The sequence below is a fragment of the Lytechinus pictus genome, chromosome 2 (genome assembly GCF_037042905.1).
Source record: "Lytechinus pictus isolate F3 Inbred chromosome 2, Lp3.0, whole genome shotgun sequence".
NCBI classification, from domain to species: domain Eukaryota; kingdom Metazoa; phylum Echinodermata; class Echinoidea; order Temnopleuroida; family Toxopneustidae; genus Lytechinus; species Lytechinus pictus.
In genome coordinates this window covers 19,652,148-19,724,236 of record NC_087246.1, presented here as the reverse complement: position 1 = coordinate 19,724,236, position 72,089 = coordinate 19,652,148, and the positions used below count along the sequence as shown (strand labels likewise).

Here is a 72,089-nt window from a genome sequence, read left to right as displayed (position 1 = left end):
GCAGATCCATGATTTAAAAGAAAAAATTATTCTCACTGCAAAAAAAAAATAATTGTCGCCTTAAAAAAAATGACAAGAAATAGGGGGTGATCAACCCACTCAACATCATCATCTTCATCGTCATCATTCCCAACGACATTATCACCGTAGTTATATCATCCCGGAATATCAGAATCGTTGCAATTACATTATACCACCATCCCCCTCACCTCGATCGTCATAGCGGCCAAGTTCTTCTCAAACTTTCTGATTTTCTATTCCATTCTTACTTTCTGTTGCAGACTAATAAACGCCCAAGTTGAAAGTACGAATTTAGGCCCATTTAAGTTAAAAATAGTTTTAGCCGCTTCGGGTAATTTCTCGAAAGATTTATTAAACAATTTACAAACTCTGTTTATTCCAGATTGTGAATTTAAATTTTATGCAATAAAAAAGGAGTATGTTTTGAAAGAATTATTACATATTGATTGTTCGAAAGCGGTTGGAGTAGATGGCATTCACCCTAAGTTTCTTAAGCTGGCAGCAGAGAGTAAAGCTGGCCCTTTAACCCATTTATTTAATGCAACTTTACAAACTAGTGTTATTCCAGAAGATTTTAAAACAGCAAGAATTACTCCTGTACATAAGGGAGGATCATTTGATATTGACAATTATAGACCAATTTCTGTGCTTCCAGTCCTGTCCAAAATACTAGAGAGAGCAATACATGATCAATTGTATAAGTACTTAAATGTAAATGATCTACTTGCAAATTGTCAGTCTGGCTTCAGACCGTCTTATTCTACTGCCACTTGTCTCACTGAGATTACAGACTTTTTGTATGATAAAATGGACCGAAAACATGTTACTGGTGGTATTTTCTTGGACTTACGCAAAGCTTTTGATGTTATTCCTCACAATTGTATACTTGCAAAACTTAAGTACTATGGTATTACTGGCAATGAATACAACTGGATGGAATCGTATTTAACAGACAGAAGGCAATTTGTAATGATTAACAGTTGTCGCAGTGAATTTTTGAAGATAAAATCAGGTGTCCCACAAGGATCTATACTGGGTCCATTGATATTTTGTATTTTTATTAATGACATGTGTAATTTGAAATTGCATGTACATTCTAAAATGTCTCTTTATGCTGATGATACCGCCATTTTTAATCACGGTGAATCAATTAAGGAGGTACAAAAGTATTTGCAAGATGATTTTGATTCAATAAGTAAATGGCTAGACTTAAATAATATGCATTTACACCCGCAAAAAACAAAAGCCATGGTATTTGGTCAAAAGAAAAAGTTGAGGGGTGCTCATTTGTCAGTGAAATTCAGGGACATACAATTAGAAAATGTAAAAAAGATTAAATACTTAGGTGTCATGCTCGATCCGGGCTTGACTTGGTGCGAACATATTACTAATATCGTTTGTAAAATATCTCGGGCAATAGGTTGTGTAAGGCAGATTAAGCACTTACTGTCCTTTGATATTATATGAAGAAGCTGTACTTTTTTATGATTTTACCTTACATTGATTACTGTATTACATCTTGGGGAAGCAGTGCAAAAATACATTTAGATAAGATACAAAAACTTCAAAATAAATATGCCAGAATGCTTTTGAAAAAAGATTATAATACATCACAAATTTCTTTGTTGCAGTCACTGAAGTGGCAATCAGTAGATCAGCGTATAAAATATCAGTATTGTGTTCTTGTATATAAAATAATGAATGATTTAGTTCCAAATTATTTAAAACATTTAGTATGTAAACGGCCCGTGAAATACAGGACACGGTATTCTTTACGATGCCCCCTTCAGCTTCCCAAAGCTAGAATTGAACATAAAAGAAAATCTTTCGCATATGTCGGACCCAAATTATTTAATGCAATTCCTTCAAATTTACAAGTTTGTACCTCCTTGTTAGTTTTTAAAAAATTATGCAAAGCCTTTCATACGAATTGATAAAGAGCGAAATGATATTCCATTGATTTACAATGCTATGTATGTTTAAATTGTCACTTCCCACTCTATATTTTGGTGTTAATTGTTTCTGATGTTAGATATTTTGTATTTTGTATTTTTGATGTTGTTTGTTGTTGTTGTTCATAGTTATCTTGACATGTATTTTAAACTGCAGGGCGCCTTTGTAAAGCAGTTTTAAGAACTGAACAGGCCTACCCTGCAGTATAAAATAAATAAAACAAAATAAATAAATAAATAAATAAATAAATATTCCATTCGGAACATAATCATAAATTCTAGGGCTTTTTGTATGAATTCATGAAAAGGACTGTGTCTCTCTCTAATCAAATAATGCAAACTCAAAGCGCGAGCTCTAACTTCTGGAGACTAAAACGATACATTTTAAGCACTTTTTTGTAGTCATAAGCGGTCATGATGCATCTTGAACATCATGTATTCATCTCATTATACAGGCAAAGCGAGTGCGAAGCGCGAGCGGATTTAACAAAAAATATTATGGTAACCTAAAAATTTGTTTATCCTCGTTGGGATATCCAATATTTCTCCTTGTGATATTCGATTTTGTTCATCCTCTTACTTTTCTTATCCCCTATCTCCTTGCCCCCCTTTCCCCTTTGTCTTCCCCTTTTTTGGAACCACCAATAGGGATGGGGAGCGAGTAGGGACGGTGCACATTGCCTTATTATCTGTATTATTATTTTAATATGATTCAGTAATCGTGCTGCGATATATTTACCATATTTCTAAAATCTTGCTCTCTATGCAGTGTCAAACAGAAAATGATTCCTATTCACGTTAACTTTTACCACAATTATGATAAAATTGTCATTAAACCGAATGGTGTGAACGATTTCTCAATCCATCGTGAAATAACCCCCTTTTTAATTAAAGGTTACCCACCCAACGCATGCATTCTGTCAGTCTGTGTTGACACACCCATAAATATTGCAACCTGATATGTCACCATCATTCCCTCTTCGCTTGACAATTAATAGGTCGACCAATTCTTTCATCCGATATAAATGAGACAATTCAGGTTCTAAATCTATCATATCCTCTTTTCTCAAATAGACACACACACCCACACTCTCACACACACACCCACACACACTCTCACTCTCTCTCTCTGCTACTCTTTATCTTCCTACCTCACTGTAATTCTCATTGCCTCTCTTATTTTTCTTCTTTATTTCTTCTTCTCGGTGTTCTTTTTTATCTATCTCTGACCCCGTATTTGTTTATCTGTTGGTCACCATTTTCCATACCGCCTCTAGAGCTCTCTCTTGTTTCTTCCCCTCCCCCTCTCCAAGGAGTGGTACTGTCAAAATATTGGGGTTTTTTTCTCTCTTTTTTTATAATATCCCTCTTTCAATGTCATCCTTCATTTTTAATTGTGTCCTTTATTGAATTAACAATTTTAATCATGATATGTATATAAAATTGAATACAATTCGACATGAACAATCAAAAATAGGGGGAGGAAAAAAAAGAAAAGGATGATAAAAATATAAAAAGACATGAGCAACTCTACAATAGAAACATTTATGGCTCATAACTCATTTACTAGAACAGGACCATTAAATCAACACGTACAGCAGGTATCCCCCGCCCCCCTCCCCAATGGCAAGTCTACCAAGTATCCCCCAATCTGTCATCCTGATTGTTCTCTAGTCATCTGATCCGGCCTTTCCCACGTGCCTTTTCGTTTTACCCTTTTAACACCTTCCTCACACCCTTGCCCACCCCATCCCCGTAACTGCATTCGATCCCCGCCTTTTTACGTCCCCCTATATCAATAAAATTCCATTTCACCTAGGAAGAAGTGGAATCTCATAACCGCGTTAACTGGCAAACCATAAACTATAAAGTTCAATTAGCCATTTTAGTCATCAATTTTTGACAATCATACCAAATAGTAGATACATAAATAGGATAAGTGTCGACATCCTTAATGTTTCAAGCATTTGCGCAAATATAATATTCTTAACATTTGAAGTTTTTATATAGGAGATAAGGCATATAACGATGAATAATTTTCAGAAAGCATACAGCTCTGGAGATTTTTGGCTTTGAGTGTAAAAGAAAACATATATTTTTTGTATTGGCCTACCTGCTTGAAATGTTCATTCAGAACAATGGAAGTAAAATTCATAATTTTAATTTTAATTTTAAAATTCACAATTGTATTGAATTATTATTATTATGGGCGTCCCAACCACAAGTTTTTTTATTTAGGAAATTAGTCTCCTAATCATTTTCCCTTGATTATTTATTGCAAATTAATCAATCCATCCATCCATACATCCTTTCATTTATTTATCAATACATCCACCATTAATTGATTAAATAATTCATTCACTCATCTTTATCCATCCATCCATCCACCTATCCATCCATTCATCCTTGCATCAAACAATCTATTCATCCATTTCATTCACTCATCAATCCACCTATTCGTTCATCCATCCATCCATTAACCCATTGATTAATAATTATTCATCCATGCATTCATTTATTCCTTTATCCGTCTCTTTATTCTTCCATTCATTCATTTATCTAATATTCTAATATTCTGATCCATCTCTACCCATCTCTCCACCATTCGAACATCAGCAGCTACACGTTGCTATTTTTGCCGCTTTGGTGGCCACACTCTATTTGCTTTCTTGTGACTGTCATACAGCATATGTTCCAAATCGATCACCGGTGTCCTAGCTAGCTATATAGTTCCTCCACTTTTAAGAAATTTGTCCAACAGAGAATTTTACGGTTGCAATTGACAAACGAGTGTTTGGTGGTTAAACAATAACAGAATTTTGATCGAATTTTGGCGGGCGAAATAGATTCCTGAGCAAACAAACGGTGCACTTTAGTGTGGTCTTCTTCTCTCTCTCTTTCCATTTTTGGTATTAAATTAAACTTTGAAAAAAAAAACGGGGAAGAAATTAGAGCGTATAATGTCATCTATCTTTTGACTTAAATACATGGGATAAATGGCAAGAATCACTAATTACTTCGTCATGCCAATGTTATTTGCACCTATATATTTATTTCTAAAAGAATTGTCATCGTCATGTTGGCATGGGTGTCTTCCATGCTTCCTCAGAAGGTTGCTGTATATTATAGAATACAACAATCATTTTCAGAAAACGTTGTTTTGTTTCCCACAGCTGTTCACAAAATATATTGAATTGTTCATTCTCCAAATTCCAGGTGATGGTAAAACTATCCAACATTCATGTATTCATGCATATCATTTTCGACCACTTTTTTTTTAATTTTTTTATTTTACTCCATCATGTCCATGGATTCCAGGACGGATATTTTATAGGGATGACTTCAATTTTCGCCTCTCAGAAGTGATCAAAACATCAATATTATGGCGCTCCAATTATATTATCTAACATTAATAAACTTTACCTCAGTTTAATAATATCAGATGTGGTATTAATTTGTCTCTTTCATCTTTGCCTTTCAATCTAATACAGGTGGTTCTTCAGGTCGTGTTGCGAAAGGTAGGCACATTTTTTTAAATTACACAGCAAAAACTGTGGTGTTAACCGGTGTACATAGAGGACCACACCAGTTATTTTACACCGGTGTTAAATTTACAGTGTTAGTTTAACGCATATAGGTGGATTATTACAACACCTTTGGTTGTTACATTGACACTCTTTGGTGTTATGTTATGTTCAATCTCTATGGTGTAATTTTAACACCTCAGAATGTGGTCCTCTATAACGTCGCAAACCCAATAACAATCCGACTCCAAAATCCAAATTGACCAATTTTATGCATGTAGTTATGATCGATCCACAGTTGACTGTGAGAATACCCATCTTCATAATGTAAGGGTAGTCCAGGGGGTGTTTCATCAAAGTTGTCAGCACTGACTAAATGACTTTTTCAGTGAAATCCTGGGTTTTGATTGGCTAAGAAGCACTGGGAGAAAGACAACTTGTCAGTGCTGACAACTTCCTTGATTCCATGATTATTTAAACTACACAAAAACTTTTTAAATAATGCCGCGTGCCACATTCACTTCGTCTTACTTGTTGGAGCACTTAATTATTTCAAGTAATAAGTGGAAGGGGCCGCGGAACGGTTTTCAAAGTGGGGGGGGGGGGGGGCTGAACATGCAAAAAATCACAATCATATGGTAATTTTTACGTTTTTGTACACGGTTTTGGAAAAAAAAGTGGGGGGGGGGGGGCTGAAGCCCCCGCATCTTCCATTGGATCACCCATCCGTAATCACAAACCATTAAGACAGCTTTCATTTTATTCTTTGTCAACCAGATGCATGGAACACTAGACGAGACCCGCATACCCAGTCTCCTAAAAGATCCGCTAGGGCCAAACCTATCAGCAACCTAACCAAGAAGAAGAGCATTAGCCTCCAGAGTCTCAGTAACGTCAACAACCTCATCTTCCCGTACGTTACATCATCAAGACCTGTTGCAGCCGAAGACAACACCAACAGCAGCCGGGATACCCTCTATTCGGACCATCCCTTCAGGGAGCCGACAGGGAGTCTATGGTCCATAGATGGCGGTTCTTATACCAGTGATGTTGCTTACAGGGGAGCAGGAGCAGAAGGGGAAGGGATCAGTGGGGTTAAGAAAGGGAACAACAACATGACGACATTGGAACGCGGACAGAATCTGTTCGAGATGGCCGTGATGGCGGCCGAGCAGGAGCGAATGGTGAATTCACAAACATCCCTTGACAGTGTGACCAGTCGGGGTGCCCGATGCCTCAGTGACGGTGCCAAGGACAATCTCGAGATGGATTTCTACGAAGTCTGTCCGAGACCGATGCAAACTGTGTCGTCCTTCAGGTCTTTCCAAGGTTCCGCGCTCAAATCGCATCTCAGCCCAGAAAACGAAGATGGGCCGAGGGTGCCGAGTTTCACCGATCCCGTCCCTCTCCAGGTATATGGGACTTTTGCAATGGAGTTTTGAGAATAAAGCCTGTGAATTTACGCTCTTAAAGCCCCGATTGACTAATTTTCGGCGCATTTTTTCTGCCATGCGGAGGATTGGCCAACACAATGAACGGCACGCTGTCACAAAGTTTATTGATCATGAAACAGAATTGGCCAATCAAGATACTAGTAACTGTTAATTCACACTATCAACTAATCAAGATCGTTGTTTTAAAACTTACGATGGTCTTTGTGTAATCTTTGTGTAACTAGTTTTTATGGCCAAGATTACAGAATAAAAAATACCAAAGCTCTGTATATATTTGCGTATTAGACTTGGACGTTTTGCAGGACTAGTAGGCATTTATACGGAAAACATCGTATGAAAATTCATACTGTCATTTTTTGTATGACAAAGTCGTAATATACACACCGTCATGAGGAGCACGAGTGGCAGTGATTCTTCCCGGCGTTTGATGTTTCGGGCAACTATACGATGAACGCGGGCAGGTGCTAACGCTTATGACAATGAGCACACCTCTCAATTTTTAAGTATTTGCAAAATGCTTAAATATTTAAAGTGACGTGTTATTGTGTAAGCGCTATGGGTGACACATACAATCATTTTCTACTAACACGATAAAAAAAATTGTATTATTTATTTGTATGCAAATGTACATATTAAAAAATTGTATTTATTTTATTGCATTGGGATTGCATCATCGCGTACAATAAAACTACGAAAAAATACTTAATTGTGAGTTAAATTTGACTTAATGATCGATCACATTCAGTTTTTGTGTCTTTTATGATGATGACTGTGGTGATGGGTATGCAGATGATGATGATGATGATAGTAATTACTACTGTGATACCTACTATACTACTACTATTTCTACTATACTACTACTACTACTACTACTACTACTACTACTACTACTACTACTACTACTACTACTACTACTACTACTACTACTACTGCTATTACTACTACTTCTACTACTACTTCTACTACTACTGATAACAATATTAATAATAACTATACAAGTAAGTTTTATGCAAAACAATACCCGTGTTCTAAGTTGATTGGAACCGTCTAGTCAATTTCGATGGCTCTGCCTTGAATGTGAAATCGTCTACGTTGTCAGTTATTATGACTCAAGACCTTTATCAAATCTCTACAAATATCGAAATATTTGATATGCCAAAATAATCCTAATTACTAAAGAAAAAGTGAGTATTCTACATCATGTGCTCTTTCATTCGAATACCACCCATGTCGTGTATATCATAACAGTTTCGTGATGAAACTTAGCAAAAGTTTAAAAATCACAACTTCCTGACAATACATCCAATCCAATCTTAATGAAATGATCAGCATTATGCCCGATTTTTTTTAAATTAAAAAGTGATCTGCATTTGGGGGGACTTTAATATAAATTCACAAACATGTACTTTCTTGTCTTGCGTGTAACATGTGAACTTGTTTATTAGGGGCATAATGGTCCATGCTGTGATGAGCTGATCTTGTTTCGAACGAGAAAAAAAGAGAAAGAAGGAATAATCAAAGGGCGGAAAGAACTGACCGTTCATACCGAGAGTTATAAACTCCGTTATCCCAAGAACAATTTCCTCTTTGTTTCCTTCCTGGCATACAGAACAAATGCTATCAAGCTCACTGACATGTTCAATGATAACAACAATCAACCAATTAATATAAACTAACTAGTCACGTAATTAAAAAGGCGAAGTCATGTATATATTTTTGGGGGGAGGGGGGGGGGGTGTCTGCTGCCCACAGTAAAAAAAAAATATCATAACGCATTTTTCTTTAAAGTTTATTTAACAGCTAACAATATGACTCTTTACACGTCAACTCAATTGCAAACTTAATAAAACATAAAATTAAAATGTCTTTTTTTTTTACCCAAAGCAGCTGGCTCGTTTGAGTAGGCCCTACACTGCATTCAGAACTAAGTCCCTCATTTTTTTTTTAGGGGGGAGGGGCGTTTGCCTCATCATGCTACTGAATGTGGTCTAATTGTGAGAAGTATTCAGATGTAATATTGCTTTTTCAAATTAGATCAACTAACTGTTGATAAATCCATCCTTTACCAAGAACATTTCAAGTTTATCATATCAGAGAGAGGGCAAGACATAAGAGCAATTCTCCCACGATCTATTTTGTAATTGTCAATGATTAGGGGCCTAGGGACAGACAGGAATAGAAAGGGGGGGGCAAGGAGCAGAGGCGGCCGTCCTTATGATTTTGAAGTGGTGGAAAACAAAATTGTAAAAAGGGGAGTAAAAGGGGTAAGAAATTACTTTTGTTCCTACTAAATGTTTTTTTTTCCAACATGCCTATATTTCATCCTCCCCAATATCTTTCTCCCTCTCTCTCTCTTTCATTCTACCTTCACGTGGTCTCTTGCTCCACCACCCAGATCGTCACCATCCCCTCCATCTCATCTTCTCTCTCATGTGGCCTCTTTCACCCGCTTCCCCTCTCTCTCTTTCACTTGTCGGTTGTTCTCTAGCTACTGTTTCTTCTCCCCACCCCCTAACTCAACCCCAGCCCTATTTGTTTCTCTCCCTCCCTATCTGTCGCTTGTCATGTGACCTCTTGCTTTGTTCCATACCCTATCCCCCCTCTCTCTTTTTGTCCTAGCCTCCCCACTCTCTCTCTCTCGGCCTTCCACTCTCTCACCTTCCTCTCGTTCACAAGGTGGTATTCAGTCATTGTTTAGTAAACCCTAGGTTAATATCGACCACACTTTTATGGAGTACCAGTTGTCAACTCATTCACAAAAATTATTCTGAATCTTTAGCAAAAAAATATGGTAATAAGAAAATACAAATCTTTTGGTGCCTATCTTTATTATATTGCAGAAGATAAACCAAGCATTCCATAAAAGTGTGGACTAAATTAGCCTAGGGCAGGGGCGGCGGAACATATTTTTGTTATGGGGGGGGGGGCAAAGCCAAAAAAGGGCACTTATATGTCAAAATGGGCATTTTGGTGCAAACAAGATTTTTACCAAGATATTGTCATCTGCGTGAAGTAGTTGTGTGTTTTGTAGTGATGAAGTTGAGCTAAGCCATTTTAAAGTGATTTCTGATTGAAAAAAAATAGGTTCGGGATAAATTCAAATCATACTCGCTTTTGGTCGTTAAAAGGGCATCCTTGCAAGATGTTACAAACGCGAGTTCCAAATTGTTGGACATTTCATAAGACATGAAAATTAAACATTCTGAGCAGTTCTTGGGTTTCATGACATCTGCTCCGGCGAAAACTGCTCCAATTGCAATCTGCTCATTAAGCGAAACATAAAACCTAACCCCAAAACTAAATAAACCCTCATCTTTACATCATTCTGAACCAAAAAATCAAGTACAATCCTTAGTCTTACCCTATGCCTTCTGAGAAATTAAGACCGGAGAAATTGTCGCAGGAGCAAATGTCGTGTCACCATTCTTGTAATCTTGAAAAAGATGTTTATCTTACTAAAGAATTAACGCGAGCACAAAGCCCAAGCTGAAATTTGTTAATATATTGACCAGAAAAGTAATCCATTATAGGATACATATCTCACCAATCAAATTAATGCGAGTGTGAAGTGCGAGCTGAAAATTTGTGATATTCCAATCTGAAAACTAGACATTCTAAGCATTCTTGTAACCATTGACAGAATGAGTACCTTACTAAACAATGATTGATGCGAGCGCAAAGCGTGAGCCAAACATTTTGTTATTTTCTAACCTAAAATGTATGCTTTACTTCAAAAAGGGTATTTTTATTTTGTTTGGGGGGGGGGGGCAAGTGCCCCCTGATTCCGCCACCCCTGGTCTAGGGATAAACCTCGGTTTCATTATCTGAATACTACCCTATCTATGTCACTGCTATTCTGTGCATTGTTCACATTTAATCTACAAAATTGAAGGACGTAAATTGATCTGACGGACAAAGTAAATGCAGTCTCATTTATTTTAGATAACTGTATGTGACTCAATTTGAGATTAATTGGAAATTCTTAATACTGAACTAAAACGCAATAAGGATATTGGTTGAAATTAAGGTATATGAAATACAAAACAAATTTCCTTTTGAAGAGGAACCGATATGTATCAATTAACTTGCATAAGAACGGTACAAATAACTAAAGTGAGAAAGAAATATGTGAGCAAAGAATATTTAATATTTTATTTACATTTTACAGTCGAAATTCCTCTGCAAATATTTAAGCAGTTGGTATGATATGCAACATTTACCAAATTATTGAAGAGACTTTCATCAGTAAACTGTCGGGAATTACATGATAAAAACACAAAACTGCCTTTGACTTTAAAAAAAGAAGAAAATCTTATAAAATATGACTTTTACTATATCCCCTCCCTGGTCAAAAAGAAGAGTCAGTTGTAATGTCAATCCAGGATATCGTTAGTGAAAGAATTCCCTGCTTCAACCTTTACTTTAGGCACAATTTACCTTAAATTTCTTAACCCTGATATGATAGGGGACTAGGGGGAGAGTTGCTGACCCAGACCTGTCTACTTTGCTAGACAATTATTTATTCAGAAGAAACTATAATAAAAAAACAGCAAGAAGATATCGGACTTTCAAGCAAAATATGCATGCTACAATCACACAAAAATTAAAATTTGATTTTGAAAAAGATACAATAAATCTCACAGGGGGTTCAGAAGGTTGATTTAAAGTGATAAATGGCTGAGATATCAGGGAATCAGCCCCCTAAAAAAACTTAGGCATTAAAATGGCGCAGTCTTGCAAGGGTTAATTGCACACATTTCAAGAGCTGTGATCAATGTTACAATTGGTTTAATAGGCTTTGAGTACCAGCATTTCTTCTTCTTCAGGGATGATCAACTTCCTTCATTGCTAAAGATTCTTACATATAGAAGTTTTGTTTGTAATAACAAAGAAATTTTCATACAAAGAGTTGCAACAGATTCAAATTTCATATTTGCAATCAATGTCAAACTTTTGTGTTACTTCGCCCCACATTGGCATTATATTTGTAATGTGTTTAGAAGAATTACCGATACATTTAATAGGTACAATATTAATCAAAAAGAGGGATATTACTGTTTATATCAATTTTCAAAGTTTTATGATGACCGGTGTTAATAGAGGTTCATCCCTCGTGAATCCATAATGTCTTAAGACTAAGAAAGAGAATCATGATCAACATGAAGACCATACTCAGCTGACCAGCAAATCATCCATTCTAAAAGGGTGGCCATTTGGACATCAATGATAAAGCAAGAGTCAATGCAGTCAAGCAAGCGATGATTCTGCAACTGACCATCACAACGTCCACTGTCAAAGGAAGTGATCACAGAGATGGCAAAATGAATTAGCCAACCACTAAGTATCATTTCGGACCTGATCATCACATTGTCCATTCTGAAGGAATGTTCTCAGGGACATCGGGTGCCCACTTTGCTTTGTTTGCCTTGTGTCAGTGGAAGTTGAAGTAGTGATCGATCGCAGCAGAGAATGCGGCAAATCCTACACATCCAACAATGCCCGGTTTCAGTCCCGCTGGAGAATGAAAGGAAAAGATGGAAAGTAGTAAGGGATGGATATATTTACTCCCTTTCCAAGATTCATTAATTGGTGATGATGAAAATTAAATTATACTTTTAAAGGGATGCTCCGGGGTGAAAATATTTGTATCTAAATAAATAGAGTAAAATTCACTGAGCAAAATGCTGAAAATTTCATCAACATTGGATAACAAATAACAAAATTATTGATTTTTAAAGTTTAGCAATATTTTGTGATAATAGTTATACGCACGTCTTCATGATTAGTTGGGCTGATGACGTCACATCCCCACTTTCCTTTTTCTAATGTAAGTACATGAAATCATAATTGTTTCATTTTTTCATACACGTGTGAACAATGTGTCTCCTTTATAATGAAATAAGTTGCAGAAATGAATATCTAATGCATTAAAATCAGTTGTCAATCCAATACTTTCTGTTCTTGATAGAAAAAAATGGAATAAACCTATTTTCATATAATTAAATACAAAAGAACAAGTGGGGATATCACATCATCAATTTTCTCATTGAATATTCATGAAGAGATGCCTAGAACGGTTTCACCGGAATAATGCAAATCTTTAAAATGCCATATCTTTGTTATTCCTTGTCTGATTTTGATCAAATTTTTAGTGTTTTGTCTGATTTTTCTTTATCTGTTTACCAATATATCATATTATTTTCAGCCTAGAGCATCCCTTTAATATTTGCAATTTAATTCCTCAATAAAGCATTAATTGTTCATCACGGTTCTGCAACAAATACATTTTTATGGGGATTTGTAAATTAACATACTCCAGACATGGGGAATACAAATACAAGATAGATCTAAAGAAAGCTATGGCAGAGGAAAGAAGAAAATATGATAGGAAAAAAAAGAAAGAAAAAAAAAAAACAGGATAGGAGATTACAGAATTCAAGAACAGGGGAGCATTTCATGAAAGGAATTGTCAGACGTTTTTATCTGACAAGTCCCGTTCATCTGACAGTTACCATAGTAACAGTACATCTCAACCAATTAAAATTGAGGAAAGTTGTCAGATCTGACAATTTGTCGGACGAAAATGTTGATGAAACACTCCACAGAAGACAGAAAAAAGATGTGAGAAAAGAAGATGAGATAAGATAAGAAGAAAAAAAAGGAAAAACTGTAAACTTCTGGGAGAATAGAGAGGAGGCAAATGGAAAAAGAAAGAATGGTAGTGAAGCACAAGTAAGATGAGAGATGAGCAAAGAATAGAGAAAAAACAAGATAAGATAAAATAAGGAGAAATAAGAGGAAAAGTTTAATAGGAAAGGAGGAAGAAGAAAATTGAGAATGAAAGATACAACTAACTTCATGGGAGGATAGAATGAAAGGCAAGGAGGGAAATCTAAGGCTAAACAAACCTCTGTAACCAATGAGACCTCCTGTTATACAACCAGCTATAGGACTGTTCTTAGCATCATGCTTTCCTCTGTACTGTAATATCATAGAGAAAAAGAATATAAGAAACAGGTTTGTGAATGTACCGTAGCCAATCAAATGCACTTGGAGAGTCACATGCTCGCTTTTATAATTTTGGGCCAACATGGACCAGAGTGCAAATAAGTGATAAGTGTAAAAAACAAAAGAAGAAGCATAACATGCACTCTGAATTCAACCAAGGACTTTATAATATAAAACACTGGTAAAAGAAACAAGAAAAGAGAAGAGGAAAGGATAGAATAGAGATGGGAGAATTGAAAAAAGAGGAGGGAAAGAAGATGAGATCAGAAAGAAAAGAGAAATATCTCAAGAGAATAGAAAAGAGAGAGAGAAGAAAGGAGAAGGCAAAATGGAAAATGAAGGAAATAGAGCAGCTCCCATGCTCCTTTGAAATAAATGTAGTGACCCAGAAAACACAAGCCACTGGCAGTACAAAATACAGATAGATTGGTAATTTTTTTAAAATACATTCATTGATATATTGCAATTAAGAAGATCACCAGGCCATTTCAGGCCATGCTTTAGTACATAATGTTATGCGAGTTGGCCTATATCAGATCAGAATCATCTCATGGCCCATGTTCATTAAAGGAGAATGAAACTCTTGGAGCAAGTTAGCTTTTGTGAAAGCAGAAAAATCAAAGAATAAGATCAACAAAAGTTTGAGTAAAATAGGACTAGCAATAGAGGAGCTATGAGCATTTGAATGTCGAGATCACTAATGCTATGGAGATCCTCCCATTGGCAATGCGACCAAGATCTATGATGTTACAGATGAACAACTCTCCCCTTTTGGACACTGAAAATATACCCCAAAACATCTCTTTTTACTCATTCTAATCATATGACAAACGATTCATCAATGATATAATGTTGTGAAACCTCTGTACTTGTCCTCTCATAAAGAGAACACCTCACCTTGTGATAGACTCTATAAAAGTGAGAATATAAGTGAAATAAGTACTAAAGTAATGAGGGAGTTGTACGTGTGACATCACAGATCTTGGTCGCATTGCCAATGGGAGGATCTACATGGCATTAGTGATCTCGACATTCAAATGCTCATAACTTTCTTATTATTCATTCAATCTTCCTCAAACTTTCAACAATATGTTTCTTTGATTTTTCTCTTCGATATGGATTCAGCTGGTTTCAAGGGTTTCATTCTCCTTTAAGTAGATCCAAGTGCACTGCACTGAATAAAATAGATATCAAAGGGTTTATCATCCTGTCCTTGCATTCTGCTTTCACTTCCTGTGGTCACTTTCACCAAACTATTCTGTAATCTATTTAAGAAATGTGATCTAACATTCACCCACCTACCATACTCTTATATACAGTCTGGGAGATATGAGAGTTTTGTATACATTGGAAGTCAATTTTTTTTTTAAATATGAAAATTAGCTTGGAATGAACTACCCCTAGAAGGAAAGATGGTCAGAAGCTGACAAGTGAAATTACACAACATAAAAAGCGTATTGTACAGGTACATTGTAACTCTGCTCAATGATTCCCTCAATCCATAACCCTAAGCTCTTGGGTCCACAAAATTCTTTTTACTTAGCACAGGAAAGTACATGTAAATCATATTCAATAAAATTTTGTCTGAAATTTTTTGTGACTAATCATGGAAAGCTAAATTACTAGTCTGCAGACCTTTCATTCATTTCTTATTAATTCATTTATTTAATTTAATTCATTTTTTTGTTCAATATATCTATTTATTTATATTTTATTTTTCATTTATTTTTATTTTTATTTATTTTTTTTTTTGGGGGGGGGAGGGGGCTACATTTCACAACCTACTGCTTCAAACTTCAACATTGGATAAGGTTAAACCTTGCAGTGATGGGGATTTATGGAGGCTCTTTTTCCATTTTCCAGGGGCCCCGTCTTACTAAGAGTTGCGATTGATCCGATCAATCGCAACTATGGACGGCCAGCAATGTCAACATCTATTATGAATGTTTGTTCAAAATATATTCTAACTATGATATATATTCATGCATTCATTGTTTTCTTGAAAATTCACTGTGCTTCTCTTTGTTTACAAAGGACATTGTGCAAATTTTCTGTAGAAAAGTTTATGACACTGATGGATTTCCATAGAGTTACATTTGATTGGATCAATCGTAACTCTTTGTAAGACAGGGGCCATGGCTCTTTTGAGCATTTTGGGGAGTGAAATTGCCCAAGCCCCCTTTTTTTCCCCCCCCTGATGCAGACTCAAACAGCACCTTGTATTATATTCATGCCTCCTACACATGACAATGTAATATTGTTTTTTTTTCCCTGGTGTAACTTACCGATTCTACCAGGCATTCAGTGCAGGCAAACATGGCTCCAATCATGGCAAAGTTTTTGGCGTGGAAGAAGCACTGCCTGCCCATATCCTTGAGAACATCTCTGGCCTTTTGCTTGGCTGCTATCTCAGGATCGACTGGATTAACGCTGGATGTGAACAGACCAATAGCACCACCCAATGCAAAACCTAATATAGATATGAAAAATAAAACAAAATCAGTGATCAAAGAACAATTATGTTCATGGCGTGGAAGAAGTTTGCGCATTTCTGGCCTTTTTTATCGGGATTAATTCACTGGACGTGAAAAGACCAATTAGCACCACCCAATATCCATCAGAAGAAAGGAATTAAGTGAAAGAAAATCAGACTACGCCACAAGAGGGCATAATTGCAATTCAAGCTTCTGTAAAGATGTGGTTTATTTATCTGAAGGGTGAAATTTCACTTAATCCTGAAATTATGGTAAAATGATAAGACAAATATCTAGCTTTTAGACCTTGACCTAGTGAACTGAATTATCACGATTTCTGATAGGCCTACTTAATAAATAGGATTGGTACCAATATCAATTCTTATCCAGCACCTGTTATTACAAATGATTCTAATTCATTCAATATAAAGGTTTAAAAATATGCATTTTCGCACTGGATAATTCATAATCACTCGTGCATTACTGATCACACGTTTTATTTTTAATTATAAAAAACATTTTTTATTACAACCTGTTCACAAATACACATGTACTATTAGCTTCATGCAAAGGATCATGGGATAAAAAAGGGGGCAAGAGTGACGTTGTCTGGATGCAACCGGTAAATTGCCAATTCTTCTACTGCCAACTCGTCTACTCACCACATGGTCTACTTTCATTTAGTCTAATGACATTCCATCCATCAACATTTTGTCTAACAACCATTTAGTCCAATCATCACTTCGTCTAATCAACACTTTGTCTATGACCATGTCGTCTCATAACACTTGGTCTATTATCCATTTCATTTTCAATCACTTTGCACTATTAACACTTAATCCTATTAGACCAAATGGTATATGGACTACATGGCTATTGGGCCAATTGGTTATTAGATGAAATGGTGAGTGGACGAATTGGCAATTAGACCATGCAGATAGTGGACGAACTGATGGTAGATCAAATGATAATGGACGAGTTGGCAATTGGACGATTTGGCATGAGACGAATTGGAAATAAACCGATGCAACCCTGAGAATGCTACTGGCAGATGATATCATGTACAATATACATAGTGTAGCCATGGCCATAGGCACTAGACGCGCCGTCGTGGATGGGCACAAAATTTGTGCGCGTCGGTTCGCTTGTCAATGCGTTGATGCAGATATTGCAGCATATTGCTAACATTAAAGTCTATGGCAGGGCGGAAGAATACTCCATTTCCCCCTCTGTGATTGTAGCCCTGTACAATACAAAGGCGTCGTAACCAGCTAGATTTCAGTTTGGCACATTTAACACGTGTTTTAAAACACCTGTTTTTTCCCCCCAAAATGTGTTGTAAAACACTGCATAGACTTAAATTACATCTATAGACTTGTGTGTGTAAACTTGGATGTGATTTTAGATGATTTTCGTTATTTTTTTTTAGAACTTAGTAACTAGATCTAGATCCTTCTCATCAAATTTATTGTTGAAAAATACTAGTCTATTGAAAATATCAATCTGAACTTGCTGTGTGTAGATCTATTCTGAGCTGTGTGACTGTGCAAAGCATGCTTGCGGTGACTGTGTATAAGCATCTAGCCAGGAGGCTCCTAGAGAGTAAAAATCATTCACTTACATTTAAGCTTACTCTCCATGGAGCCAGGGATTGTGCCTATATCATTGCGTAGAGGATGGGCAAAATTGAAACTTTCACCCCAGAGATTTCTACTTTCCTTGTTAAAGTTCTAGCCTTAAATCATGTATACTTCATTTCCGACATTCATACATTATTAATTACATTTTGAAAACAATATAAATAAAAAAACCACAAAAAGTATTATGAGAAGATCTGATATTTAACTCACCGAGACACATATAGAGGGCACAGATGTTTGCCGCCCTCTACATGTACATGTGTCTCGTAGCCAAGCTACTAACAAAGAGGGCAAGATAGCGGCGTAAACATCGGTAAAGTTAAATCTCATCTTCTCATAATAATTTTTTTTAAAATTTATATTGTTTCAGAAATGTAATCCGTAGCGTATAAAGGTCAGAAATTAAGTTCTAGCAATCTAGCCCATTTAGATCTTCATGAAATTAGGGCTAGAAATTTTACAAGGAAAGTAGAATCTCAGGGGGGGGGGGGGTGCAAGAGTTTCAATTTTGCCCATCCTCTCTGCACATGACTTATTATTTATTTATTCATATATATATTCATATTGCACAAATTTTGAAAGTGCATTTCATAATAAATCCTTTACAGTAGAAATATACATCATTTGCATAACATATGCAGTTTTGAAATGTACCAATAAAATGAAAAAAAAAAAAGTGGAGGGGCCTACTGAAAAGCAAAGCTTGTAAGATGTAGACCCCCTATCAAAATTATATACAAGGGTAATATATGATGTGAAAATAGCAAAATTCTATAAATTAATATAGATATAAACAATGCAACACAAATGTTTATATATACACTATATACAAAATTATATATTAACTTTAAATTATCAACAGTACAATTAAAATATAAATCAGTAAGAATTTATAAAAAAAAATTTGATGAGTAATTTAAATCTTTCCAGAGAATTCCAGATTTTGGGTCCTGTGAACAATAGGGGAGATTGGGGTTAGTTGGAACGTGGGGTAAGTTGAAACATTGTAATTTTCTTTAACACCTATAAATAAATTTATGCAATACTGCCCTCTATTCATTGCCATTGGCAACAGCCATCCACCATATTACAGACAACACATGTGCAACGAGCCTGGTGTTTTTTTTTACCTTCTGAGTATTTTTTTCTTCTTTCAGAAATGTTTTATTATCTCAGATAAGTTTATAGATCAAGTTGGCCAGTTTGGGGGTATAATAGACACTTGTACCAAGCTACAAAATAAGGTTATTAATATGCCAAGGTGATGACCCATTTTTGTGCTGTAAGCTTGTAAATGTCAAATGGGCCTCTGGGGTTAGTTGGAACAAAATTTAAGGGGCTTTTTGGAACAACAAATGTGTTGGTTTAAAATCTTAACTGAATATTTTAAGTAATTACCCATGTATTTTTGTTTTACATGCTGGGTGTTGTTTGTATCTCATGTTTGACAACAATGTCCATTAATTCTTAGCATAGTTTACCTTTGCATTCATTCAGTTCTGACCTTTAATTGTTATTGTATGAATAGTTAAATAGTTCAAAGTACAGTTAAAAGTGTGTGTTCCTATAATCATCCCCAACTTTGCCCCTACCTAATGAGTAATGAGATTTTGGCATCATACATTTGTCATAAGGGCCACTATTTATATTTCACATATACATTGTCAGCCTCCATATCCATTTTATTACTTTTATTACAGTAAAAAAAAACTACATTGTATCAATCATTATCCTATTAATGTCATGTAAATTTGATGCAGAAGTACATGAAATTGATGATACTCTTAATTGCTTGTAAAATCAAACGCACAGTAGGCTTGTGTGAGTGGCTGTATATCATGTGTAATATAAAACATAAAGTTCAACAAATCAGAATACTTACCTTTAATATTTTGAACTTGAAAAAATAAGCAAATAAGCTAAAACTACGTAATATTAGTTTTAGCATAATTCTTAATTGACCATGCATGTTCCAACTTATCCCGTATATGGGGTAATTTGGAACACTTGAGATGGTCTTGTTCAAGGTGGATTTTTCAGTAACCAACATAGAGTTAAAGAATTTTATGGGGTACATTTGTATCCCTTAGATGCTTTAAGCTGATATATTGATTGTTTCTTGAACAAAATCTATTTGGATTTCACAGCCATTTTTGTCAAAAACGTTCCATATAACCCCAATCTCCCCTATAGTTTTGCCCGAAACTACTGTTCTAGTTTTAGGTAAGTGGTACTCATTTGGCTGTCTGGTATTATATGAATGCAAGGTATTATTTCTCATAAATATATTTTGTAGGACATTAGGTAAACTATTTCTATCTAGCTGATACATGAATTGAAATAGTTAAGCAACATAAGTCACTGACTTTGAGGATACGTTTCTGACGAAACAATTCATCTGCATTCATGAGCTCTAAAGGGCATTTTGTATATTATCCTCACCCCTCAGTACTTTTTTCTGAAGTAGAAATAATTTGTTGAGTCTCGTTTGAGAGGCATTTCCCTATGCTAGAATCCCATAATTAAGATACGGTAGAATTAATGCACAATACAACATGAATGCAATAATAATTTCTTGCTGCATTCTGCAAGAACATCATACTTCACAAAGGGAGACATTCCAAAGACATAATTATAACAACGGATTGGTAGACTTTTCAGCAATTAAAAATTGGTATTCGAGATGATGAATCTTTTCAGAGAAAATATGTCTTAAGTTCATGAAGTTTGAGAACAGCCACAGGTATTTTAAGCACAGAAGCGCACAAGAATAAGCATCAGGGGTGCAAGGAAATTACGCCTCATATCAACAATGCTCTCAATTATTTATCAGAAGAGACACTTCTAACTTCATTGGTTGACCTTACCCCAAGGCTAAGGCGGCTAGCCTAAGCATAAAGAATTTATGGATTGGTTGATGATAAATATTGGGCGTGTCATAAGGGACGTCGGACAGACGACAGAGAGCGGGTACTCTGCAGGGAAGGGCCTATCTCACCCATGGGTGCATCGCTGCCGCCGTGCACGGTAAATTCAAGGCACTACGCATGCAACTCTCTCTATGAGCTGATCCTTCCACAGAATTTGGAGATTCCTGGAGTACAGATAAACCACTTTAAACCACATGCACTTGCATGAATCGGTATTGCTTCATGTATTATAATCTCATAAGATTATTCCGTTTCACTTACTGATCCATATGAAGTCCATTTGGAGACTTATTTGAGCACTCTATTCCCCTCTGTTCCTTATCTTTTTTTGCTCTTGACGTCGCGCGGCTTGTCGAACGACAACATCAATTTTTGGCCTAAAGAGGGCGCGCGATTTATATTCATATCAAAGACATGACAAGGGAAAGACTAGGCACCTAAACTATTTTACACGCAAATCGACGCAAAGCATTACGCGAAGTCCGTGAAGTGTCCAATCTTTTCATCGTATAGACTTCGGTAGACCGTATTATTGACGTTCGTTAAAGCTTGTACTGCTGGTTTCGTTCCAGGTAAGTAGATTTTTTCTATTTTTTTTTTATTAGTCATCGTTTTAAATTATTTGCAAATAAGTGTTATCATCGCCAATAATAATCTTGCATTATATATGAAGGTATTCCATTTATTGGTGCCCATAATTAGTAAAGTAATCATAAGAATTGCGCATTCAAAGAATTTAGACAGTTATAAAATTACCGAGGAGCTGAATCAAGGTTGTAAAATTTATTACTTAGCACCACCAACGGGCTTCCTTGTATTTCCGTAGAAGAGACATGCGAAGTCACTTTCCAGGCCGAGGTAAGCGAATTTGCTCTTTTTTGTACGATTTCGATTTTGAATTTCAATATAAAAATGATTGTATTGCTACTTACCGGAAAGAGCCCTGATGAGTAGCGGGAAGGAGTTTCTGCAAATATTAAGTTCTGCGATGAAGCGATGTTTGCCGACTACTTAGAAATCCAGGGTCAAACGCGGTACGGTGCACAAGGTTAGTCTAGCATACTAACCTCGTACTAGTGTGAGTGGGCCTATCCTGAAATAAGTCACCTCTCTTCTCGTGTGTGCGCTCATTGTGTACAAAGACAAAGTCAATGGGAGATGAAAGAAGTCACTGCCGCTGACGAAATGAACGGCAGAGTGAATGGAGTGGTGACTTAAACCAGGATAATGCCCAGTTAAGCCTAGGCTAAGCAGTACGCCCCGATTTGAGATGATTTAAGCGAGTTTTTATCTTGCTGAGTTACAAGAAAAGTTAAAAGAACATTTGCCAGTTGCCACAATAATTTTCAGAATACCACCCCTGGCTCACTAACACTAATACGAGGTTAGTATATATACTAACCTTGTACAAGGGACCGTGTTTGACCCTGGATTTGAAGTAGTCGGCAAACATCGCTTCATTGCTGAAGACAGTGAAGTAATATTTGCCGAAACTCCTTCTCGCTACGCACCGGGGCTCTTTCCGGTAAGTAGCAATACATACAAAAATTATACATATGATTTTGAAATTATTTTATGATAAAAAGAGCAAATTTCGCTTACCTCGGCCTAGCAAGTGACTTCGTTTGTCTCTTCTACGGAAATACAAGGAAGCCCATTGGTGGCGCTAATAAATTTCACAACCTTGATTCAGCTCCTCGGTAATTTTATAACTGTGTCTAAATTTTTTGAATGTGCAATTCTTATGATTAATTTACTAATTATGGGCACCAATAAATGAAATACCTTAAAAAATATAATTCAAGATTACTATTGGCGATGATAACACTTTTTTGCAATCAATTTAAAACGATGACTAATAAAATAAAATTGAAAAAAATACACATGCCTGTAACGAAACCAGCAGTACAAGCTTTAATGAACGTCAATAATACGGTATACCAAAGTCTATACAATGAAAAGATTGGACACTTCACGGACTTCGCGTAATGCCTTGCGTGGATTTGCGTGTAAAATAGTGTAGGTGCCTAGTCTTTCCCTTGTCGTGTCTTTGATATGAATATAAATCGCGCGCCCTCTTTAGGAGAAAATTGATATCCACACCAACCAATTTTTATCTCCGTGAAATCTTCACTAAAGATCAAGAAAATATACATATTTTTTTAAAGAAACTTCAAGGAGAAGTCACGGAAGGATCTAAATGATTCGGTAAGTGTCATAGCAGAATGTGAAATACCAGATTATGCGTGATATTTTATGTGGGCAAAAGCCCAATCTATTTTCAATGTGTCGTGTGTGTCGTGTGAATATGAGTTTATGACTGATATTCCTTCGCACGCGAGACGATATGAACCCATGGGTGCCCCTGGCTCGCCCTGCCTAGACCAAAAGCTTCGGTCTCTGTTATGTTGGTTGTTCAGCTGAACTCCGTTGGCTTCACTCACCAAATACAGAGACCGAAGTTCTAGCGCGATCTGTACAGGGGACTCAATGGCCATATATTTATGTACTTAAGATCTGATAAAACGGGGAAATGAATTTGCGCGACAGCCGAGGTAAGTCACTGTTTTTGTTCCTTTTAACTTGATTTTTCTCTGTTTTTTGGCAATTAATGCCAAGAGGGAATATTAATTTGCATTTTGGTCGCATTAATTTTCAAAATTTTTATTCATTAAAGCCAAAAATTGAAGAGCCCCGACGGGGGGATTTTGCATTGCAAGTCCCCTAATGGTGGCTGCACGCTAGCGAGCCGTCTGTGTACGAGGAGAAATTAAAAAAAAAAAAAAAGTTAAAAAACTCCTCGAAACAGACGGCTGCCAGCTGTCTACGCCCTGCCTAGACCAAAAGCTTCAGTCTCTGTATTTTGGTTGTTCCGCTGAACTACGTTGGCTCCACTCACCATACATAGACTGAAGGGGATGGGGCCCCGTACCTACAGCCAACGTATAGTGAACTAGCGTTTTATAGATCGCGATTTAAAACTGTTTTTTAAGCAAAATTGAAAGTTTCATGGTTTCCATTATCAGGGAAATATAAATAACTTAAGTAATTGCATACCTTGGGCCGGAGTTATTGAAAAAAATCCTATGGATGATTGAGAAATCTGTCATCTAAGACATTTTCACCTGACCTGACGGTTTTTCTTGCAAGTTGCCATCTTGAATGACGTCATTATCGTTATTAACTTAATGTCTCGAATCGATATATCGCGATTATAACTAGTACTAGTACTAGTATAACTAGTATCGTTTATCTTCGGTTTCGATCGCATATGGAGCAGATCGTATAATATCGAAAGCAATATCGATATCACATTCGTGATTGTTGACGTTCGTTTGTAAATATTTTATAGTTTGGCTGCCATTTTGACCATTTTTATCGTGTTCAACCCAATTAAACATCGGTAAAGTATATTTTTCATGCCTTTTTCATCTATATCGTTTAAAGTATTTAAATATTAAAATATTGAATTTTAAAAGTTTGTTGTTTATACATCCTTAGATTGTAAATTCGATGTGTAAAATTACATCAAACTTTGGACTGTGAATTGACAAAAGGGAGGGAATGAGAACACATGCGAGCCCACACGTACACCCTACCGTCGGTAAATGGGGATTACAGTAAAATGTCAGAAATTGTTGAATAAATCCCCAGAAACGACGGTTATTCCTGTCTACGCCCTGCCTAGACAGCTGGCAGCCGTCTGTTTCGAGGAGTTTTTTAACTTTTTTTTTTTTTTTTTAATTTCTCCTCATACACAGACGGCTCGCTAGCGTGCAGCCACCATTAGGGGACTTGCAATGCAAAATCCCCCCATCGGGGCTCTTCAATTTTTGTCTTTAATGAATAAAAATTTTGAAAATTAACCCGACCAAAACGCAAATGAATATTCCCTCTTGGCATTAATTGCCAAAAAACAGAGAAAAATCAAGTTAAAAAGAACAAAAACAGTGACTTACCTCGGCTGTCGCGCAAATTCACTTCCCCGTTTTATCCGATCTTAAGTACATAAACATATGGCCATTGAGTCCCCTGTACAGATCGCGCTAGAAGTAGAACTTCGGTCTCTGTATTTGGTGAGTGAAGCCAACGGAGTTCAGCTGAACAACCAACATAACAGAGACCGAAGCTTTTGGTCTACGCCCTGCCCTGCCGGAGGTATGGGGAGATACGTACCGAGAACACCGCTGATGACTGTCTTGAATGTGCAGCTTTCCATTACCCGTTCAATCGTTTGTTCCTCAGGCGATTTAGGTGGAAGGGGAAGGCCATATTGCCTCATCTCTGAATTAAACCGCTTCTTATTTTCCCCAACTAATGCTTCCATCACATTTAATAAACGTAAATCTCCAGGATCTGATTCATTTTTAATTAAACCTGCTCCTCCGTCGTCATGTGTTTGACTACTGGGCGCCGCCATCTTAACACAGTGCGCGCAGCATGGATCGATAGTCTGCAGGTACAGTACAGACCCTGATTAAATTTTTTAGCCACAACCGTCACACAAGACTAGCACAAATTAATCATTCTGTTCACTTTCATGAATGAGAGGGAATCTGTATCCAAGTCATTGGCAGAGACCGGCATCAGTATCATCATCATCATCATCAACATCATCATACATGTATCATCATATCATCATCATCATCAACAACATCATCATCCTCCTCCTCCTCCTCATTATCATCATCATCATCAAGGCATGCATCATCACTAAACGCCTATTGCCATCACCACGCCCGTCAGGCCTCTATCATGGATTCATAAGTTAATTGATACAGGGTTGTGTAAAGACCCCCCAAAACCTTATCCATTCTCTGCAGATTAACATCCATAATATCTACGGTTCACTTGCTCGAATCTTCATAATAAAAGAGAAAAAAAAAACACGCCCCCAACAAGACAAATAAGGCAAAAAAAGAATTAAAGTTAAAAAAAAGCAAAAAAAAAAACAAACAAAGACACATGGAAAGATTGAAATATATCAAGAAAAATTATAAGTAAAGAAACAGATAAGATAAGGAGAAAGTGTGGTAGAAAATGAGCTGAGAAGGGAAAAGAAAAGGAAATACAATACAAAAAATGTGGAAAACAAAGGGGGGGGGGGGAATAGAAGCTCATATGTGATGAGTGTGTGGAGGCCAATGGGGAGGGGTAAACGGAAGAGAAGACCTTGAAAAACGGGTGACTCCCATCGAGGTCATGGGACACAGGTCACTGGTGGCAGCAGGGCAATGCTTGCCGCGGCCGGATCTAGGAGTCTTAGGGGAGGGGCATATTTTTCTACAACATATTTTTAAGAGCAAAAATAAAGGTAAAATGTCTTTCTCACCATATAGCAGTAAGCAACAAAAAAATGGTCATCACTGAAAGCACAGCCCCTTGACCAAACGGGGCACTACTTCATTTGAAAAACCCTCGAGGGATGAAGTCCCACTGACTGCGAGTGCCCACAATTTGTCAAATATAATGGTAGGTTCTGTCCGGGGTCCTGTCATGCCTATTTACCTTTTAATAATGAGTTTATATTATAAGAATCTTTCCTTTGAAATTGACACTTTTATCATACATTTGCTCCCTCGATCATCCTGCATGGATCCGCCCACCTGCTCCATACTGCGACACGATTTTTATTCAATAGACGGGAGTATATATTCTCAGAAAATAATCGTCACCTTAATTGGCACACAATCCTGAAATATCTCCGATACACTGGCGGATCCAGGGGGGGGGGGGAACAGCAGGCACGTGCCCCCTTTTGAGAGCCATGATCAAATTTGTAATACCGCTTTACCCAAGTGTGCCCCCCTATTGAAAGTGAGAACTTTTTTTTTCTTTTTCTTCTTTCTTTTCAAAGAAATGCCTTCCGATTTTAGGTGAAAACCTTTTCATTTTTTCTTTTTTTTTGCTTGTCAAATTTTCATGGGAAAATGTGCCACCCCCCTTTGGAAAATCCTGGATCCGCCCCTGCTCCGATCTATACTAGAGTCACGAATTGACCTTGACTTATAACTAAACAAAAGTGAGAAAATGTCAGAGGGAAATGTTGTGACGTCATCTTGAGTTAGCAGAGTGAAATTTACTATCACACGCGCAAGCGGTCGGTGAGCAATAATAAGTAAATTCCATTTACGGCGTTACTCGGGAGCTGGCGACAATTTTTCATGACCTTCGGTGCTGTCTTCGCGTCATACCTCTATTGAGTCCGGCTTTTGATGAGTGTGTTCTACCGACATCTATCAATATGACTACCAGTACCAGCTCGCTAAAGACAGAGGACATACATAATAACACCAATAACCATGATCTTTAGCTAAATAAAAAACACAAAGCCGGATTACTCAACACAGGAACAACGAGGACTCCCGTTTAGTGGAGAGTATGTTGCCATGGTAATGAGCCAGTCAGATGTATCTTCATCATAACGAGGAATTATCCCTTTAAGTTCATTATACGGATCGATTGGAAAGATAAACTGAATGTTTTATCCTTATCTCATCGTACAATCATCTTACAATTTTCGCCGCTCTGAGTGCTGGAATCACATTAGGGTATGTATTTTTAAAGTAAAATTTGACAACTTTTATGACGGTTTATAACCAATCTCTTTTGCTGACCTCAGATTTATCATCTTTCTCTTAGGACCGGATATTAAATTCCATTAACAAAAACTCCTAATTGTTCTTCATATCCCCAAACCTGCACCCCAACCACCCCAACCCCCTCTTAATATGGGTATATTATGTAGTTACACGGTCAAGAACATTTTTAATATATATATTTCTTCTTTCCCTTTCTTCCGTCTCATCTGTTTTCTTATTTTTCCCACTAATTAAAATGCTTCATGCTCCCCCCTCAGTGTGGAGCCGTCCCTAGCCGAGGGCTGCTTGTTTAATTTGCATATCATGACTTTTGATCACCTTCAATTCTAATGTCGCTTCACTAATAATAATTCTTCTCTGACATTATTATGGATGGTGTTTCACAGGTAGCCGATAGAGATATAAATCACGTATGATAATGAGCGGACTTAGTTTAAAGTCGTCATCCGATAAATTTAACTGGCCATTTCTGATCAGAATTCATCAACCTATAAGTCTGTAGGCGTCTAGATCTACATGACTCACTGGCGGATCGGGGGGGGGGGGGCACAGCCGGCCCGTGTCCCCCCCTTTTTTTTTTTAGCATTTCGCACTTGACATTTCGGAATGTGCTTATATTAAAGTTATAGGAATGCAGGGGGGTGCAATAATACGGTTACACTTCGTAATTCCGAAGGTTCGTAATTCCGAAACACGTAAATTGCCAATACCTCGATGTTCGTTAATCCGAAAACGTAAAAGGGTTCGTTAATCCGAACATTTGTGGCGTTATTCCGAAGGTTCGTTATTCCGAAGGTTCGTTAATCCGAAAACGAAATAAGGTTCGATGTTCCGAAGGTTCGTCAATCCGAAAACGAAATAAGGTTCGTTGTTCCGAAGGTTCGTTAATCCGAAAACGAAATAAGGTTCGTTGTTCCGAAGGTTCGTTAGTCCGAAAACGAAATAAGGTTCGTTAATCATTAGTTTTCGGACTAACGAATCTTCGGAATCACGAACCTCATTTCGTTTTCGGATTAACGAACCTTCGGAATTGCGAACCTCACTTCGTTTTCGGACTAACGAACCTTCGGAATTACGAACCTCATTTCGTTTTCGGACTAACGAACCTTCGGAATTACGAACCTTCGGAAATACGAACCTTCGGAATAACGAACCTTCGGAATATCCGAACCTTCGGAATAACGAAGCTTCGGAATTACGAATGTATATGCGCAATAGGTTTATAGGTTTAGTAATTTTCAAAACATTAAAATGCATGTTTGCTATTATATCTCATATTCTGGACAATTATTTGTGGGTGTACTTAGGGTAAAATCAAGGTATATTGCATTTTTGCACGGAAATACCCAATATATCCGATATACATGCCTAAATTATATATCAAGTTGTGACAAATAATGAATTGTCATGATAATAATTTTTTTTAAAAGTTTTTTGTTATTTCCCTCCGAAATAGGGCATATATTTGCATTAACATTTTTAACAATGATATAATAGACATAGTACAAAGCATGATACACATAATATAATTTTGAACAAAGTATAGGCCTATACATGCAGGGCATTTCAAACAAAAGGCAACCGAAATGAATTTTGACCAATTAAAGCGCACATGATGCTACATTGTGAATGCTATCAATTAAAATGCAAAAACTAGTTACTCCAAATGGAATGAAAATTTAGGTAAACAAGCACACTTTATTCTAATTCAATGAATATACAGTCTAGCTCAAACTCCATATTGTTTGAAAACGAGAAAATGGAATACAAGATCAAGTTATCTCTGAAAGCACTAAATCCGGCGAAGTTGAATAGGAGATGGATAATGGCCGGCAAATCCTATAGTAAAATGAAAAACAGGGACCGCCCCCGCCCCCCAAAAGAGAGAAAAAATCACACCCCCTAAAAAAGTACAGAATAGAAAAGAAAATCCGAAAGGTATATAATACTGACGTGCTTTTTATACACCCGTCATTCCATCGAGAAAATAGTGATATCATACACATTGAAGTCGTCTTACCCCCTATACCCTGGCAAAGCATTTGGAGGAGGCCTGTACATCAGTATAATATTATTTGCGATTACAACCAAACGAAATTAAAGTACCCACAAAATGATCCCAAAAGGAATAAGATGAGTAAATGATACAAGCAGAGTTTGAACGACAATCAATCTATCATTCAATCAAAACGAGTGAATGAAAAATAAGTTTTCAAGTTTTGTAATAATAATGATTATGTATACTCTAAAAACACAAATGGGAAAAGGATGGAAAAGGGCCGAGAAGTTACCCCGTTTTCCACTCTTTTTTAAAAACACTGTCACTCTTCGTTTTACCCATTACCACCCTTTCATAAAGAGTATATATATATTGGATCATGGATATATTTGCTAGTATAGGTCCATGATTGGATGCACTTAAATATGTATGTCAGTCAATGCATTCATCAGTGTGAATACCTCCAGACCGTAACCATTTTCTTTTCTCCCCATTTTTTTTTAATTTTTAATTTTCATTTTCGGTTTCGTGAAAGTTCAAGAAATGACTCATAAACCTTGGGTTTTCTTGAATTAACTGCTAATATATATTGCCTGATATAATGCTCATTCATAACCTATCGAATTAGAACTTATTAGCCGAAAGTCACACTTTTACTATAAGATTAATTGGATTTTATAGTACTGAATGATTTTTGTTATAAGCCAATCATAAATAAGTCAGGACTCAGGTCACATATAGCATTTAGCGATCATGTACCTATACCACTTGAGTGTGAATATTATCCTGATATCTTTCTTGGATGGTGAACGATTTTTATGTTTTTTCTTCTTCTGTTATCTGGCGATAATGCAGGACAAGGATGGGAGGAACGACTGAAGATAAACTTTGTATTTACAAGATCAAACTTCTTCATGTTGGCGACGCTAATGACAGGTCAGTGTTATACCGATGAGATGGGTATATACATTTGGCCTACGTGAAATACTATTATTTCAAATTACAAACGTATATCACATTTGTGTATCTGATTTCTTTTGCTTCTTCAAATTTCGATAGTATTTAGTTTTTGTTTTTATGATTATTATTATTTTTTGGAGGGGGGGGGGGGGAGATGGATGAAAAATAGTTTTGTTTAAACTCCGTTGTGACTGAGAATGGTGTCCATGAAAATAGAATAACCCGAAAACATATATCTCTTTATCTAGGCCCCGGTTATCTAGCTATATATCATATCTCTTTTCTTTTCTTTATTGGTTTCTCTTTCGGTCGTTCTTTTTTCTTTCTTTTTTTCCTTAAAACCTTTTTTCTTTCTTCCTTCCTTTCTTAATTTCTTTCTTTCTTTCAATAAGTTCTTTCTTTCATTTCTCCCCCGTTTATAGCTCCGTTATTTCTGTATTTTTTTCTTCATTGCCTGACGTCTTGTTTTATCGAAAGCTAGACGTACGGATATAATAAATAGCTGTATTACTGTTATAATATCATTATTTCATTTTACTTTCTGCATCATTTCTGAAGTTCGTTTTATATCATTAGGCAATTCGTAAAAGCAGGATTCAATATACTCGCGGGTATACTCGATCATCCCTATATGCTCATTATGATTATACATGTATTACGAAGCACCACGAAAGTGAAACGTTGGCATCTTTGTATCAATAAGAAATACACACTCCTTGGTATCCCTATTACCCATCACGTGAACATGAGAAAACGGAGCTAAACACCCGAGAAAACTCTACAATACTTGAAATCATTTTTTTTTACCCGCCCCACACACCGTCCTTGTTCATTTCAACGGCCGGGTCTACGTCTACTCCCGATCCCCGGCCGGGTCTACTCAAGGGAAATCCCCGCATATCGATTCATTTCAGCTTGCTTATTTATTGTCGACAGCTCGGCCTCGGAAATTATGATGGCACAGGAAGACGAACTGGAAGATGAATGTTGGGTGACAGTGGTTGTTTTGAACCGACATCAGGTTGAGAAGAAATGCCTTCTCGTTAGAGACGATCAGGAGAAATGTGAGTGGTGGTTGCCTCATGAGAAGCTGACTGTGGAATCGACAAGTTTTGTCAAAACTGCGGATGCGTTATTACAGGTAAGACTCCGACCTCTGTACTTTAATAGTCCCACTAGCGGGATTTCGTGTGTGGAAGCGTTCCTGGACCAGGGTAATTGTTATTGAGTTCCAACTCCACCCAGTTAATGTTGTTTAAATGAAGGTATATCATTAATGTGTGATTCGAATAAGTGAGGATTTTGGATGAATTCTCTTTTTTCCTAGTCCTACCTTTCAGTTTCTCTCAATTAAAGGGATGGTCCATTATCCAAATAAATAGAGTAAAATTCACAGAGGCCAGAGCAAAATGCTGAAAATTTGATCAAAATCGTATAACAAATAGCAAAGTTATTGAATTTTAAAGATATGCATTATGTGGAACAGTTCTAGGCATGTCTTTATGAATATTAATTAGGTGGGCTGATGATATCATATCCCCACTTGTTCTTTTGTATTTTATTATATGAAATCAGGTTTATTCAAAATTTTTCTACCAAGAACTAAAACAATTGCCATTGGATTGACAGCTAAATTAAGTGCATTAGTTATTTATTGCTGCAACTTATTTCATCATAATGGAGATATGTCAATTTATATTATAAAATAGGTGTATTATTTCAAGCATCGCGATTGGCCAATACGCGTCACATGACATCCAACTTTTTTGTGCGCTGCACAGCAGTGCAAAAGGTGCGCAACGAAAATTGACATTGCACGCTCAAGGAAACCAGTGCGGTAGAAGTCCCGGGAGAAGTCCAACAAAGCTGTACTGTAATTTTTTAAGAATTTGTTTCTGTGTTGCTATTTTATAAAACAAATAATACACTTGCTCTGTCGTGCGTAAAAGTAAATGCAGAGAAAGCTCGGTTTCCTCAGATGGTGCACACTGGGAACTCGCCGCAAGCGGCTCGTGCACAGTGCGACACCTATCTAAAGAAACCTCGCGTGCTCTGCATTTCCACTAACGCACTCGGCTGCATGCATTATTTGTATACACTTGTATGAAAAAATGAAATATTTATGATTTCATGTAATAATATAAGAAAAAGAAAGTGGGGATGTGACATCATCAGACCACCTATTGAATATTCATGACGATGTGCATACATGTATATAAACTGTTTTCACAAAATAATGATAAACTTTAAAATTCCATAACTTCGTTATTTGTTATCCGATTTTGATGAAATTTTCAGCATTTTGCTCTGAATTTTACTCTATTTATTTAGATTTAAATATTTTCAGCCCGGACCATTCCTTTAATGATCAATTTTTATACAGGCCTGCCTGAGTATAGACAGGAATAACCGTCGTTTCTGGGTATTTATTTAACAATTACTGACGTTTTAATATCATCCCCATTCACCGATGGTAGTACGTAAGTGGGAGCCTGCATGTGTCATCATTTCTCCCAATTCAGGCCTTTAGTGTTTTTGTCAAGATTTCTATTTATATTTTAGGTCTAAATGACATTTATCTTGAACGGTGGCCCACTATTTTTGTTAGACTGTAATCTTTCTTTTGATACTACGAAATATAGAATTAAAGATAAAAAATATACTTTACCGATGATTTATTCCTTATTTTTTCAATTTTTTTACCGGAGAAGAAAAACTGGCAGACGTGTGTTGCTGCCCTCGTTGTTGAATGTTGTTGTTTTGTTGGGTTTTAAGGCGCGTACCATTCAGATATGAATATTTACGCATATGATTAATTTGTCTTATTTTGAGGGTATAAATTTGTGATGCATTTAATTGATCAGCGCTGCTTTAAAGGCAATTTGTAGGAGATCGTGAAAGGCTGCTCATCACATATCATCTATTGTTTGAGAAGTATTTTCTGGCCATCCTGGTTCAGTAATTTGAACAGGCTTTTCAGCATGCGCGTGATTGCTAATAAAAAGCAAGCACTGCCTAGGCCCCCCCCAATACCCAACCAAGACAGTGTGATGCCTGTCAACAGATCTCTCCTTCCAAGTTTCGAAAAGAGAAAATAATCAATGCATGATTATAAAAAACATGTCAGTGTATACTAGAAAATAACGAAAATGATTTTTATTAATGCAGACATTCTGGGCTTGTGCAAGGTGCAATTACTCTTAAATATGTTATTCTTTAATGTTATAGGTTTAACATGGTTATCTGGAATATTCTATCAAGAAATAGATGGGTGACCCCTGTGTACATAGTCTAATAATGGGAATTTCAAAATGTAGTAGCCAAAATACAAGTAAATTTTGAGAGAGGAAAAACAAAACAAAAACGAAACAAAATAGAATTAAATAACAAAAACAAGACAAAACATATATACGCAGTAGAAGAGCGACGTTTCGTCTGCAAGCTGCTAGACTTCGTCAGGCAATGAGCAAAGACGCTGCTGCGCACGGGTTATATAACGTCGGTGAGGGGCCGGCATGCCCGGCTGTACGCTATTGTCTGGCTCCACTCGGGTGTGAGCCGCGTTGTGATTGGCCGATGCAGCCGGCCAATCAGCATCTGCGCTGGTGTCAGGCACCCGCTGGTGCGGGCGCCGCGCGCTGTGAATGGTGCATGCAGTATGCCGTCAATTTATTTCTGAAGTCATGACCTTTCCTGATAAGGAAAGGTCAGAAGAAATAACAAGACAACTGTGGGCCGTTTCATAAAGCTGTTCGTAAGTTAAGAGCGACTTTAAGAACGACTGGTGAACCTTTCTTATACACTAAACCATCACCAATGAATATACCATTTACCACAAGAAAGGATCACCAGTCGTTCTTAAAGTCGCTCTTAACTTACGAACAGCTTTATGAAACACCCACCTGGTTATTTCTTCTACTCAATCCTTCACCACGATGAACCTCTTCCACATCAAAACATATATACACATAAATTTATACACATTTATTTACAGCCTGTTATGCGCATATCTTGTAATAAATGCAGAAAGATATTAAAAATAGGAAAGTATAGGTGTCCTTCTTACGAAAGACACAAGTGCTCTCTGGTGTGAGACCTCTGATGAAGCTAATAATCCTTCAATATCTGCTGCCTCTTGGCAGTCTGTATCGACTAGTAGCATTGTTCTTTCTATGATATATTTTGAGCATTCAGTTAGGAATTGCTTTGTTGTTTCAGTCACTCCACAAACTTCTCATAATCCAGATGTATTTTGAATAAAAATAAGTTTTGGTTTAATCCTATATTATCCATTCTTCGACAGTGCAGAATGACTTTACTATTCTTGTGGTTCAAAGAACATTTAAAAGTTCCTGCTTTATATGTTTGGATTCTTTTTAAGGGGAATACTGTTTCCTCCCATCTACAGTGTATTTTGCTATTTTTGCGTATATATAAATTTGATACTATTTGATTCTCTTGTTTAGTTTGTTATGGATGTCGATTATAGGGAGTATTAAAGCACTTTTGGCGGCCTTATCTACAACCTCATTGCCAGTGATGTTACAATGCCCAGGTATCCACTCATAACAAACTCCTTTATGATGAAGTTGTGTCGTGGGCATCAACAACTCATAAATGAACTGTTCTTTTCTGTTATTTTTGTTATTTTTCAAAGCTTCTAGTGCACCAGGAGAGTCACAGAAGATAACTACTCCTGTGAGTAACCCTGGTACATGTACTTGGTTTAACCAATATAGTGAAAGAGTAATGTCAGCTAATTCTGCTATGTATGAAGAAGTAAATTGTCCTGCAGTCTTTTGGACTCTAAATGATTGAAGCGTGGTATAAAAAATGCACTAGCTGCCCTGCCCGTATCTGGAGACTTTGAGCCATCTGTAAGATATATAGTTTGGCCATTTCTGGTTAATGAGTTCTATACTTGTCTCACTCGTCTGCCTTGGAAATAAGGTCACTGAGTTCTGTTGATACTGGTGTGGTCTCATAATGCCATTGGGCAATGAGTGTTGTTATAAACATGTCCTCAATCTTGTATGATAAAATTGGTGGTAATTCTAAAACTCTTTGACCAAAAGGTTCCTGAGTATTTTTATTGACTTGTATATCAAATTGCCAACACTCTTTCAAGTCCTCAACCAAAGGGTGGTTTGAGATACTTTCAATGCGTTTTTTCAATTTGACACTCAGCATTTCCCGATGTAAGTCTAAAGGCATCTCCCCCAGCTCCACCTGTAATTGGAGAGAAGTTCCTTTTCTTTTCTTTTTTTTAGGTGATACGCCATCAGCCATCAGCATATCACCTCTTGTGATTATCAGAATTTTTTGATTATTCTTTCTTTCTTCCTGATTTTGTTCGCCCACTTTCTTTAAGTTTTCATCATTCAATTAACATGAAAATTTCCATGATCAATGACATTCATCAGAAGAATCGGTGTCAAGCTTTTCATGATAATCAGTAATGCATGACGTCACGTAGGCGCCATTGTGTTTTTTCACCTTGAGTCATGTACATGTAATTGACCATATTTTCCTAACTAAACGTCATTTTCAAAATTCTTTTGGTAGGCATTAACTTCAGGTTAATATCTACCGCTGAGTTGCATTCATGACCATGTGCGCGTCACGACGCGTGTGTACGCGCGCATCTAAATTTTAAAATGCTCAAAATTCAACTTTGATCAAACGAGAGTACATTTCAGACAATTTTGAGCATTTTGAAAATTTCTGTGCGTCCGCAAAAACCTTGTTTTTCTTCCATTTTTGGAATCCTGATACTTTTCTTAACAAGTTGCAAAAATTTGCAACTTAAAGTCACTTTCCATTATGTCACAGGTGCGCGTCAAAGTGTGAAATCCGCACGCGCGTCTATGGCGAATAATACACAAAATAATGCCTAGATCTTAAATCCGCCATAGCTCCTCAGAACGCCTGGATACCCCCAAATTTTATTACATATTCTAAAAGCCTATGCGTTGTAGATATGAATTCATGCATCAAATGGGCTGATCGGACATTTTGACGTCATCATATCATCTTCTAATCTAAAAAAATGTATTTTTAAATTTTGACGTCACGAATTTCAAATTCATTTGCGGTTATCTCGCTTATTGTTGATCGATTCTCTCCCAAATTTTGATATGTTATAGCTCAGTCAATTCTCTTTCGAAATATCCCTTGTCAGATTTTCGTTTAGAGGTCAAATTCATGATGAATGGCCAAGTGTCAAAATTTTCACTATTCGCGTGTTAAGTCTATGGAAGATGAACTTTTTTTCAAAACATGAATCTACATGACAATGTTCTTTGAGCTGTATCTCGGTAATCCTTGCTCCTAGTTTCCAAATTTGAATATGTTGTAGCTGAGACTATGCGCTTTCGGAAGTGTGGTCTCCATTTTTTAATTAGATGTCAGGATTGTGCCGAAACTTTCAATTGAAAGTCAGCATTGTGAATGAACCATGACAGATTTTGAGCTTTACATGTTAAGTCTATGGGGATATTTTGTAGTATAGTGGTCAAGCTATCTGCCTGCCAACGTTGAGGCCCGGGGTTAAAAAAAAAATTTTTTTTGCTTAATTTTTTTCTTTCGTTTTTTCATCTGGCTAATATTTAATGAATATTTTAGTTTAAAATATCGTCAATTGGTCGTTATTTCGCTGAGTCTCTTAAAAATTATGTTTATTATTATCTTAAAAAATCAACCAAAAATTCACAAAAAATACAAACCATCCCCAATCGAATTCAAAGTTGACGTGTGACATTCAAAGGACAAACTCTTCCTTCTCTAGTACTCTCATCTCCAGACTTGACGTGGCTAATGAATTAAAGTACTATACTAAGGCCATCTTGGGTATGCAAATGATGGTCAAATTTCAGACCTTTGTTTTGTGTCTTAGAAACCAAATGAACCCAAAATTTGCACGGATATAGAACATTTATAACCAGACAATCATATCTCATAATTTCATCAAGTTCATATATTAAGGCCTTCTTGGGTATGGAAATGAGTATAAAAATTCAAATACTAGTATCGCATTGTTTTCTATCTCACAAACCATTAGTCTGAATGAGCCCAATTTTTTTGGCATCCAAAACGTGATCCCACAATCATATGTCGAAATAACCTCAATATTATATGAGGCCATTTTTGCCATAAAAATGAGGGTCAAAGTTCAGATATCATTTTTTGTATGAAGAGTGCAACTACTGATCCAAATTCGTCTACATTTTGTATGCGGATAGATCATGACTAAACAATCATTTCTTGTAATAAAACCAAGATCGGATGACGTCATCTTCACTAATCAAATTAGGGTTATTTTTCACACTTTCAAATATCAATTTAGTGGTGAAGATGACCTTGAAAAAGTACAGTGTCGGAATCGGTCTACTCAATAATAATCATATTTGGGAACAACCTACCAGTCCAAGTTTAAAAGTCAACTGCATAGTTAATCATCCATCGTATCTGCGTCTGTATGGCGCTGATGGCGTATCACCTAACTTGTCTCAGTGACAAGTTCAGTTCTAGTTTACATTTGTTGTTGCGGAGTCATAAGCTTTTGCAACGGTAATCCATCAGTGACTGTATGATGGTTCTATATACCTGGAGGGTTTCCTGCGCACTGTATAAAGGCGGCTGTTAGCAATACATTTAAGTACTTAAAGTATTAACTTTTTTCTTGCATCTCTGAACAATGCAATCGATATGTGGCTTCCATGTCAATCTCTTATCAAATAATACACCTAAATATCTGTGCTCCTTTTGTGGAGCGAGGATACATTCATTCAGAGTGATCATGAAATGTTCTTCTCTATTTGAACGTGAGAATAGCATGGGACGGGTTTTGTCATGAGATATATGGGGCAGGTTTTGTCATGATATATATTAACATAGGCGGATCCAGCTTTTGGCAAAAGGGGGGGCGTACTGCCGAGTGGCGCACATATTTTTACACTTCACCGGCGCCATAACAGAAATGTTGAAAAAGGGGTAAAGTCTGACCCTGTCAAATGCTCTTTTCAATATGTAGGATTTCCAGTCATGCCATTTTGCATGACCACACGCAGATAATATTTCCGGGGGGGGGGGGGGGGGGGGTTGGGGGCAAGACTCGAACATATTTTTGAAGAAAAAAAAAATGATAGAGTAAACGGACCGAGCTGCTCAATGGGGCGATTATTTTTTTTTACAATTGTAATAAAAGTATTCGGTGCACATCTCACATTTGCACATTTTTCATTGTTTTCATGAAATGTTAAGGAAAAAAATGTGTTTTCACAACAGCTGATCGGGAATTTGCCCCCCCCCCTTCACCCTTGCTGCGTACGACCATTCCCTGAAGTCCACTAAACATATCTCATTATAACAGAAAATATACATCAATTTAAACATATAATATTTCTAAAACATATAGAGAGAGATTGAAAAACTTATTAAAGAAAGAAACAAGCAAAAAGTAACACAAATTATGCATGTTATGTGCGATTTCAAAATCTTGTGTACTAACCCTTTTATTGCGATGAGGCCAATACTTTTGTATATTAATTGAGATACAAGTTTTTTTTTACTATATATATACAATGATACTACATTATGAATCATTTGGAATACATCACCTATCCAGGTTTACATTATATATTATCATTCAATTTTCATGTACATGATGTATAGGCCTATACAGAATTTGGTATTTATATATATTGTGATGCTTTTCACTAAATCTAATGCAATTTGTATTGATGAGTAATTTTTATCTAATTACTTTGATGAAACTGGATATAATGCTTATGACCTGAATTCAGAAAGAGATCCTTCAAGACAGAGCTTTGGAAATAGTTCTCCAGTTTTACAGGTACATGTATCGCTATCTTTGTTTTTAACTTCTTCCTGAGTGATCAGATGAATAATATTTAACTTCATGGAAGATGAAAATAAATCAAATTTTGTGGCGTAAACATTTCAACGTTAAAAAAAAGGTGTTGACAAACTGTATTTATACATTGAAAATGATATTTAGTGGTTTAAGGTCTAACGAATATACGTCTGGTTGCGTAATTATACACTCCCGGTATTAGCAACCGTCTGACCTTTTTTTATTAAAGTATTGGAAAATAAGATCAAAATTAAAGGATTTGCTCTACACTTTTGTATGATTCTGGGATTTTTTAAATAACAAATTAAAGATTTCATGACATCTGTGGGCAACTGCCCCGCCCCAGTCCACTCTGTAAGGGCATGCGATAAGCTTTGTTATTCGTTATGACCATTCAACAATAAAATGTATAACCAGGTGCTGCTGATCATTCTTGACAGGCGCTGATCTAGATTTGGTTGGCAATAGGCCCTTCTTCATTATTCTACCGGCGCCTATTTATTGGAACCAGGGGACGCTGATTATTCTTGACCGGCGCCAATTTAGATTTAGGTGGCGCTGGTTAATCTTGATCGGCGCCGGTTAATCTTGATCGGCGCCGGTTAAGACAAAGGCAGCGCCGATTTATAACCAGATGGCGCTGATTATTCTTGTCCGGCCCCGATTTAGATTTAGGTGGCGCTGATTATTCTTGATTGGCGTCAGTTATATGCAGGCAGTGCACTGCTGATTATTTTTAACCGGCGAAGTTGTTGGGAAAAGGGTAGTTAAAAGAAAAGATAAGGAAGATGATATGATTGTGCTTTGCTGGGGGATAGTCTTTCCTTTGCTGTTGCTAATATTATATCAGTGTATAATTTATTTAAGCGGCGCCTTTTCTTTTCTTTCCTTTATTTTTATTTTTTTAAGCGGCGCCTTTTCTTTCTTTTACTTTTATTTTTATTTTTTTGAGTGGTGCCTTTGGCGCCGCTCAAATATTAGGGAGGCATGCCCCTCTGGATCCGCCACTGATTAAATCCCCATGATGAAAACGTTCATTTAGTAAGGCTTTTATCAAGGCTTTCCGATTATAATTTTCGATATGTGAGTGACAAGTTCCGAACGCATGTACAATTAGCAATATAAAGAGAAGCACAACGCAGCGGCCCGAATCGCGATATACGGCGACTGGTAAAGACGTCTCTAAGGATGATGATGTCATTCAAGATGGCAATTTGACCAATGAAAGGATCGAGGATGACTATGTTTTGATCATCATTTGAAGGGAATTAGCGGTAACTGCGGTCTAAAGTATGAAATGTCTTAATTTTATATATTTCCTTGTCAAGTTTCTATGTAATTTCTTTTTTGTTATTTATGTGATATTTTATGTTAAAAAATTATCAAAAATCAGGTTTCCGCCGAATGTTAGATCTAACGTTACTGCTAATACCTTAGCTTTACGTACGGGCCTCCATTGACTTCAGTCTATGTATAGGTGAGAGAAGCCAATGCAGTTCGGAACAACCAATTACAGAGACTGAAGCTTTTGGTCTTGGCCTAGTAAGGCTAACTTGTTATATAGAATTCTAGCCTAGGCCTATTAAAGCTAGGTTCCTGTATTAAGTATTTCCCTGTGTGTAAAATTTGTAAAATTGTAGTACAGGTAGATACAAATCTATGTAATAAAATTAAACTAAAACAAAATAGGACTGTATGGGATTCTATTCAGTACCATCGTGATTGATTTTTCAGATTCTTGCCTTATTAAAAATGTTTGAAAAATCATTCAAGATGAGACTTGGCTTACTGATTGCTCCACACCAATCAAGCTAACTGATGTGTCAGAAATTACTCTACATCATTAGGCCTACGTTTCGTGTGCCCGTGAATATTTATGAGGCGTACTGACTAAATAAAACATGTTATTGTCACACCTCCATTGCGTCAGTCCTGAATTAGAGCCCATATAGTCCTTCCCAAAAATAAAGGTGTTGTGTGCAAGGTGGTTGGCCATTGGATTAAAAAGTTGTAATATATAGTGGATGTACCATGCATTTTTAACATTTTTAATCTAAATCCCAATTCAAAAAATGAGGAAACTCATTTGTTGTAGTCACAATATGATTGAAGGGAAATAATTTGGGCGGACTGTCTGATGTACAAAATAATATTGATATTGATCACATTCCAGACAGCATTATTTTGTATGTGCGGGCTTTATGTGCATACATCAGGAGCAATAGCCATATTACACTGTAATTATATAATGGCCATTTCGATCCGAGGGTTTATCTATAAGTAGCTGTTTAAATTTTTACCATAATTATATTAAATTTTTTTCTCGTACCCTTTGGGTGAGTTATCGTCACAATTTTGTGATGAATGAACTAATCTAGCCTGCTGTCATGTATAGTGGATTGCAAGAATTCTAGGTGTCATTGATAACTGGTAAATTACACAGGACCATACTAATGTTGAAGTTGCTACCCACGCCTACAATTTCATCCATACCAATTTTAAATCTGTTACAGCCATCATTCATTCTGTTCGAATTCTTTCGTTCTCATGTACATGTAGGACCTAAAGATTCCGGCCACATTGGAAAGCTTGTTGAAGGTCACATTCTCCGTGGTGAATAAACCAGACTTTCAAAGGGAGCAAAGAAAGAAAAGGGTCTTTGTTATAAGTCTTCTGGCTTCACTTGAAAATGCAGACAGTGGAGAAGGTACAGTACATGTATGTGATCACTTGAATTTAGTTCCAGCATGAACCTTTGATGTCACAATTATTTCTGAGAGTGACTGTTCAAAGTATGAAAAAGTACTTTTTTTTTCATTCATGTGCTTGTTTGTGTGGCCACACTTAACATAGATTGCAAAGACATAGAATGTAAGCACCCTAGGGTGGAATGAATCTCCTTCTTCATTGCCATCATCATCATCATCATCATCATCAGCACCATCATCATCATTATCAAAAGTATGATCATCATAAACATGACCATGATAATGATGACATTGACCATCATCAATATCATTACAGGCCTTGAATTTCATTATTTTTAGGGGAAGGCCACTTTTCCACTGGGCACATTACTAAACAACACAAGTTTGAAAAATTCAAAAGGGCACAAAAATATTCAATGCTAATTGGAGGAGCATGGAGGTCAATATATAAGACACCCAAGGCCATGGCCTTGGGTGTCTTGGGTGAATTAAGATCCTGTCATCACATTTGACCATTATAGGCATCAACTTAATTGAATAATGATCATCATTACAGCTGCTCCAAAGTCTCCTCCCGATGATGCGCCATGTGGGCAGAGATGGGTGACCTTAGAGGAAGTGAAAAGCTTGGCAATGTCTGGTGACCTCCAAGGAAGAGAACCCGTTGAACTCATGGAGGCCATAGAGAAAGGTTAGGAAGTTACTCAGCCTGTGTACAGTTTCAGTGAAGATTCAGTGGAGTAATAAAATGATGTGGGGTGTTGTGGTTTAGTGGTTATGCCTCTCGTCTTTCAATCTGAGGGACGTTGGTTTTATTCCTAGCCAAGGCATGTTTTCCTTCAGCAAGAAATTTACCCACATTGTGCCACATACATGAAAAATGAGTTTACACTTGGATTATTTTACAATGATATCATCCCCAAATCAAAGAATTTGGAAGCTTCCTATGGTTATTTTCACCTTCCTTACTTTGAATTCCCCTGTAACTACAAGTATTGAAGGAGGTGGTTCAGATGAAAATAAAAATTTCTTGAGGCCATGTTTCATATAATTTTTTTTTAGGAAAGGAATACCCATTGTCATTGCTCAATGAAAGGAGCTTACTTCAGCTTTCTTATGGTAAAGAGAGTGGTACACACCATCATTCTGGGACAAAGTCTGCATTCAAGCACATGCTAGAAGCTGTCAAGTTTGGCCCAGAAGGTGAGTCTATACCAGTCTCAAGTTTATAATAAAATATTTTCCAAGACTATTCAGTATTGTACAATGCTTACTTAAAAGGGGGTTTTCAGGCTGAAAATAATATTATTTGAACAGATTGTCTGTATTAATGACTGTAAATCTAGTAGTACGCCTCTCTCTCACGGTGTACCGCAGGGTTCTGTGGGCGGGCCCACTTTGTTTTTGATTTACCTGATTAGTTTGGGACATATCTTACAACGCCATAATATCAATTATCATATCTATGCCGATGACATCCAACTCTATCTCTCCTTCAAACCAAACCAGGCTGATGCAACAAATGCAATCACCCTTCTTGAGAATTTTTTAGCTGACATTCACTCCTGGCTGGATAGTCATTCATTGAAATTGAATCTGTCCAAAACTGAGTTCCTTCTATTTGGTTCAAGGGCTCAACTTAGTAAGGTCAAGTTGTCATCGGTCTCTTTTTCGGGATGTACCATTAATGTGTCCCAGACGTGTCGTAACCTAGGGGTCATGTTAGATTGTGGAATGTCTATGTCAAATCAAATAACCACCATTTGTAGGTCTGTAAGGTATCAGCTCCATAATATTGGGTTCATCAGGAAATATTTGTCAAAATCTGCTACTGAAAAATTGGTTCATGCTCTGATTTCTTCACGACTTGATTTCGGGAATGCCTTACTTTACGATTTACCCAACACCCAGTTGTCTAAACTCCAAAAGCTCCAGAACGCTGCAGCACGTTTGGTCACCCTATCTAAAAAACATGTTCATATCACACCCATTCTGAAATCTCTTCATTGGTTAAAGGTTAACGATCGCATCATCTTCAAAATCCTTCTCCTTGTATTCCATGCAATTAATGGCTCTGCTCCACAGTACAATATTAATCTAATCAGCAAATACACTCCAGTCAGGTCCCTACGTTCATCCAACTCTGGTTCCCTAGTTATTCCTAAATCCATTTAGACATGGGGGGTTCGGGCTTTTGATCACGCTGGCCCTGTTCTCTGGAACGATCTTCCCCTGACAATCCGTGAATGCACGTCCATTGATATATTTAAACGTTACCTCAAGACTCGTCTATTCAATGCCTCTTACTCTTAATTGTTCCTGAATCTATTACTATTATATTTGTACTTTTTCTCTTTCTTTCTTTCTTCTTTCACTGCGCCTTGGGCACTCTACCGAGTGGATTTGGCGCATTAAAAATCACATATATTATTATTATTATTATAACAAAAAATCAAGCAAACAAAACAATGAAAGTTTGATCAAAATCTGACAAGGAATAACAAAGTTATGGTATTTTAAAGATTTGCATCATTCTGATGAAACAGTTCGAGGCATGTCTTCAGGAATATTTAATGAGCAAACTGATCATTACATATCCCAACTTGTTTTCATGTAATAACATAAGAAAAAGCAAAATGGGGATAAGACATCATCAGCCCACCTAATGAATATTCATGAGATGTGCAGATAATTATTTTCACAATATATTGCCAAACTCCAAAATTCAATATCTTTGCTACTTGTTCAGGTTTTGATGAAATTTTCAGAATTCTGCTTTGTGAATTTTACTCTATTCATTAAGATCTAAATAATTTTAGCCTGTATTACCCCTTTAATGTTGCTTGATGTATGCAAGCAAATGGGAGGCTGTATGAGCAACATGCATACTGTACCATCCAAAATGTGCCATTGCACTGCCGTGTGCGTGTGTAACACTGTTGAATGTTGATTTCCTCACTTACATATATCACCAATTTTGTGCATAGAACTGTATGAAATTAAGTGAATTTTTGAAATAGCTTTATTTCACATGTTTTTTAGGTAGTTTGAATCATTAAATAAAAATAAAAAATCAAAATTGACATTCATGTTTTTATACATGTATAGTTAAGGGTAAGTCCACCCCAACAAAAAAAATGGATTCAAATTAATAGATAAAAAACCAAGCAAGCATAATGATGAAAATTTCATGAAATTAGATAAAAAGTAAGAAAGTTATGACAGTTCAAAGTTTTTCTTATTTTCACGAAGCACTTTTATAAGCACAACACTGGTGATACATGTACATGTATATGCAAAAGAGACTGTCGATATTGTTACACTCTTTCTTTTGTATTTTATTGTATGAAATATAGATTATTTTAATTTTTGCAGATTTAAGAATATATAAGGAGCATCTTCTTTGTATTTTAATATATTGTAACATATGAAATTCCACATATTTGAGAATTCAAAGAGGAATAAAATCATATTCACATGTAAAATATCAAGATATTTCAATTTCATATAGGAAAATGCAACATAAATAGTGAGTGGGTAACATCATTGGCTCCATGTTTTGTGAAATTAACTGAAACTTAAAAATACCATAAATTTGGTATTTTACATCCAATTTCGAAGAAATTTTCAGCAGGTGTTGTGCCAGTTTAATTTTTGTGTTTTCATTATCATACATGTACAAATCAATTTTTTGTTGAGGCAGACTTATCCTTTAAGGATGTACTTCTCCAATAAGTGATATAATATTGGTGACCCGACAATTGCTCCGCTGACATCTGTTCCGCCGACAATTGCTACGCAAAATAAGACAATTGCTCCGCCGATGATTGCTCCGGACAATTGCTCTGCCGACAGTTGCTCCGTCGACACTTGCTCCGCCGATATGTGCTCCGTCGACACTTGCTCCACCGATATTTGCTCCGCCGATATTTGCTCCGCCGACATGTGCTCCGCCGACATCTGCTCCGCCGAAAATTGCTCCACCGACAATTGCTCCGCCGATAATTGCTCCGCCGACATCTGCTCCGAATATACGACAATTGCTCCGCGACAATTGCTCCGCCGATATTTGCTCCGCCGAAAATTGCTCCGATTATACGGCAATTGCTCCGCGACAATTGCTCCGCCAATATTTGCTCCGCCGAAAATTGCTCCGATTATACGGCAATTGCTCCGCGACAATTGCTCCGCCGATATTTGCTCCGCCGACATCTGCTCCGATTATACGACAATTGCATGAACATCTTATTTCTCCAAGTTGGTCTATGTTAAATGATAAGAAATTCATCCTGATACAAATTGTTTTGTCGTCGTTTTGTTCTTGTTATTCGTTAATGTTTTATTTATTTTATTCTCCCCCTATCATCACAGCTTTCTGCGTAAAAAAACAAAACAAATTGTTCTCCCTGCCGCTGCCACTTGACAAATTGTAACGGAGAAGGGGAATGACACACTTCCCATTGAAATTGTGAATCTGGATTTTTGTTCATATATTATTATCATTGGTTTCACTCCGGTCTTGAGCGGGGAGAGAATTTGGGGGGGGGGGGTGCTGGACACAATATCTCTTCTGCTTTCCAGCAACTTATACACCATACATTCGCGCAGGCTCTCTCTCTCTCTCTCTTTCTTGTTTTGTTCTTTCACGTTGTTTATTTTTATTGGTGACCGCTTGATTTATTGTATATTTATCAGTATTATAATTATTAATATTTTTATCAATAATTTTTATTTACGTCTTCGGCCTTATCTACCCTTGCACTTTTTTTCCTTCAATTTGTTTCAAACGAAAGTATGATCATCACTGGCGTACAGATGGGGGAGGGGCGTGCTAGGAGTTACGGATCCCCCCATTCTCCCTACCAATGAAAAAAAAAGAATAAAGGAAAGGAAAATAAATGTCATCCTTGTCTCGCCCCCTCCATTTTTTGTTGTTGGCTCATTACGCTACTGGTGAGTTACTATAAAACTAGACTTCGGTTGTATTTTTGTTCTATTCTGTGCAATAGCGACAATATAAATATATTATAATAAATGAATATATGTATGTATCTCTCTCATTACGTCTAAACAAATAATGTTATTTTTAAAAGACAATAATATATATACCAGCAATAATATAGTTACAAATTCATGAAACCCAATACGCATCTCACTGAATTTGTAATGCGAGCACAAAGCACGAGCTGTTATTGACATGGAAAGGGGACATTTATACGCCTTTTTTAATTGTAAACATGAAGCATATTTTTTTGGGGGGGGAGATATCTCGTAAAAGAAATGAGAGCACGATGCGTTAATTGAATATTTTTGATATGTTTACCAGAGTTACAATTCTATATATTTCTTTTTCTTTGTGTTATTTCTTTCGACAAACTGTAATTGAAGTATTGAAGAGTATATAGGCTGTTATGCCTGCTGATCATGATAGAATGTGGATTATTTTGCTGATTCATTAGATCTTAACATGTGTTCTTTAAATTTGGTAATTTGGGTACATGTTAGAAACACAGGCATTGTGCATTCAGATGCACATTGTGGAAATGAGATTCAGTATTCCTTGCAGCTAAGAAAGGTTTTGAAAATGACACTACTCTCAATTACATGTATACTGTGTCTATAGTTGCGAGTGTGTGAAAATGAAGGTGTTTGCAGTCATTAAAGTGTAGTTTTGGTTGGAAAACGTTAATAAAACTGTCGAGAACGTACAGTCTTCATGATTTTTCTTATCTCATGTTCTGATCAGTAAATCAAATAAAAAAAATGATAATGACAAGAACTTGTTAAGTTTATCCTTCTATTTCAATCCCATGAATAAACAGAAATCGCGATATTCAGAAATAATAAGTCATACACCTCCTTTTTTCCTCAAGCTCTCTCTCCCTCCCCCTCTTTCTCTCTCTCTCTCTCTCTTTCCCTCCATAACCCTTTTCACAATCATTTTTGTTTGATTTCCGCATAAGCAAAACGGCGACGACAATGATAATGATGGTGATGATGAAGATGCTGATAATGATGCTGATGATGATAATGGTGGTACAATTATAATGATAATAAGTACATGAACACACGTTTTCTTCTCATATAGTTCATTCTTGGAAAATACATAGGCGGCCATATACACATGAAGGTATATCATTTATAGAAGAAAATCTTGTTTGATTGATTTTTTTGTTGTTGAAACTACGTGTAAAATTATATCCCCCATCAACAACAAATTGTTACTTACATTATAACATCATAATGAATATAATTCGACTATTGGCGGACCATATTTAGATTTAGATTAAGATTTATTCATTTTCCGTTCACAAAGCACAACAAAATCAAAGTAACAATACATAGTCAAACTTAAAGTACAATATCAATCGGAATTATGCATAAGAATTAGAACGTATAAACAATGAGAACTAATGCGAACTAAAGTAACCTTGACTAATAACTATATAAAACAGAACATATGGATTTTATTTTTGGATTATTAAAAAAAAAAAAATTATCCTTTTTCTATCAGTGAAGAAAACAATCATGATCAACATAAAACAAAAAAGCAACTCACTACTATATACAGTATTATCATAATCTAAAAACCTATGGTGTGTATGACATGATGTGGATACCAGACTGAGAGCACTGTGTGTACGAGAGGATATGGAAACCAGAGTGGAGGGGTGTGCCGAGAAGGTGACACGACATGTAGCCTTTCACAAGTTGGTATTTTCTTGAATATTAAGTTTTACTTACTGAATGTCTTGGTCATGTTTGTGTGGCACAAAATTTGCCGACAGTAAACATTTTGCGTGACTACAGTACAGGTTTTCGACAAAATAAGGTGGGGTATACCGTTAAATTTCACCTGGAGCAAATGTCTCCACTTCGGAGCATATTTCGCCAGTCTGAGCGATTTTGACGCTAAGAATGGGGTATGTCTAACATGCATGATGTCTAATTTGTTTCTACTGTTATAACATGGAGCTATATGGTTATAATAATTACATGAAAACGCGTTCTTTTTTCCCATTTTAATCGCCAGGCACGTAATAAAACTTACACAAATGCTCCCCCCACCATGAATAAGCATTAAGAATATCTATCCCTCCTTTGTGCTTACCCCTTTTTTTCTATTTCTTTCTATATGCATGTATCAGGGGCCGCGGAGCCGGGGGGCTTTAGCCCCCCAATTTTCCAAAGCCGTGTACAAAAAACGTAAGAATGACCATATGATTGTGATTTTTAGCATGGACAGCCCCCCACTTTTGACTCAGCCCTCACTTTGAAAACCGTTCCGCGGCCCCTGTGTATGACATATAATATATCATGCAAGCATAGTTTAAGTTTACTTTGTAAATTCATGGAGCTATGCTCCATGGTAAATTGACGCCTTCAGCCTGTGCTACAATTGTTATGCGTATGAAAGTACGAATAAAAAAATAAATAAATAATTGTCGCATTATCGGAGCAATTTACGGCGGAGCAGAAGTCGGCGGAGCAATTATCGGTGGAGCAATTGTCGTATAATCGGAGCAATTTTCGGCGGAGCAAATATCGGCGAAGCAATTGTCGTATAATCGGAGCAGATGTCGGCGGAGCAGATGTCGGTGGAGCAGATGTCGGCGGAGCAAATATCGGCGGAGCAAATATCGGCGGAGCAAGTGTCGACGGAGCACATATCGGCGGAGCAAGTGTCGACGGAGCAACTGTCGGCGGAGCAACTGTCCGGAGCAATTGTCGGCGGAGCAGTTGTCGTATTTTGCGTAGCAATTGTCGGCGGAGCAAATGTCGGCGGAGCAATTGTCATGGAACCATAATATTTTCTGTTTTCTTCTGGAATTTGTCAAGGTGTGGGTGACCATTCATACAATAAACAAAGATTTCATAATACGGTACAACAGTTTACTTTTGTTTATTTATATTTACCCAATAGCTACATATGAAATTGTCGCATTAAAGTGCAGAATGTCTGTTCAAAGACACTGACTATAAGAAAAATAGAAATTTGTAATATGGCGTTGAAGACTTGAAGTAGTGAAATCAATGAAAAACAAGAACGACCACACAATCTGTACACTGTATATATCATACCAAATTATAGAGCACATGGGTTTAATTATCGTGGTTCATTGAGTGTTGCTCAGTTTCAAGTATATTTTGTTCACTCTGAAAGGATTGGAAGTATATATTACACATTCAATATTCATGTTTAATGTTTTCCAATTTTATAATTGCAATCTTATGATTCCCTCCTACCATTTGATGTTCCTTTAATCAAATGATTGATTATATCGTAAGCACCAGTATAATAATACAGTGCAATTAATGATGGCTGTTGAATCATGATGCATACACGTACACACAAGGCTGAACCATTTGTTATAATAATGATTTAGTTTAACAATCTTTTAATAATTTCTGCATTTTGATAGTTTGAAAAGACAGGCTGATGAAGTGAAACTTATGTGCCATTTTAAGTTGCATAAATATTCCATGTGTATGGGACATGATGATTTATTTCAAGAAAAGATTAGGATTTCTCTTGAGAGCAAATATTTGATATTTATATTGTAAAATTTTGTGAAAAGAATGTGCATGTACCTTACTTAAATACATTTGTGCACTTTACACCTAAAAATAATGTATTGCAATACATCAAGTATCACTGACAAGTCTTAGGTCGCATGATCAAATGTCATTTATTGTCAATGAATGTAGTATTGTATCATTATATGAATTGTGTTTTTTTGTGACTAATTATTTTATAATGGTTTTCAAAGTCAGCACTGCTGCTATATTGAATCGCGACGCAGCCTGCAGGTGAGACTGCCAGAGGCGCTCCACTTGTTCAGGATATGAAGCTCTTACTAGTATTAACATTTATTAACAGTGCTTTGTCCATGTGTTTGGATATGATATTGCACGTAAGGCCTGTTTTATGTTTCTATGACAACCAATGACAACTTTTAATCATTTTCATGAAAGTTAATTGATTTTTCTTTAATATGTAAACAGCGTTGCATGTAACTTCATCCTATTTAGCACTCAAGGTAATTTCAGTTGCCTAAATTGCCATATTGGTTTTTTTTGACACGTGATAGGTTTAGAAATAAGATTTTTTAAAACCAAAGATGGGTGGAATGGATTCAAGCAAACTACAGTTTTGGTAGGCCCTTTAAATGAATGAACACAGTGGCCCTTATTCTGAAGTCAGATTTAATTAAAACTCTGGTCTAAAGTTGTCGTTTAACTATGGATAGCCAATTGTGACATAAAGCTCTATTAACAGTAGAGTTTCAATGAAGCAGCTCATTTGATTCCCAAATCATGATTAACTGTCTGGCAAGGAAAAATAAGATAATTGTCTTCACCATGAAAGGATTAGGAAAGAGCACAGTAAACATAATAAACATACCATGAGAACAAATTTTGACATGTGTGGCTTCCCAAAATTTTAGACCACAGTCTAAATTAAACCCGGTTTCAGAATACGGGCCAGTTTCTGTGTGATTTTTTTTTTGCTAGTGAATTGCAAGAAAAGGGAAAAATTAAGATTTTTCCCCTTTTGACTTTGAGATAAATGAAAAATATCCGCATCCAGAAAATCGTAAAGAAGGGGCCATTTCAGGCATCTACATGTAAGTATAGGAAAGGGTTGCTTTTTCAGCACAATTATCAGGCAATTACCCCAGATAAATTACATTTGTTTAATATTTGGAAAATTATTCATGGATTTTTGAGTATCTTATTTTGCCTCTTTTGGGTTGTTTATAGTACAATTTCTTGTTTGAGATGAGGACACTTTTGATACATGTAGGTATTTCACTCTCTACATGCCACTTTTATTCTCTAGGGCATTATCGACATGGTTTGTTCACTGAATGCTTTCAGACATGCACATGTAGTGTATCATGGTGAACCTATGTTTCATTTTTAGAAAGTAAATGATTTGAAGAGATGGTATTTTTTGTCTATTATGAAGAGAGAATTTAACTGCTAGTCTACATGTATGGAAATAACAATTAAGCCATCATTTTCCCCGATGGCAAGCAGACATTGATGATATGTTTGGCCTACATGGAGATAATATACTATACAATGTATTTGAAGGACGTGATGATGTTCTGGTAAAAAAAAATACGATTGGTGCTCTTATTCTCAATGCTATGACTTCTCAGCTACTGTATAGGTTTTTATTGAGATGAGCTACTATTACCACCTAGATTGAGGGGAGGGAGAGGAAGGGGGGGGGGGTGGATAGCAATGAAGAGAAAAGATGTGTTGGGGAAGGGGGGTGGATATGAGATACAATTTTTTATGATCAGTGGCATGATGAGGCAAACAATTTGAGTCCTGAGGCTGAGGCAAACATGGAAAACGTGAAAAAATTTTGACCTTTTTAGAAAAATATATATGATTTATAGATTTTATCATATATCACTTTTTTCTTTCCTTTTTTTTCTTCTTTTTTTTTACATATTTTTTTCTTGGTTGTATATTTTATTTTATTTTATTTATTTATTTACTTATTCATTTATTCCTTTATTTATTATTATTATTTTTTTTTTGGGGGGGGGGGGGGATGGGGGCGGGTAGAGCCCCAAAGCCTCCCCCATCTGTATGCCAGTGTTTCTAATTACTGCTTGACTCTAAAAAATATCACATTAACCTATTTTCAATTATATTTTTACAGAGCAGAGCTACCTTCTTGCTGTATATTGGGAGCGGTGTTCCCCTTGCCAGACGATGAGCCAAGCTGTCTTCACAGAGTATATGTGTGAGAAGGGACTTCCATCAGCCTCATGTCCACATCTGTTCAGGTAAATTTTGAGTTTTTAATAATGCAGGTTGTGGGAGGGGGAGGAGAAGGGATGGAGGAGAAGGGGGAGAAGCAGAAGAATGAAGATAAAGAGAATGAAAAGGATAAGGGCATGAGGAAGGAGGAGGAGATGGAGAAAAAATGGAGCGGTAGGAAAAAGAAAATTAGATGAGGAGGAGGAGGGGAAATGAGATTTTAAAAAAAGTAGGGAAGTGATATAAAAGAAAATAATGATGATGATTTTATTGATGATGATAATGATGAAAGAGAACAAGGAAGAGAAGAAAAATGAGAAGCAGAGGAGGAAGAGGAGAAGGAGAAGAAGAATGTTAATGAGGAGGGAGAATAGCAAGAAAAAAAAATGAGGAAAGGAGGAGTAGAAGAAGAAGAGGAACAAAGGAATGAAAGACAGGGTGGGAGAAGGGGGAAAATGGTAATTTTTATATCATTCAACATTTAATAATCATGTAAAGTTTAACTTCAGTCAACTATATTGAAGAAAATAAATTGTTTATGTCACTGTGGGTTTAAATCTTCCCTTCCTAATACGTTTTCTTTTTTTTTTAATCCAGGCTAGGAGTATTTCTCGATACATCTCACTGAAAATATCCAATATAAATTGTCAATATTTTTTCTTTGCATGATGAGAATAGTGGTGGTAAAAAAGAATAATGAACTGGAAAACTTCATTAAATTCACATCATATTCCCGAACATAGGAAAGTAATCAAATAATGAAAGTTAATACATATAGATCTAGGGAAGTGAACCAAATGTTTTGTAGATTTTTCTTTTATTTTTTTATCAAAATACTGAGAAGAAAAAGATTTTCTTTCAGAGAATACAAAAGCACATATGCAGCCATGTGAACATATAATCAAATTACCATGGCAACCAGTGAAACGTCATGAAGAAACCAATGCAAGTAAAAAGAACTAGTAGGTAAAAAGCATTGAATGCTTTATGATAAAATGAGGGACCTTGGAAATGGAATACACTGTAAAAAGAGAGATTTCTTGCATTGCTTGTTTTTTTAAATCATCACCAATGGAAGTGTACAGATATAATTCAGGCGTGTGAGTACACTTTAATAAAGCAAAGAGTTACCACGCAGCAGACGCAGCAGTCTCAGTGAAATACTTCAGTTTCGTCTAAAGAGGATGAAGAATTGAGTGAAAGTACAAACACAGTAACCATGGCAACATTTGTTCTCATGATTCGGATACTGAAGGATAAATATTATACTTGTTCTTTTCTCTCTTGCTCTTTTGTCCTCTTTGCTTTATCGTGTGAATATCTTCACTAGAGGGTATGACAAATGCAATAAATGTTGCACTAATTTTTTTTTTTAATTCAGAGATGGGTTGTTGATTTGTGCTGGGTGGATGTGGTTGGGATCAGAATGGTTACAAGAATAAGTTATATCTCCACAATGGAAGGGAGAAGAACCTATGATGAAAAAAATCAGGATGTTGAAGAGGTAACAGGTTGAAGCAAAGCAGAGCAAAAATTTAAATGATACTACAATGTTAAAATAGTATTTAATGATTTAAAATACAAATGTAGGCATGGTGGTTTATCTTTAAGAGTTTAAGTTCCCCCTTCCTAATTGATACTGAATAAAAGACTTGATCCACTTGTGTTAGATGAATTGACAGTCTGTATGATGTATGAGAATAGTTTTGAAATTCTGCAAATGTACTATTCATTTCTCTCTTTTAGTTTCTCAATGAATGGATAATGTTAGTCAAATTAACGTGACACGATCTGCCTTTATATTATTCTGTCAGTCATGCTGTTGTATAATTCATAAGGCAGATTGCTTCCTGACCATGCTACAAACTGAGTTCTAATCTCAGCTCCTATATTTTATTTTTTCTCTCTGAGACATGACAGAATCGATATTCTGGTGGATGTCATAACATTTGTCATAAAAATTGTCATAAACTTATCTCTTATCTTTAGCAAGCCAAAAATATATGGTTAATAAATGTGCAGAATTCTATTATACAAGCAAAAAATATGATAAAGTTTATGTCAGGGTCTTGTATTCATTAATTTTGACAGATTGATTGATTGATTTATTTGTTTATTTATTTATTTATTTACTTATTCATTTATTTATTTTGTTTATATAGGTGTTCTTCCATAAGACCCTGCTTGGTAACAATAAAACAAATAACAGCAAAACAAGACTTAATGCACATGTACACTGCATATAGACATGATTTCAAGATTAATTAAATGGTATCCTCATGAATTATGTATAAGTTCATTGGATAATTATCCTTGACCATTTGAATCAAATTTGTGAAATGAATTTGGAATTTAGATACATGTAGAAAGTGTATTAAAAATAACATAGAATAAAACAAAAGTAAATTAGAAAAATAAATAAAAACCACATCATCCAAATGAGAGAAAAAATAATGACAAGACACATGATACCAATGATTTCTAAGCATATTTATGTCTGGGCCCCATCTAACAAAGAGTTGTGATTGTACCAGTCAAGCTCAACTCTATGGAAATCCATCATTGTCATAATTTTCATACAGGAAATTTGCACAGTGTCCTTGGAAAACAAAGAGGGGCACACTAAATTGTTAAGAAAACAGTGAACGTATGAGTACAGATCATATTTAGAAAATCATTTCGAACAAACATGCATTTTAGATGTTGACGTTGGTGGCTTTCCATAGTTGTGGTTGATCAGATCAATCACAACTCTTTGTAAGACGGGACCCTTATCTTCACATGCAATAGGGCTTTTGATTCTAAGAGACAAGGGTACCTTGACCCAGAGGACTTCATCAACGGTCTTGCGGCTATGCAACCCTCGGCGCCTCATGGAGGTCTTCCTGCAGAATTAAGATGTCGCTATATCTTCAGATACTATGACCAAAACAAGGATGGAAAGATGGAGTTCTCAGGTTTCAAGTAAGACATTTTACCCCCTATTTTAATAAATCGGTGGTACGCCCCTGGTCTGCTTGTGGACTGCTCTTTGATGTTAAATTTCAAATAAGTGTTTTGCTTGTGCCATGTAGTTTGGACAGGTGTGGACCTTTTATTACTAAAGTGAGCAGCAGAAATTCCTAGTAGAAAGTATTGTACTAGTAGGTAATGAGATAGTGTACCAAGCTTTTGACCTTTTCCTATTGCAGTCTACTTCTTATTTCCTAGCTGGAGCTATCGTTTCCTGTGCATTTCTGTCATCTCTTTTTTATTCTCTTTCATTCAGTCAATTGATCAATCTGTTGTGTCTTTTTCTCTTTTTCCCTTTTATTCCCCTCTCTCACATGGTATTTGCATTTGCTCCACCACTCCCATTTTATTCACTTTTCGCTCTTTTTTTAAAACAAAAGATTTATAACAATTTATTTATGTTTATCATGTTTTTTTATGAATATTAATATTAGCATTATTCAAAAGGAAAACAAAATAAAAGTGTGTAGATTTCAGGATTTCATGCTCTTTATTTGATTTTCCTTTGAATTATGAGCTAGTCCACACATGACCTACATATTGTGATACATGATTAATTTTGCTTGAATGCCTTTATGTGTAAATATCAAATACCCCCCTCCCCCACAAAAAAAACAAACAAACAAACAAATGAGCCAACCCAAACCCACAAAAACAACTTAGATGATATTAACTTTGGAAATATGTGACAGATTCATATTTCCATCAGTTTTGTGTCATGACATTTTTAGAGCTTCTAAAAAAAATCAATACTGCTACCTTAGAGTTTGCCTGCATACAGCTACAATAGCTAGCCAGAATTTGTTTCAATATGCATGCAGTTGGTGGAAAAAAAGTATGATTTGATTACACATTGAAAATGCAAATACCAGGAGAACGGTGCTGAGTGTAGAAAGATATTTATAGAAATTTATTCAGGGATTGTTGCCTAATTGTGTCTCTTGGTGATGGTGCGATATTTCAGATTAAAAAAAAATGTAGGTGTATTTATGGTTTTTGATCTTTGATGTAGATAGTCACTGCTGTTTTAGACTCAATCTATCAATTATGATTTCACAATGGTTTCTTATTTCCTCTCTGTCATTCCTATTCTCTTCTCCCCCTTGCTCTTTCTATTTTTCTTTCTGTTTCTATTTCTTTTTCTCTTTCTTTGAAAAGTTTCCCCATTTTATTCATCATTTTGTTTCTCATTTTCTCTTCCTTTCTATTTTAATTCAATTCTGTTTCTCATTCTATTCATCTTAATCTTTTATTGTTTCTCTTTCCCTTTTTCTTCTCATTCTCAATCTTATTTATTATTTTTTTTTTGTATTTCTTTCTGATACTATTTTTCCTGTCTTCCATTTTCCATTTTTTTTCTTTCCCTTTCTTAATCATTCCTTTTTCACTTTATCTTTCCCTTTCTCTTTTCATAATTTCTAGTTTCTGCCCCATCCTCCCCTCTCTCTCTGACTTATATCTTACTATGTTTGCCTCTGTTTCTGAAAACTATATTCAAAATGTATTTTCAAAATTAGTATAAAAAAAAAGAACAACAAATACCCTTTCAAAACAAAACAGACATATTGCATCAAACAATGGCAAACAAATGGAAAAAAACCTCATAAATCAAGAAGTAGATGGATGATACCAGAAATTTTTTAATCAAAATTGATAGGTTTTGTCTCCTGCAACATATTGTATAGTTTGAATTCAGTAGCTTACAATTTCTCTTTGGATGTATTATCTTTTCTTTACTTTAAATTCTAATACATGTATTTGGTGTTTACGTACATTAAATGGTACATTTGCACAACCGTATTTTAGAAAACATAAATGTAATGTCTTTGACAGATATATGGCGCTATACAAATGCTGTGCATCATCTTCATCATCATCGTTATATATGTTGGGTCAGCAAATGCACATTTAAACACTTTGAAAAGACCTTTACCTATTAAAACAACAGTCGCAAAATAAGGGATGCGATGAAGTGACACACATTTTTAATTACCATTTGAATATTATTGAAAACAAGATGTATATGTACTATAACTCTCATCTTACACCAACTTTCATTTCCTATATACAGTCAATATTTACATATTTTAAACTTCTTTTCATACAAGTACTTTACAACTACCGCAATGTGACAGTCAGTGACACACCTGCATTAACCCCCAAACCAATACACATTTACATGTATAGTATTTCATATCAATAATGTAAACTGTTAACAGCCTGATGTATTTACACCTGTACCTAAATAAGTATTTGAAAAGGGTTTGTAGCATGACACAAATTTACCTGGTTTGTATCAGCAGACGGACGGGCTAATTCCCACTTCAGCTAATATATGGTCTAACTGACATATTGCATGATGGTTTAATTTTCACTTTGGATACATATTATTTTGCACTTTGTTAAATTAAAATTTGTTCCATAAACAGTTGGTCTAATCATATAGAAAAAGTGGTATACAAAGTGGATATTATAGCAATATTGACTGGCCTTGGGGCGATAGGACATATATTGCCCAAACTAGATTTATATCGCCCGAGTCGTTGACGAGGGTGATATCACTTTAGTGAGGGCGATATATGTCCTTTCGCCCCCAGGCCAGTCAATATTGCTATTATTAACCAAATCAGACATCTAGAGCAAAAATCGTTAGAATTCAGATATTTTAGAGTTTAAGAATGGGAATCTATTTCTGTCATGTTGAAAAGACTGGGCCTCTGAACTTTACCATTGTGATGTAATTGAAATGATGCGTCCCCGGTACCCAGCACTGTCTCAACTTGATTAACATTGTGACGTATAGCACTGCGCGAATCAAGGACGCATACAAAAACGCTTAGAATATGCAGATGTTAGCTCTCTGCTTTATTGCCCGCTACATTTCCATGCATTTTCTCAGACTTTCCTGAGCGGGCAATAAATTTGTCCGTAGTTAAACAAGTGGAAACTTATTGACCGACCACTTGATCACAGTCTTAAGCAGGCAACAATGTATTAAAGTTGCCCTGCTCAGATCTCTGATACGGTTAATAATAGATGATAATCTTGTATAGAATATGGGCTTTAGACCAAGAGGATATTTGTCGAACATACCCTTTGTTTCTAATTATATCTACGTTTTGTAATCATGCTTTCAATCTTGATTCAGGTTGCCATTTAAAATTTTGAAATAGACATTGAACACACCCTAAGTGATGTTAGACCAAGAGGAAATTAGACAAAATGGTAAATGGGCTAAATGCAGGGCAGGAAATAATTTTTAATTTTTTAGGGGCTTTCTTTTTTCCACATTTTGGGGCAAATTCTTTCATTTTGAGGGCTACTTTTTGCAGTAAAAGCAATTATTATTCTGCCATAGTTAGAATATTGATTTTTGATAATCTTGAATATTTTGTGTGTGACAGATCTTGGGGCGACTCTAGAAAGCATGGTCACCCCAAAGCATCAGTTTTTAGGGAATTTTGGTTGTCATGAGGGAAAAATCATCCGTCGCCCTCATGTATTTCTCATTAGATTAGCTTAAATGTTTCATAGACAAAGTGGTAATGTAGACCAACTAGGATTAGACCATGTGGGATGAAAGCAAACAAAAAGTAGACCAGGGGTCCGTTTCATAAAACTTGTTACAATAACAACTTTGCAATAACAGTTAAAAGCTACTGAAATCCTTTTTTATGATTGGCTGATGGTAAATTTGTTATAGAAATTGTGCATTTGTTACTATAACAAGTCTTTATGAAACAGAACCCAAGTGAGTGGAGGCCAAGTGGCAATGTACCCTTTAACTCCAGTATGGGGCTCAATGAGGTATGAACATTTTGTCAACATCAGGGAAAGCAATTGATGAAACAGTAATTTTCAGTGACAGCTGTTATAAGCTACTAAAATCATTGTATCTGATTGGCTCAGAAGAAATTGGTCACTGAAAATGACTATTCAAAACACTCCATACTGAAAATGACTATTCAAAACACTCTCCATCATTACTTGTCTGCATGTTAGAAAAATTTGTCCATATTAGGAAACTGTTTTATGAAACAAATAGGCCTAGTGAGTTTCACTGACAGCTGTCATAAACTACTAAAATTGTTGCATCTGATTGGCTTGGAACAGATAAGTCACTGAAAATGACTATGTGAAATCTCTGGAGATAAACTGAATCATTAAAAAAACTTTGAAAGTATGAATGAGGTATTGGACCACTTTAAATCTTGTAATCTATGACTTCTCTGCATTTTATTTTCAGACAAATGGTTTCTGATATAAGAAAAATCAAAGGTCAGCCCATTGACCCTAAGACGCTCCAGAAAGAAGCAGAGACTCTCGCAAAGTAAGTATTCCTTGACTTGCTATTAAACTCTCAAAAGTTTTGGTTAATCTCCCGGAAAGTGTTGGCAACTGTTTCTGTTGATTTATTACTATGAATGTGTATGTCCTAAAACTGGTATCTTGTGGAAAGTATGAAATAAAAACATGTGTTAATTAATGGAATTTTGTGATTTTACATTATAATATGATACATTTTGTTTGCAATCTCAATAAAAATAAATGCATATTTTTTCTTTTTGCTATTTATAAAACCACTTTTAACAAGCAGGGTGGCAATTTTCTGTCCGTAATCTTTGTGTAGCTTCTTCAACTCACTAAATTTGTCTGCTAAGTTCAAAAGGGCTTTTTAAAAAGACAAAACATTGCCGAGAGATCTCCCAAGTATCGTTCAAATATAAAGTTACAATTTTTACTTCGAATCAAGGAATGACCAAAGTTTCAATGATCACTGCAGATTAGATGAGGTAATTCATATAACTGAGGAATGGAGAAAATAGAAGAATCAAGGAATATAGTAGAGAAAATAGGACTAAGAAAGGAAGATGAAGACGAGAAATGTGACAATGTTGGCTTATCGACTCTCTGTAAGCAAACCTTTTACAGCAAATTAAGTGCTTATTCCTAGACATAATAATGAAAAAAAAGGTAATTAAAAGTTTTACCTTTTCCTTATTAGGTACTTTGGTAGATATTCTGAACGCATTGTTTTTAAAGCACGTATGGGGGAAGCTCCTGGTTATCTATCAGACATAATCAGTAATTATATTCATATGGGCAATACTAGATTCCTTAGATGACATGCTGACCAATACCTCCTTAAACACTGAAGAAGTTTTAGTTCATATGGTGATAAAGCATTTGCTAATTTTGTGCCTAAATTATGGAATAAACTGCCTCTAACACTAAGATCTGCTGACAAGTTAAAAACTTTTAAATCTCTGCTTAAAACACATTTATTTGCTCATTGAATTTTTTTCTCCTTATGATTTTTTTGGTGTAACTATTGGTTTAAATATTTATGTTTAGTTCTCTCGTAAGTTAGTTTTTTGTTAGGGTTTAGCTTAGGCCTGGTGTTTTTAGAGCCCTTGTGAGTTATGAACCTGCCGGGTTGCCTTCTGGGCAAGTTCCTTAAACTGCGGGTGAACAGGGCATTAAGATCAGGCACCAGTCCCTGTAGATAGATATTTTTAAAGTGCTGTTTGATGTAATTTCCATTATTAGTATTATTAGTTATTCATTGTAAAGCGCTTTGATCATATTTTTGGTAAAGCGCTATATAAGTTACTGTTATGTATGTATGTATGTATGTATGTATATCACTCTTCTTTTTAGTGGATACTATGCAGTTTAAAGAATCAGTAACAATGAAACAGAATATTTTGTGTATACATCTTCTATGAAGGTATCTGCAGACAATTTGTAAAGATTGTGAAGCTTGCCATACATAGCAACTATGTCTGCTGACTGGATTCCAAGCATTGTGATTCATTCATGAATATTTACATGATAATGAGGTACCGTGTGTTGTCATAAGGCCAGAAAAATGCATAGATTTGAATAGAATGCTAAAGAGATTTTTTTTACTTTTTTGGCCAACAACAATGGACCAGCATTGCCTCATGACATGCCAGTTCATTTTTTCTCATGGATCTTTTTCTACATACTTTTACCAGAGTTTTTGGGAGCGAGTGTAAAGTTTCACTCACCCTGATGGACTTCTTGAATGCTGTAGGCCAGCTCAAGTTTCGCGGAACTTCAGCCCTGTTCCGACTTCCTCAGTCAAGTATACCAGATAAGTGGGGCAATGCAAATGATGAGTAAGTATTCCCTGTACAATGCTCTGCCTAACCTATTGGATGAAATGACCCACTCATCCATTGTACAGAGTTATGATATAACCTTATTCTCTGTTAGGACTCCCCATTACAGCTATTCATCTTATAACTTGGCTCTATAGTTAATTGAATTATTTTAATTGTTTTTTTTTTCTAAATTGAAAAGAGATATTGTTTGGTTCCAATTCAGTCCAACTTTACTTTCTACCAAAAGAGGGCCCACACAAAAATATGCTCAAAATTAAAATTTTGTAGCGCTCTATTGAATAAATAAAAAGATTCCAAAGTTTATAATAAAAAAATTATTAGCTGAATGGTACTGAGTATTTTTGGTTACAAAAGTGATATTTTTAAGAGTTTTTTTTTTAAACGTGTGTTGTATGTTGCATAGCTCTGCATGTAGATTCACCACACACGTTGATTGCACTGTGCAAGTGATATAAGCCCCTACGACTCATCTTGCTCTTTCTCCCATTCATCATCATGTCTCCTGGGTATGACGAGGAGACCTGTTCCATTTATTATTTACCTTCTCTATCTTTCTCATATCATCAGGGGCCTGTTTCACAAAGGACTTGCCACTCTTGTAACTTTGCCATTATGGCAACTACCATGGTAACAGGGCTCAGCAGTCTATCATAATCAAGTTTTCCATGGTAGTTGCCATAATGGCAAAGTTACAACAGTTGCAAGTCCTTTATGAAACGGGCCCCAGGTCTCCTTAGTACGAATAGTTTTTTCCCCCTTTTATTATTCATCTTTTCTTTCACGTATCATCAGGTCTCCTGAATCTGGTGAGGAGTGTAGCAGTGAAAAGAGTCAATCAACAAAGAGACAAAAGAGAACCCACAGTGTTACCATGAGGTTTGGTAGCCAGCCAAGTGATTGTAAGTATAGGGGAAGGCGGGGTAAGTTGAGCATGGGGGCAAGTTGAGCCACCACCCCCAGGCTAACAATGAATGAGTCAGACATTGTGGTGGTGTCATTTATTGATGACCCATTGCATAACCCTCAACCCCACCACATTGTTTTCAACTTTGAAACAAAAAGTACTTTTTTAGAGGGAAAAATACAAATTTCAGTCAAAAAAGTAAAAAAGGGTTTGAAATAGATAAGTGCTTTTTACCCACACACGTCTTTAAATATATTATAGAAATAAGAACAATATTGTTAGTCCAGGTATGGATTCTCACTCTTGTCATAGTCTTTTACATGATGGATGCATAAGAAATGTATGGATGTGAAAATATCGCAAAAAGTTCGGACGGGGCTAATTTAAGCCAACCAACATGGGGCAAGTTGTGCCATGGTAACTCTTATGGTAATATATAATAAAAAAATTAAAAAACATAAAAAGCCATTGATATGCAGACAGAAAGGAGCAAATTCACATGACAGTTCTTTTACTGTTAGAAGATGTTAGTATTTATAGAGAATTAGCAAGTGAAAAGACTTTAAATGAAAAATTGACATCCTGGTTCTCCCGCATACATTTTGTACATAGTTTTTGTGGCTCAACTTACCCCAGACGGTGGCACAACTTACCCCACAGATGGGGCAAGTTGAGCCATTTGACATCAGTTTTTTCAAAGGTCACAATGATTTTCAGTGTGGTGGTAGAAAGATATATATATAGGTGAAAAATATTTCCCAAGAATCAAATTTAAAGGCAAGGTACTTATTTCTACAATATTATTAGTCATATCAATTCTAACATGCAAAATGCAAAAAGTGTCACAACTTACCCCGCCTTCCCCTATCATTCAGGACAATAAACTATTTGAAGCAACATTATAATTTTCATTTCATTGCCATATTTTTCCTTGTAAGGTTTATGTAGGACCTATTAGATATGTAGGCCAAGATTGAGACTGTCTTCAGAACTCTGAAATTTGACAGCGAACACTGCATAAACATATCATTACCCTTTTTCCATTCTAAAATGTTGGGCACCTATATTACAAGAAGGCAAGAGGTCCCATCTTTATCAATAGTCTGATTAATTGAAATGCAATGCATGTTTTGTATATTTTGATTGCTTTTGTGATGAATAAATGTGCAAAGATAAAAAAGGTCAATTTTTTCCCGTCTTTGGTACGACTAGACTTTGGATTGAACCCATGAGCTCCCATTCATGAGGCAGGCACTCTACCACCGAGCCACCATGCTCCGTGGTTGAAATTGCCAATATTAGGATTTTAGGGATTATTTTCCTCAAAAGATAATGGATGTAATATGAGTGGGCTCAGTGTGCATGTAATATGTTTTATTAAAGGCCTGGTCCCACTGGTTGATGGACACAAAACATATTTGTAACGGATACAGCGGACAAGCAGAATTTTGGGGTGGTTCCATCTGTTTTCATCCGCCCCAGACAATGGACAAAATGGGCGAACAATGAAATCACAGTGGACGGATGCCTGATGGATATAGAGCGTATGAAACACTTATGCAAAGAATGCACAGGCGATACATAGCGTTTCCAATGGATGGCAAGATTCTTTTTCATTTTACTTCCTCTCTGCATCCGCAAGTGCAGTGGGACCAAGCCTTTATACTCATCCTATGTGGTTTGTCACTAAGAAGGTTTTCCAAGAAGTATGACTTCTCAGTGTTTTGTGAAAAGGTTCCTGATTGAGAACTTAACATTTCATTTTCATTCACCTTGCAGCTTGTACATCTGGTGAAAGTGAGAGCGATTCTGTTGCTGCCATCTTCAAATCTCCAGAGATCAAAAGGTCAATAGGTCAAGAGTATGAGCTTGCGACCCATGCTGTCAAGGTCAAGAGGAGCGGGACTCTTGCAGATGTCAGAACTTTGTGGGAATTGGCGGGTACATGTATAAAATCATTATGATTGATCAGTATGTATTTAGTGCCTTTCTGAAATGACTTTTGAAGTCTATATTTTACCAATGTCTCAATTTGTTGACGTCTCTGCTACAATTAAAAGGCTTATGCTTTTACCTGGGTGCAACTTCCAGGAAAATAATCAGAGACATCCTCAAGTTATATGTCAAAAAATTTGCTTGGAAGTTGTGGAAACATCACGGCGAGATCTCTGAGACTTCTCCTGACAGTCTAAAAATAAATCAACTATGTTTAAATTCCTTACAACTACTCAGATACTTTGTAATGTTTAGGGGAAATCTAGTGACAAACTAGCCAAACTAGTTTCAGATGCCTCGTTTATAGCCACAAATATTTTAGAATATGAAAAGTGTAGATAGGGAATGCTCCCTGAGACTCGATAAGTACTTTACTCAAGTAAACAAAAAATTCATTGAATTTTGATAATTATTCATCCTGCTATATCGAATCCTGTAATGCGGGTGAGACCGCCAGAGGCATTCCACTTGTTATACAAACTTCCGCCTCCTAAATCTTTTTATTATTTCTCTTCTTCTGCACTTCTCTATATTCTTCTTTTTCTTCCTCCATTCCCAGTATTCTTATTGATGACAATGGCTTATTATCATATTGATATTATTGTTATGTCATTGTCATCTTTATTGTCAGTGTTGTTGTTGCCATTATTATTGTTCTAAATGTCATAACTAGATACTGGAGCTGTATCAAACAGTGTAGGTCCTCATCTTGATGGGGATAAGAACAGGATGCAGCGGATTTCATCAGTCGACTCATTTAATCAGGTTCAACTTTCTTCTATGTATGAAAAATGTGTAGGATTTCAGATAACATCATTTCAGATAACATTGAAATGAATGTGCCAATTCAAAGGCCTGTATTCTTGAAAGAGGTTTCTCTTGTACCATTTTACAAAACCATGGTTATGCAGATTTCTTGTATTTATGCTTCTCTTAATAACGCCCTTTGCCTGAAGTGTGCAATTAATTTGACTTTTCTTAGTGTACGCGATGAAATAAGTGTAATTATGTACAAAAATCTGCATAGTTCATGGTTTTGTACCATGGTACAATGGAAACCTCTTTGGCAAATACGAGCCAAATAGAGGGATAAAAATCTTTAGATTTAAAGATTTTTGCTATAGAGTATAAAATATTTACTCAAGTTATTTTATTCAATTTGATTTATATATGTATTACAAAGTGCAAACATATAAAAGAAGTGTATGTAAAGCATGAAAGATGAGGTTTCTATGAACTGCTTCCCCCTCAATTGATTTGTGAAAGAAGAAAACAACCCTGTCAACCCCATAAAAATATGGTCAGACATTATGAACCCATAACAGTATATAAATTTTGTATGAAGTCATGAAGTGATATGGAGTGATTATGCGATGCATTTACTGAGGATTATAAAAGTTGTTGAATATTTGATAGATCTGCCACAAAAATTGAAAGAATTTAAATAAATAGTAATTTTGGTCATTCCATGAATATGATTGAAACCCCCCTAAAACGTTTGAATAGTGAAGTGTAGAAAGCTTCTGTGGCTCGTATACTGAAGTCCAGGTCAACTAAGGCCTTGGTCTAACTCAGCAAAAAAATTATGGGAATCCAAAGGTGTAAACATTAATTTATAATATATGCTTCATGTTTTTATTTTGATTTGCTCTTTCCTTATGTTTCAACGGTGAAGGAAATTACTCTTTATTCGCGGACAATTATGGATGATTCAAGTATCCAAGAAGCTGGTAAATTGGAACCTGTATTGTAAGATTCTTGTCACAATTAGCTTTCCATAGTTAAACGACAACATTAGACCAGAGTTTAAATTAAATCAGAGTTCAGAAATATGGGCCATTATGTATACTCATAAACAAGTCTTCTTATTTTTTATTCCTCAGAGATCCCACCCCAATGAGATGCTTACCGGCCTACGTTACTTCGAGCGGTCCATCAAAAGTAGTCCCGTCATTGATGGTGGTGGTGATGGGGGGACCAACGCGGGTGGGGCATCCCCCGTCAAGGCCAAGGATCACTTCAGTTGGGGGACAGTGGAGATGCTCTCCCTTGCCAAGTGTCTGCTAGCTCTCTGCCGGGAAGCTCAGAGAGTATTAGCCAATGAATCAAGATTGATTAAACTCAGTGCACCAACGTATATATTAGGTATGTTATGGCCTATTATGTTGACGGCCTGTCTGTATCTGTACTGCAGATTTTCTGATGTGATAACACTCACAGCCCTTATTAAGATTATTATTTTTTTACCAATATAAAAAGTACAAATACATTACGTCAGAAAAACAATTACAATTATACAACCATGCAAAGAAATATGGGAGGGGCAAGTGGGTCAGGGGTGAAATTCAGCACTGTTGCCCGGAGGCATGTGCCCCCACAAATACCACTCCCATATCATCGCTGGTTGTGGATTCAGCCAATCTGGCAACGGAACGTCGTGTACGCACATTCTCCAATCCTTTGAAAATAAAGCAGCCAGAATTCCATGATTATGTTTATTTCATTACTCTCTGTCTCTCCTATTTCCCTTTCTTAACTCTATATGTTGGGGGTTGGAATCCCATTCCACACTGTGGCAATGCATTTGTTTGCCACTCTCTACCCATGTGTTAAATGGGTGCCCATTAGAATGTAAATGTTATGGATGGGCTTGTGTGCTTGTGAAATTTTGCCTGGCCAGAATGCTTTCTGGATAGTGGAGATTGTGCAATTTATGTGTGGAACACTGATACAATCCAATGACCAGGTAGTAATATATCTGTAACATCACTTAGAGATGTTCAAATGTATTAAAAGCTATGAGAATATCATGATTATTCTCCTCTTCCTTGGGTGGTTTACAGTCAGTACTGTGTCCTATAACATAAAAATACTATCAATAATACAATTCAGAATAAATGCAAGGCATGTACAAAAAATTACAGTCAATAGCATCCATAAAACTTCTCTTTAAAAATGCGAAACTATAATGTTTTTGATATGTTTCAACTCATTTGATGAAATTTTAAATGTCTTACTTGTTCAATCAATTGGTATTTTTTCCATACAGTTTCATCCCTCATTACCTTTGCTATGTATGTATTGCAGGTGATCTCCATGGTAACTACCATGATCTGGTTTGTTTTGAGAAGGCTCTGTGGAGGATGGGGCCTCTACTGACCCCCTGTTCCTTCCTTTTTCTTGGTGACTATGTAGACAGGGGAGAACATGGTGTCGAGGTGAGATATCTCCTGTTGTATTGTCATTAGTCGCGTTAGAGGAGGGGGTATGTTTTGAGAAGCCTCTTACAGGATGGGGCCTCTACTGACCCCCTGATCTTCCATTCTTCCTTGATGACTATGTCCAGACAGGGAACTGCTGAGAGACTAATTGAATTAAAAAATTGAATTTTGAAAATCGTATCTACCATACACTGTAGCCAGGGATTTTCACTCAAATTTCATACCTGTCACTTGTAATACTTATGATGCTCGAAATCCATGCAAATCATAGTGAATTGAACATTAAATTTATTAAAAAAATTTTTTGGACTAAAATGGATCCTTACATTTTGCAATTTTAGCATTGTTTTTGGAGTTGAATGGAAGTTTGTTGGTAAATTGTCAAGTGTTTGACGTATTGTCTGAAGCCCCAGCCCTGTAGTTGCACGTGTGCATACATAGCCCATGGTGCTTGTGTGTTCTCAAAGTTTGTAATGTTTGGGCCCCATCTTACAATGATTGATCCGATCAACCTCAAGTATATGGAAATCCAACAATGTTATATTTTTTCTTTTGCACAATGTCATTTGAAAACAAAGAGAAGCATACTGAATTGTCAAGAACAGGGACAGTATGAATATACATCATATCTATGAAATATTCTGAGCAAACATGTATTTTAGATGTTGACTTTGCTGGCTTTCCATAGTTGTGGTTGATTGGATCAATCGCAACTCTTTGTAAGACGGACCCTAGGAGTTTATCAGAGATAAGCCTGTCTGCTCATGAATGAATTTGTATTCATCAGAGAACTTGTTATTACGGTGACACGACATTTGCTCCTGCAATAATTACTCCGGGTTTAATTTCATCTAAGATGTAGGGTTGGGGTTGCAATAGGGTTTTATGTTTAGGTTTAGGGTAGAGTATAGTGTTAAACCCAGGGTTGAAGATGGTCATTCAATTAGTGTGTGGAATTTAGAGCGGAGCAAATGTCATGGAAATGTTATCACTGCTAAAAAGAGGTTCTAAACAACAGTGAAAATTCAGGCGAGGTAGAATATCCTCTTCAAAATTCCTTGATACCGCCATCTTGCTTGTGAACTGCTCAGTCCAGCAGAAAATTTGAAGTTTTCTTCCTGTGCTCTAGCAGCCTAGATATCTGCTGTATATTGCTGTCACAGCCCTGTGTTTGAGTAGCCTATAATCTAGGCGGAGGCTGCAGTTATTGTCTTTGCTGTTATGCTGAATGTAAGCGATACGTCTGATTTGGCGAAGACTACGCATTGTGGCTGCTTTAGCAGCCACCTCCTATACACTCCCGTCTGCCTAATCAATATTCATGTATTCATCTCGTCGTTTGACGTATTGTGGTCCCGGGATCCGTACCGGTACCTGTATCGCTGTCGTGTGCCAATGCTACGAATGGCAGATTCTACAGGTTTCGGAATTTTCCACTAGGAATGCGGAGTTTATTGGCAGCATAATCCAAACTCTCGCAGAAGTTTCTCGCGTGTACTCATAATCGCCATTTTGGATGAAGAAAGTGACGTCAGGTCACATGACTTATATGCATTGCCTTTTTCTTTCCAACGTATTTCTGATCGGTCCGATTTATTTCTTCTTCATACATATGCATGAGAATTTTCGAACGAAAAACTGGCGTCATTTCATAGTTGATAATGAATAAACAGCATCCAAAGCAAGACAGGAGTGTATAGGCGGTGGCTGCTAACGTAGCCACAATGCATAGTCTTCGCCAGATCAGACATATCGCTTACGTTCAGCATAACAGCAAAGACAATAACTGCAGCCTCCGCCTAGATTATAGGTTAGTGCTTGAGTGAGTTTGATTGAATTTGAGCTTAGCTAGCTGTGGACATATGAAGCGATCTATGATGGGACTTCTGTGTAATATTTTCCATGCTGTATTTTTATTGAATTTTTGATTAAGTTGACTCTCCAAGAATTTTTGATATTCATGGAATGTTACTTACATCATATACCAATTGAAAGCTTATAATCAACTAAACACAGCAATGCAAACTTTATGCATTTCTCGCACTTACAAGCCGAGTATTTTGATAAAAAATAGAGCAATCATCGAGCTTTGAACATAGGCTTTCTATTGCTTTTCACCAGCCTCAAGCCTGTGATATCATGTTGTGTTAGCAGCATTGCGATTCCATAGGTTTGTACACAGAAAAACTGGATGGTTTCTTTCTTTCAGATGACACATTTTATTTTTGTCAGTTCTAATACATAAAGATATCATAAATAACTTTTCCTGCAAGCTTGAATTGATGAAATTTGTAGCTTTGAACCAGTTTTGACATATTTTAGTCGGCGCAACTTTCTAAGTATATCTTCATCCAGATTATGTGTAACAGCTTTTCTTTGGCCAAAAAAGAGCCAAATGTAGAAACGACAAAAACATGCAGATATTTCATTTTGATCAAAATTGATTATCCCATAAAATAACAAAAATTATTTTGTAAAACACATTTTCGTTTCGTATCCTCTACATAATAACTTTTTAGAAGATATACAATTGTATAATAAAGTAGAGTATTTGGGGTCATTTAAGGCTTTTAAGTATTTTGTAATGTCAGTATTTCGTGGTCCTCATCTAGAAACTATGAAATTAATTACAAACTGTTGATAAATATAGATTAATGCTATACCAAATAGTAACGTTTTTCATGGAATTGTGTAATAGCAAAGAGCCGGCCTCCTGTCCTTTGTAACAATGGATAATGTCTTTCTTGTTACTCAGATTGTCAAATGATAGAAGACACCTAATCTTCGGTTAGAGAAATTGATCCAAAATTTTACATTTTCCCTTGAACAAGGGAAAAGCAATCACTCTTATCCTCTCCTCTTTCTACCCCTCTTACTCTCATCCACACACTTTTTCATTCTTTAGTCATCCCCTCCTTGTCCACCACCTGGACTGGAAACTTCTTTACTAACAAGAATATGAACAAGATTCAAGGCACGAAAGTATTTGGATCCAATCACCACAGCAACTCTTTTAGTTTTAATAGTAAAAAAAAAACATTTCACAAAAATTCCAATAAAAAACACAAGTACGGTTTCTACTGCATTATTCCTGATCATTCCAATCTCATATACATATATGTATTTTTATTGAGTATTTAGAAAATTTATGATATTAGGGCATCTGTTTTCATATTCTTGACTGTTTTCTGTCTCACCAATGAGATCGCCTGCCAGCAGATAGAAGGTAGGTCTATTTGAATCCCCTATTTAATAACAATTCCCCAATCTGCAAAATGTATTTTCTACTTAATGTTAAAATTGGTGTTTTGTTCATATATATCTCACATACATCTTGATAAATAATTATGATATTTTATGTTATAAATGTGAATAAAATTGTTTCTTTACCCATATCAGTAATTTGGTAAAAGTGGAATGAATATTATACAAAATTACAAAGATATACCATCTTTAGTACTGTAATGCCAAATTATCAATGAAATGACAAAGTATTTTAATAATTATCCTAGCCATAATTACTATATTCAGGCTGTAGTATAAACTTAAAAAAAGGTTTTACAATAACTAAATTTTACAAATAATCAATAAGCATTATTCATTCACAAACAAATCTAATGTAACTGATAAATGAACCAATTATATATACATGTATATATGTGTAAATGTGTCTCGTGAAAAATAGTATTAAACTTAAGTTGTACAAAGTACATTCCAAGGTCTGCATAGGGCTCACCCTGCTTTTTGCACCTGTAAATGGAAAGCCCCTTTAAAAACGAACCATCTAAAATCTTGTAATGATATTTTAAGCTTGAACGTGCAAAAATGTGTGTTTTAAGTTTAGTAGAGCCTTTAGACATGAACATTCTTCCT

At 36.1% G+C, this 72,089-nt stretch overlaps 3 protein-coding genes across 3 annotated transcripts in view; 2 read left to right on the top strand and 1 right to left on the bottom strand.

Annotated features, from left to right (window-relative positions):
• LOC129254613 (probable G-protein coupled receptor 63) overlaps positions 1 to 7,674 on the top strand; it is an 11,075-nt gene extending 3,401 nt beyond the window's left edge. Inside the window, exons 3-4 of the mRNA XM_054893116.2 lie at positions 5,465 to 5,491; positions 6,275 to 7,674. Of these exons, the coding sequence (XP_054749091.2) occupies positions 5,465 to 5,491; positions 6,275 to 6,939 (692 nt within the window). The 3' untranslated portion in view covers positions 6,940 to 7,674. The remainder of the gene's footprint in view (positions 1 to 5,464; positions 5,492 to 6,274) is intronic.
• A 3,404-nt stretch (positions 7,675 to 11,078) lies between these two features.
• Positions 11,079 to 25,464, bottom strand: LOC129283552 (mitochondrial import inner membrane translocase subunit Tim22-like). Its single transcript, XM_054919321.2, has 4 exons — positions 25,180 to 25,464; positions 16,245 to 16,429; positions 13,860 to 13,932; positions 11,079 to 12,465 (listed from the first exon to the last, which is right to left on the bottom strand). The coding sequence occupies exons 1-4, from the start codon at positions 25,421 to 25,423 to the stop codon at positions 12,383 to 12,385; spliced, it is 585 nt and encodes a 194-aa protein (XP_054775296.2). The 5' UTR covers positions 25,424 to 25,464; the 3' UTR covers positions 11,079 to 12,382.
• Positions 25,465 to 31,519: 6,055 nt separating this feature from the next.
• On the top strand, positions 31,520 to 71,243 carry LOC135155947 (uncharacterized). The gene is made up of 15 exons (XM_064106540.1): positions 31,520 to 31,705; positions 41,999 to 42,146; positions 42,704 to 42,838; positions 43,210 to 43,350; positions 52,832 to 52,958; positions 55,723 to 55,896; positions 60,191 to 60,274; positions 61,947 to 62,090; positions 62,889 to 62,995; positions 64,780 to 64,941; positions 65,669 to 65,760; positions 66,879 to 67,140; positions 68,083 to 68,691; positions 68,952 to 69,383; positions 70,032 to 71,243. Exons 1-13 carry the CDS (start codon positions 31,520 to 31,522, stop codon positions 68,241 to 68,243), a joined length of 1,923 nt encoding a protein of 640 aa, XP_063962610.1. The 3' UTR covers positions 68,244 to 68,691; positions 68,952 to 69,383; positions 70,032 to 71,243.
• The last annotated feature ends 846 nt before the right edge of the window (positions 71,244 to 72,089 follow it).

Coding starts and splice junctions, on each gene's coding strand:
- LOC129283552 (XM_054919321.2), bottom strand. CDS start 25,423: ATGGCGGCGCCCAGTAGTCAAACACATGACGACGGAGGAGCAGGTTTA. Junction 16,430..25,179: donor AGTCATCAGCGGTGTTCTCG/GTACGTATCTCC, acceptor TATCTATATTAG/GTTTTGCATTGGGTGGTGCT. Junction 12,466..13,859: donor AGGTCTCATTGGTTACAGAG/GTTTGTTTAGCC, acceptor TTCATTCTCCAG/CGGGACTGAAACCGGGCATT.
- LOC135155947 (XM_064106540.1), top strand. CDS start 31,520: ATGGCACAGGAAGACGAACTGGAAGATGAATGTTGGGTGACAGTGGTT. Junction 42,839..43,209: donor CATGGAGGCCATAGAGAAAG/GTTAGGAAGTTA, acceptor ATTTTTTTTTAG/GAAAGGAATACCCATTGTCA. Junction 62,996..64,779: donor TGGTAGCCAGCCAAGTGATT/GTAAGTATAGGG, acceptor TTCACCTTGCAG/CTTGTACATCTGGTGAAAGT.